The 72089-nt window shown below is 46.8% G+C and overlaps 1 long non-coding RNA gene across 1 annotated transcript; it reads left to right on the top strand.

Moving 5' to 3' along the window:
• The first annotated feature begins 25937 nt into the window (after positions 1–25937).
• Positions 25938–27241, top strand: LOC135367546 (uncharacterized). The gene is made up of 3 exons (XR_010414489.1): positions 25938–26180; positions 26656–26744; positions 27174–27241. It is a non-coding gene; the product is annotated as an uncharacterized LOC135367546 (long non-coding RNA).
• The last annotated feature ends 44848 nt before the right edge of the window (positions 27242–72089 follow it).

Below are 72089 nucleotides of genomic sequence, written 5' to 3' on the forward strand. Positions count from 1 at the left end.
CGAAATGCGTGCAGAGAAAATGAAGAAGTCCGCGACTGGTTCAGTTTGGTGAGATACCTGCCCTTTGTTCCCGAACACCTGCGCATTCAGTTTGCCGAAGATCTAATGTCGCAGCACCCCCATGAACTGTCTTCTCTTCAGAGTGGTCAAATGCAGCAGTTTGTTGCATATTACCAGGAATTTTGGCTAGAGTCTGTTCCAGTCCGTAACATATGGGGGCACTTTGGGAACTCTGGCCCTCGCACTACAAATTTCGTAGAGGGGTGGCACAATGGTTTACATGACCAGCTTCCGAACCAGCACCCACGTCTTCCAGAGGTGATCTCGTTCCTTCAGAAGGTACAACATGCAGCGAAATACCGCCTGCGATTACTTCTGCACGACCCAGCGACGACATCGCGGCCACAAGAACAGCGAGTTCGTCAGAGGAACGCACGCCTCGCCGAGGAAATGGAACTGTTTCGACAGCATTTTATGCGCTACGCCATATCTTATGCCGACCTTGTTCAATACCTTCGACGTGTTGTCAGCGTCGGTATTCTTCCTCGTACGTGATGACTAACTGCATAATGAATAAAAAGATTTGATACTTCAGGTGCATCAATGACCGGGCGCTTCGATATTCTTTGATTTGGAGTGTGAACTCAAGCAACGATGTCGTTGTTTGCGACCTCTATCGGCACCAGCTCTGCCGTCAGTATAATACGTAAACATGACACGGAGTAAGGTTTCGGAAAAATAGCCCATCCTCCGCGGCTACCGACGTTAAACTTACTTTTACGCAGTTGATGAGCAGCATTATTTTTGTTTCGTATTTTGTTTGAACTCGGTAGCTGAAACCGTCAGGGGTAAAGCGGTGCAAGACTTACTCTATAAAACGTGAGTTTTCTAGTGGCCGGTTTCACCACCACCGATTAACGCCAGAGACCTGGCGCCTCGGAATGATCGGATCTCAGTTTATGTTAACGAAAACTGCGTTCAGAAGCTAATCGCTGTGGGTGAAATCGGGCCTATAGGCATTTAAAGGACCCCTTAACACTTCCCCGAATTTTTTTCTACTTTTCACGCTCAGCGTCAAATGTGTCGCGCGGACGAAAGCTCGCCCGTGAGGTGCGGAGCACGGACAAAAACTCACCAGCGGTAATTTCTCATTTTTCAAACTTCTATTATCCCTTTCCAGCCATTGTGACGTGTAAACGTGCGATTTACCAATTATTTATTGTTTATTAGTTCTTATTACTCCGATAATAGTTCAGCAATTTGTACAGCTTCCCCGCTCACGAGACGATGCTAGCAAAAAACAAAAGTTGTTGTCTATGTTTCGCCCGCTGATCAAGGGCAAAGATTTATGATGATGATGATGATAACAATAATAGTAGTACTCTGAAGAACCAGGACCACAAATGCTAATGTAACAGATATATGCCCGCTGATCAAGGGCAAAGATTTATGATGATGATGATGATAACAAATTATAGTAGTAACTCTGAAGAACCAGGACCACAAATGCTAATGTAGCAGATATATGCAGATAAATGCCCAGGAATTCAGCTAATAAATAACGCATTCAGCCTCCGCCATCAACTTCTGAATGGGGCCTGAACAATCGGGACCACTCCATGCTCTTACGTCCAATGTGCCATTACATCCAACGAGCCGTTACATCCAACATGCCGTTACATCCATCGTGTAGTTACATCCACACCATGCTGTTACATCCAACGTGCCATTACATCCAACGAGCCGTTACATCCATCGTTGGATGTAACGACTCGTTGGATGTAATGGCACGTTGGATGTAGTGACCCGATACCGCTTGGATTCTACCATGTCTATTTTTGGTGTGTTGGATACCTCCATCAATGGGTACGGGGCCATTACATCCAACGAGTACGAGCTGTTACATCCATCGTGTCGTTACATCCATCGATGGACGTAATGGCACGATGGATGTAACAGCTCGTTGGATGTAATAGCACGGTATGGATGTAACGACGCGTTGGACGTAACAGCATGATGGATGTAATGACACGATGGATGTAAGGACACGATGGACGTAACGGCCAAAAAATCTGGGTCGCCATGGGGGCGATGGGAGGTAAGAAGACCGACGGGAGGAGAAGCCCGGATTAGGAATGACAGGAGTGAACAGGTAACCTGCCTGTGTTCAAGACGACTACAACCCGCAGGCGGTTGCTGTGTGTGTGTTTCCTTTCTTTCTTTTTCTTTCGTTTTCTTTTTTGGAAGGAATAGCAAGTCAGCCTATGCCTGACTAACCTTTTCCCGCTTTTTTTTATCAATAAACATACGCTGGAGGTGATACTTGCTGAGGACCTGAGGTGGATTTGAAATAAAATCCTCGCTGAACGGGAGACGGAAATGTTCGGGGAGGAAGGGCAGGTGCCTTACCGTCCTGAACCACTCTCGTTTATTCATTGTCCTGCAGACGGTTCTCAAGCAAAGCTAGTCCCGCTTTTCATTTATCGCCGTCGCATAATGAAAGGCGCAGGCACTTATTTTTATCGGCTGATTCACACGTACAGCGCTGAACACTGTTTGAAGAAGGAGGAACCAGAGACACGGAGGAGATAGGGACGGACAGAAAAATCCGTCCTATCTCCGTATATATATATATATATATATATATATCCGTATATATCCGTCCCTATCTCCTCCGTGTCTCTGGTTCCTCCTTCTTCAAGTATGCACCAGCTTGTCAGCGTCCTCTCTCTTTTATCAGCTGAACACTGTCACTGCTGCATTCATAGCTGCAACTTCGAAGTGAAACATTCAATAACCTGAGCTTTGTAGTGTTCCCAAGTGGCTGAAACGGTGTAGTGTGTCACGAATTACACCATGGGTTTATTCATGGGCGGCGGTGTCACGTCGCCTGGTGAGAGCAAACACCACAGGGTGACACTCTCCTCGTATCGAGACATGAAGGGTGTACAACGGGATTCATGAATTCTGGTGAGTTATGCTTAAAGTTTTCGTCCCAAAACACTTACTCGGCCGACAAAAGCGCTTCCAAGTCGCTATTTCCGCACAAGACGATCATTTCGCTGTCCGGTGTGGAGTCTCTGTGTCAGAGGAATTCTTCTCCGTGGAATCGTCCAGGTAGCAACAATAACCCGTTTCTGGGTCAACCCGTGGTTTTTCCCGGATTCAGGTGACCAGGTGTGTGCACCTTCCCAACCCTATCTGGTATTCACACCACGTGATTCCCACCCAGGACGCTATCTCATAGGTGAAGGAGATCATTGGCAATAAAGCGCAGAACCGCGACATTCGCACGGGGACCACTCAGTTTCAAAGCAACTAAGTTTCCTAAGTTTCAAAAACAACTAAGGAATTAACGACCTCAAGACTTCCTGGCCACTGACGTAAGCGTGACAAAAAAGTACAGAGCAGCGATGTTGGAATGAACCGCGTTTGAGATGGTCGATGGAAGGCGCTGCGTAACAAGCACAGAACAGCGAAGAAAACATTGACCGAGTATTCTGTGTCCGTGGATGTAATGGCTCGTTGGACGTACCGGCCCGATGGATGTGATGACTCGTTGGATGTACTGGCTCGTTGGATGTAATGACCCGTGGATGTAGTGGCCAAAAATGGATGTAACGTCTCGTTGGATGTAACGGCACAATGGATGTAATAGCATGTTGGACGTAACGGCTCGTTTTTGGATGTACCGGCGCGTTGGATGTAATGGCATGTTGGATGTAGTGGCACGGAATCCATCAATGTAAGGTTCGTAGTGTCTGTTAGAATAAAAATTATATAGTGTTCGATTAGATTTGATCGCGAGTATGATTTTATAGTGTTTCAAATAATAAATTATTTTCCTCTCTTGTTTACATGTTGGAGAATGCACCGCTTAGAGAAACCCGTCCGTACCGATATCATTGTCCGTTCTCTATTAGCATTGGCTATTGTTTGTGTTCCTCTGTTCTTCCGAACTCCTCTCCTCCTATTTAAGATGAATCAGCACCCATCACCTCTTTGCCCAACGTGCAACGTAGAAGCCGATGTGCCACACATTCTCATTGCCTGCCAGCGGTACGAAGTCCACCGATCGAGTCTCCGGCGCCGCCTTGCTCATCTAGGCTACCGAGAGCTTTCCCTCGCGGTGCTACTTGGCCCTACCCAGCACGCTGAAGTCACGTCTGCGCTGACACGATTCCTTCGGGAATCTAAACTCCTGGGCATTCTCTGATGCGCAACGATTAGTGAAGGAGCTGTTACTTCTGTATTTTTTGATAATTTTCTGTACCCCAGCTGTTTTCTTCTGTTTGCTTGAAAGCATTAGGGAATAGCAAGCCCACACCGTGGCTAACCTTTCCCTTTCCTTCTTACTTTGCATTAAACATATCCCCCCCCCTCTGTTCTTCAGCCTTAAGTCTGTACTAGTCAGTTCATTAAATGAGTAATGTCTCTCGTTTTGACGGATTGCTTCTCAATTATTTTCCTACATGTGTCTGTCGTTTGAGTGTTCGATGATGCGCAGGTTTGGCTCTCTATTAGTGCTAGCTGTTGATCGTGTTGTGTTGTTTCTTATTATTTCCATACATCTGTGTTATTCGCTTAATAAGAAATTGATTAATTAAAATTGTATCATGTTGGAACAAAACATGTGCAACATAGATTCCCCATTGTGCTCGAAATTCCTTACAGCGCTTAATAACAAACATGATAATGAGGATATTATTAGTGTTGCAATAATGGTGATCACATCTTAGACTTTTTATATAGAACGATTAAGATTGTCTTCTTTAACTAAGTGTAGTGTCCTAGATTTTATTTCCGCTTGTGTTCGCGTCGTCCCTCTATGTGTCCCACCTTCTTCCAGGCTCTCTGTTGTGCACAATTAACTATACTTACATCTATCGGCACGTGTAATTGAAATTAAAAGCCGCTATTGCAATGATGGTGGTCACGTCTCAGCCTTTTTATAATAAAACTTGAAATTTTTGTTGTTGCTTGGTGGTTGGTTTGGTTGTTTGGCTGTTGTTTGCGTGTTGGAGGATATGTCAGTTTGGTTCTCTATTAGTGGTAGCTATTGATTGTGTTGATTTGAATTACGAGGGGTGTCAAACCGGGGTGTCAAGTCAAACCGGGACTTTCTGTCCCTGAGTGTACAAATGGCTCGCGCTACTTCTTTTTCGTCATTCTCACACGCGACGGGCCTCCGCTTTCACCACGTGGTGGTCCAAAGTTCGTGCAAAACAGAAGACACGTGCTGGACAAGATGGCCGACAATGAGGCGAACGCGCACATCGAACAGCGAATTGTCATGAAGATTCTCGTGAATGAAGGCGTAAAGTCATCTGAAATTCACAGAAGACTTCAGGCTCAGTATGGATATCGATACACTTAGCCTCAGCAAAGCGTTTGAGTGGTGCAAACGGTTCCGAGACGGCCGTACATCAGTGCAGGACGATCCCGGCCGAGGCGGCTCAGAGCCCAGTGTCAGGGTTCCTGAGAAGATCCAACTTGTGGAGCGCCTGATCTTCAAGGACCGACAGATAACATGTCTCGAACTGGCTCAAAAGACTGACCTTTCTGTGGGAACGTTGAACACTATCATCCATAAACACCTCCAGTTTTGAAAGTTAGTGCCCGTTGGGTCCCTAGGCAGCTCTCCGTGTTTGACCGGCAGAGAAGACTGGAAATCTCCCAAGAGGTAAGGTACCGTTTCGACATACCGTCTCGGAACCGATACTCATTATTAAGGACAGCCGTTCGTTTATCGGATCATCACGTGCGATGAAACGTGGATGCACCATTTCACTCCTGAGACTAAAACCGTCCATCATCAAAACACATCCGGACTCGCCAGCTCCCAAGAAGTTCCGAAGCACCCCGTCTGCGGGTAAGGTCATGGCCACGGTTTTCTGGGACAAGGCTGGCGTTGTTCATGTTGATTTTCTGCCCAGTGGTACCACCATCAATAGTTCATATTACTGCCAGGTTCTCAGGGATGTGCAAAAGCGGCCGGGCCTCATCACCAAAGGAGTCATCCTCCTACAGGACAATGCAACATCCGCATACCCCCCATCTCACGACACGCACATAGCAGGAATTTGGCTGGGAGTTGCTGCCACATGCCACTTACAGTCCAAACCTCGCCCCCAGCGATTTCCATCTCTTCGGGCGACTGAATGCGTTGCTTGGGGGCCGCCACTTCAGCTGCGACGGCGAGGTCAAGAATGCGATCCGATCATGGCTGCTACGCGCCGGTAAGGATTTCTACGCTGCTGACATCCAAGCCCTCGTGAAACGCTGGGACAAGTGCATTAGTGCAGCTGGAGATTACGTTGAAAACTGAACCTAATTTCTCGCTTGTAAGTTCATTTTACTTTTGCGAAAAATGAAAAGTCCCGGTTTGACTTGAACACCCCTCGTATGATTACCGTTAATAAAAAATATTGTGTTGGGTTCTTTCTGTGTGATACCTCTTCAATGCTATTACTTCATACCTGTAATAAGTAAGTATATTCTTTCTTAAGCGTATTGTATTGTATTGTGTTTCTCGTGTTTCAGTCTTTTTTTTTTGGCTGGGTCTTTCTCCTTCACATGGAGACACAACATAATTCCCGGCACTATTGGCTTTAATAAATACATTCCAACTTGTACTTTTTGTGTATGATTGTCCTTTGCATGTCTATACGTGCATGTAAACCGCCCACCGCACGGCTGTTGTAACGAAAAAAATTGCGAGTGAAGTCGGCCCAGGTGGAAAAATCGGGAATGAAGTCGGGCCAGGTGCGATAGTGGCATCGTTTGGCAGTGTTGCCGGCGTGCATGTCTCTACTTGCATGTAAACCGCCCACCGCACAGCTGTTGTAACGAAAAAAAAAATGTGAGTGAAGTCGGCCCAGGTGGGAAAATCGCGATAGAAGTCGGCCCAGGCTGAAAAATGCGCGAGGGTAAGCATGCGCCCAGTCCTCCGCCCACCGATAAGCGCACGGACAACCCTCCGCCCACGCGCCGCACACGAGAAAAAACTCGCGAAAGAAGTCAGTCCGGGTGGAAAAATGTGCGACGATAAGCGCATGGGTAGCCCTCCGGCCACCCGCTCCGCGCGGGAAAAAAATCGCGAGTGAAGTCGGCCCAGGGGTCAATAAACGCCCTATTGAAAAATACTTAAGAAAATCTCATAGGAACATAGCATTCTCTCAGAATTTCTTACAGAAGCGTCTTCGTCTCTCAGAATATCCTACAGAGGATGCAGATTCGTATACATATCCTCACAGGCACACCAATGAGAAAATATCCTGTGGGATAATTCAGGGTCTGGCCTTGTGATTTCTATGAGGAAACAACGTGATTCATACAGGACTGACTTTCTCACGAACTTCTCTTCAGTATTAAGAGAAACTTTGAAGGATATTTCCCTGTCGGATGAACATGAAGTAAGAACTGACGGGCCGCAGAGATGATGACGGGCCGCGGACGGGCCGCGGATGAACGTGTGCGTGTGGTATATAATCGTCCGTGCTATGCATTCCCATTCTTTATGCGTCTTTACCCCTGTTCGCAGGTATTCTGTGGATCGGAAGGTAGAATGCAACTGTGCTTTGGGCAAACGGTATGTTACATATTATATTTCTATGCCTATCTCACACACACACATGTTGTTGTAACCGTGCTTTTTGAAATGCGGTTTCTTCTAGGTCGAACTCGTAAGAAGCGGCAGGCAGCGGGAATTAACGCATTGGATCCGAGTTCGTGGTCGTAACCCATTCTCGTCTCGAGAAAGTTGGCTGGTGCTTTTACGGAAGAAAGCTTACGCGTTCCCAAGGTGCAAAACATAAACATGGCATAATCACATGAAGAAATTTTCTGGTCGTCGCATTGGACATTTCAAGTACCTGTACAATGCGTTGGGTCATGCGTTTCTGGATTTATTGGCTAGGCCACAAATGTTCTGCAACATTCCTTACAGTGACGGCATGCGACTTACTCTCAATACTTCTCAGCAAGTAAGTCTGGGATCCTTCAATTTGCATGTGGCAGTGCAGCTTTCTTAGGGTGTTTCTTGCAGGGTGGCCCATTACCCCTTCTCACAGGCTTTCTTTCGGGCCTCGAGGTCTGTAAGAAATCCCGTGAGAAAGCCTCACAGGTCACCCTGTAAGAAACCCTGTAAGAAATCCTGTAGGAAAGCCTCCCTGGAATCCTACAGGATCCCTGTAAGAAACTCTGAGAGAAATTTTGTAAGATTTAGTCTCATGACCTCATAGAAATCCCTTCAGCGGTCTGAGAGATTTCTTTTGTAAGATTTTCTGAAGTATTTTTCAAATTTTTCAATAGGGTGGCGACTGGCGAGACTGGGTGGTTGTATGCCTTGATCTGTGACACATGCACCGTTCGTGACTGGTTCAAGAGCTGTGGCCGCCTTTACTCATCAGCCAGAGCCGCACTTGAGCAACAGCTCACACACCTCGGCCTGCACTTCACGCTGCGGACCTTACTCGGCCCCGCAGCGCGCTCGACAGTGCGTAGTCACCAGACTGCTCCTCCGTTACCTCGCTGCAACCGACCTACGGTCGCCCTGTGAACCGGACTATGCCCGCCTGGGTACTCTCTCTCTGATTGCCCTCTCTCTCTGATTCTTTTTGGTTCTTTTCTTTATTCTTTTTTTTATTTTTCTTTATCTTTTTTATTTTTGGGGGGAATAACAAGCCGACACCCTCTCTGGCTGACCTTTCCCTCGTTCCTCTTCTTTGTTTGTTTGTTTGTTATCATTAAACATATCCCCCCCCCCCCATACCTTGACACACGAAGCGCTTTGAAGGTTCCTGGAGTCAGCTGGTCCACCAAACGGTACACACCGTTAAAACGAGGTGACAATTTGTGGCATGGGTACTTGGTGTTTGACCCATACAAGGTCGCCAACACTGAAGTTGTGAGGTCGATGGCTGCGGTCATAGATTTATGCCAATACACACACACACACATATATACGACGACGACGACGTGGTAAGCTCCTGTTCTCTTATCTGCTCCTGCTTTCCTTTGCTTATTTTCAAGGGTTTTCAAGGGTTGCTTCAGTTTGGACTTTACATGGGGTAGTCCGTGTTGGTCACTGTATTTGCGATGGCCAGTAGGCCGCTCGACTTCCGCGTGACGCTGCCTCAGGCAGTTTCGCGTGTGGAATTCCTCCTGGCCCTCGTTAAGAAAGCTCCTAAGGGTGTCATCCGCTCATTTCAGCACCAGGATGAGTCCTGCTTTGAGCTTAGGGCAGTGTCTCTGGTGGGGGCCTCCGCCCTGAAGGGCTTAGCCCGTGTCGAGGTTCTCGGTGAGACGGTCCCCTTAGTTTCTCTGGAGACAAACCTCACCGTTGTAACAATCTCGAAAGCTCCTGTTGCGATGGACGATTCGCATATCCTTTCTGCCTTGGGCCAGTATGGCACTGTCAAGGAGATAACGCGGGAGACGTACGAGCACCCAGAGCTCAGCTTCATTGAGACCGGCAATCGCCGTGTGATAATGGAGATGAGGTCACCGGTGCCTAATTTCCTGCGTATAAGGGGAAAGCGAATTATAATTCGCTACCCTGGCAACGTCGAGTGTGCTTCAGGTGCGGCCAGTCTGGACACTTCAAAAAGGCGTGTACGGCACCGGCGTGTGAGCGATGTGGTGAGGTGGGCCATAGCACTTGTGCCCGGCCCTGTCGTAGATGTGGTGGAGACCACTCTGTTAAATCGTGTATGGTGAAGACGTGGGCGAGTCGTGTGGCGGTCGTTTCTGACGACTCTGAGACCGATGTTCGCGCGTCTGACCATCCACTTGGTTCCCCCCAACAGTCGGACGTGGTTCCGGCTGCGGCAACCGAAGCTGAAGCTGAAGTTGCTGTCGATGCCGCTGAGCCACAGGTTGATGTTCCTTCTGCCCTGTTGGCGAGACTACAGTGCCGCTCCAGCGTTCTCCCGACGTCGCGCCACTGGCTGATCGCGCGGAGGGTTCCTCAGCGCCCGTTGTGGACCAGGCTGCGGTCCAGGACACGGCTGACGGTGCGCCAGTCGTCCCTGACTGTGGTGAGGTTCCTTGGTTCCCTAGTAGCTCCTCGTTGGAGAGTATGAGCAGCGACACCACAGAAACGTACACGCCATGGCGTCTGGGTGTGAAACGACAAGCATCGGATCCCCTGTTGTCCGAAGCCCGGTCTGTGCGTTCCGTGTCCCCTCCCTTGGTAGACTAATGGGGCTGTTCTTCTTTCTCTTCCTGATGTCGCTGAGAATAGTGACGTTCAATTGTAGGGGGTTTAGCGGTAACCCCAAGCAGTTTTCGGTGTTGCAATGGGCAAAAAGTTTTCGCACTGACGTTCTTCTTCTGCAGGAGACCCGCCTGTTGTCAGCTCGCGCAGTCAGGCTGTTAGAGGCGGATCATACGGTCAGGGTTTTCTTTAGTCACGGTTCACCGCATCAGGCAGGAGTAGCAATTATATTGTTCCCCTCTTTCGTTGGTAACGTCCGGTGGTACGACCGTGACAGTGACGGCCGGGTGGTCATGGTGGAGGCGGATATGACGGGGTGTTTGGTGCGGCTTATTAATGTGTACGCCCCAGCACGGCGCGGAGAGCGTGCGCAATTTTTTCGCAGCCTCGACTGCTTTTTCCTAGGTAACCGCAATATTGTGCTTGCGGGTGACTTTAACTGTTGTATTGACGGTTCCGGCAGTAGACATCGGCCAGTAAACCTTGAGTTAGCCCGGCTAGTTGATGATCTCGGTCTGGTCGACACGTTCAGCCATCTGAATAATGGGCAATACCAGCACACATGGTGCAATACTCGTGGTGCACACAGCCGCATAGACCGTTTCTATGTTTCTCCCGGGCTGATGTCGCATATGAGGGAGTGTTTTGTTTGTCCGTCCGGGGACTTGTCGGACCATAACGGAGTCCTCCTTCTCCTTGGTGGGTTTCGGCACCTCCGTGGTGGTTCGGGTTGTTGGAGGCTGGACGTCTCTCTGTTGAGTGACGCTGAAATTCGTGGCAGTGTAAGTAGTTGGCTGGAGGCTCGGTGTGCTATGGCTTCCTTCTCGCAAGAGTGGTGGGAAGAGACGAAAATTGGGGCCGCGAGGCTTTTGCGTCAGTGGCGGGCTCGGCGGGCGCGGGAGAGCCGAGAGGAAATGCAAAACCTTCGGCAAGTGCTGTCAATTTTGCGTCATCCGGGGTCGAGGGGCGCTGGCAACGACGATGCTATCCAGGACGTTCTGAGACGTCTTGCCTCTCTAAAGATGCGTGCCTGGGAACACTTTGCGGCGTTGCATGCAGCTGAGCGCTGGTCACAGGAGTCCTGCTGCTCGCGCCTTCTTCTTGGCCGCTTTTTTCGTCGCCCTCCAAATGCTGTTGCGGAGCTGGCGACCTCTGGCGGGTCTGTTCAGGCTAGTCCTGAAGCCGTTCGGGCAACTTTTCGTGACCACTTCGCCGCCTTGTACGGCGCAGTCGTGCCTGCTAATGACGAAACGTAAAGCTTTCTGCCGGCTCACAAGCACTTCGTCCTTAGCGCAGATCCGTTTACTCTGGACGAGTATACGGCCGCCGTTAAGGCCCTGCGAACTGGAAGGTCTCCCGGCTGTCTCCCCGCCGAATTCTATAAGTGCTTCTGGCGTACGCTCTCTGGCCCGCTGACAGCGTTATTGAATGGCTGTTTGGTGGACGGCCTCCTCTGCCCGTCCATGCGAGAGGGTGTGGTAACATTACTATGCAAAGACCCGTCTAGGAAGCGGGACCCGAATGCGTATCGGCCTGTTTCCCTACTTAATACGGACTACAAGATAGTTTCGACCGCAATTCTGCGTAGAATTTCCTTAGTCCTGGGTCTTGTAGTTCCCCCTGTCAAGTCTGTGCTGTTCCTGGACGGTCAATTAACTTGCACACACAGGCCCTGCGTGACGCCATCTACTGGGCGCACAGCCGTCAGCAACCCGCTGTACTGGTGTCTTTTGACCAGAATAAGGCGTTTGACAGGGTGCATCGTGGGTATATGTTCCGTGTGCTGGAGGTGGCTGGCTTTCCTCCCGTAGTGGTGGGCTGGATTAAGGCCCTATACAGAGATTCCTCTGCCGTGGTCGGCGTGAACGGGGGCATCTCCGGTAGGTTCCCCAACATGACCGGTGTGCGGCAAGGCTGTCCTTTGTCCCCGGCGTTGTATGCCATGGTGTTTAGTCCTCTCCTAGAAACCTTAGCAACCTGCCTTCGACCTGTTATGTTTCCGTTGCCAGGCTCGTGGAACCTCCCTCTTTTCGCGTATGCGGACGACCTCTCCTTAATCCTCAGTAGCGAGGACTCGATAGGTCGTGTTCTCGTTGTTTTGGAGGGATACGGTAGAGTATCGAATGCGCGAATCAACAGAGAAAAAAGCGCTGCGCTGTTCATTAATGTCACTCCCTCCTGTCCGTCTCCATTCGGGATCCCTGTTAGGAATGAGGTGCGGATTCTCGGTATTCACTATAACAGGACTGGGGTCTCTTCTCTTTCTTGGTTGCGTGTTCACGAGCGCAGCGTCTCGGTTCTCACGGATTTAAGGGGCCTAGTGCTCGCTATCACCTGTAGAGCTCGCCTGGCTGCGTCGTGGTTCCTGAGCAAATACTGGTATCACGGGACAGTTTGCCTTCCTCCTCGTCAGGTTTTCCTTGCAGCAACTCGTACGGCCTTTCGGTTCATCTGGGGCAACGGAGCTGAGTGGGTATCCCGTGCACGTATGTACCAGCCGAGAGAGGTTGGCGGTTTGCGGGTTCCGCACGTAAAAATCAAGTGTCTTGCGCTCGGGATAAAGGCAATTTTCGACGGCCTTAGTGACCCTGGCCACCCTGCCCACGATCTCCTGCAATACTGCTTAGGTCCAGACGCACGTCTGTTTCGCCCGCTTGTGCAGAATAGACCGCGCTCTGAGTTTGTGGCCTCGCACTTGAGAGAGTACGTTTTGAACGTCCGTCGCCTACGCGCATCATTCCCGTCGGAGGATTTCTTTGTCTGGTCCATCAAGCAGTTTTATGCCGCTCTTCTGGAGCTCCTTCCGACGGCGAGCTCGGCTGTACCTCGCCCGATCGCGTGGCTTCATATTACGGCCGGCTGGTTGGATGCGCGCCGTGCAAGCTTGCAGTGGCGTCTTGCGCACGCCGTTTTACCTCTCAGGGTCAGGTTGTCCCGCTTTGGTTTGACCAGGCCTTTTTGCCCTTTCTGCCCTTCCTTTGAAACGTCGGAGCACGCTTTTCGCAACTGTCTACTCCCCGATTTTTTGTGGCACAAGGCTGAGGTGCTTTACGGCATTCCGTTCATTCGGTGGAGCACGGTCCAGTTACTGAGCTCGCTCCCAGTTCCGGTCTGCGATAGACGCCAGTTTGTACTCCTGGCGGTAGAAATAAACTACCAGGTCTGGATAGCACGCTGCATAGCTGTGCACGGTGGCCGTGCTCGCACCGCCGTTGAGGTACTGAACAGGGTCAGAGCGGGCATCCGTAGAGTGTTATACAGGGAGAGAGCAGTTCTTGGGGCCGTCCAGTTTGGTAGGCGGTGGCAAACATCAGCGACCCTCTTCGAAGAAAGCAATGGTAGGTATGTCATCCGCTTCTAATATCCTTCGTGCTGCTGTCCCACGAGCAACTCTCCGTGAGTTTTGGTTTGTTGCGAGGTGGCATCTAGCACTACATCAATCCCAGACCTGCCGTGAGCTCGTCTTTGGGTGTTGGCGTTGCGATGGTTGTAGACTAGTGCGTTTGTTGCGTTAAAGGGAGCCAGCCAATATGGCTGGTCTTCCACGATGATGCCAATACATATATATATATATATATATATATATAGATAGGGGAGAAAAGACACCAGAGACTGAAGTAGGGAGTAGGGGGAAGTTATTTATTAAGCTGGCATTTAAACTAAGGGTCTGGGGAAGTCTACGTTTCGGCGGAAGCTCCGCCTTCTTCGGGACTGAGACGAAAATCTATGTACAAGGTCTTTTAAAAGGTTACAAAAATGTCGTCACAGTTGGTACAATTCCACTGCGAGGCAGTCGTCAGTGAGTCATGTTCTGGAAGATTCCGGAAGGTTCCTGGGTCATCGGCCGGGGAGATTACGTGTCAGAGTCTTGGGTCGCGCTCGTTGAAAACCTGTTGTCCGGGGTGTTCTTAGAGTCATTGTGTCCAACTGTAAAGAAAAGAAGAAAAGAGGCAGCGGGCACTCCGAGGACATACAGAAAAAAAGTTATCCGGATATGCTTCTTACAGTTGATAGCACTCCTTTATCCTCATTTATTAGAGATTGGAATTTGTAGATCAAGTACGATTCGCGTTGCTCTCTGCAGCGATCGGATGTGAAATTTGACTCTAAAATAAAAAGTGCGACGTTATTAATGGAATGACCGGGTCGACTAAAATGGCGAGAAACCGGGAGGCTACCTTTTTTCGAAACATCTGATCGGTGGTTATTGAATCGAATCCTGAATGAATTTTTACTTTGACCTACATATTGCGCGGAGCATGTTGTACATTGAATGATATAAATAATGTTACTGGAGTTACAGTCAAAGTCGCCATTGATTTTAAGGGAGAAGTCGGAGTTTGTACTCTTGACCGCTGCCGTGCTTTGCATTGATTTGCATATTTGGCATCTTTTACCATTGCATGGATGGCATCCCGCCGTAGGTGTTAATGGTTTGGGAACTTTGGAGTTGACTAGTCTATCTTGGAGGTTGCGGGCACGTCTGTCTCTGGTGTCTTTTCTCCCCTATCTATATTCAACATCCTGGTCGTTCGAACCTAAATTTTGTAGCGTATATATATATATATATATATATAGATAAAGGAGAAAAGACACCAGAGACTGAAGTAGGGAGTAGGGGAAAGTTATTTATTAAGCTGGCATTTAAACTAAGGGTCTGGGGAAGTCTACGTTTCGGCGGAAGCTCCACCTTCTTCGGGACTGAGACGAAAATCTATGTACAAGGTCTTTTAAAAGGTTACAAAAGTGTCGTCACAGTTGGTACAATTCCACTGCGAGACAGTCGTCAGTGAGTCATGTTCTGGAAGATTCCGGAAGGTTCCTGGGTCATCGGCCGGGGAGATTACGTGTCAGAGCCTTGGGTCGCGCTCGTTGAAAACCTGTTGTCCGGGGTGTTCTTAGAGTCATTGTGTCCAGCTGTAAAGAAAAGAAGAAAAGAGGCAGCGGGCACTCCGAGGACATACTGTATGTCCTCGGAGTGCCCGCTGCCTCTTTTCTTATTTTTAGTCGTTATGTTAAGCGGTGTTTGCAGTAAAGGATGCTACATTGTAAGGTCGTCACCCGGCGTTTGGAATATATTTTCAAATAAAGTTGTTTTACAAAGCGCATTACATTGTAGAAATCATTCTTGTTGCCTATTGTTTAGGGGATACCATTCTTGCAGTCACGTGACTGAAGGGCCAATTGGGGCACTGAAGGGCCAATTTCAAAAGCAAAGGCAATCTGATTTATATTCTTGCCAACATGGCACAGCGTACGCACAAGGTAGCTCCATTTCAGGAGCCTGAGAACACTCAAAGCAAGTAGTGTGCTAGAATTAGATATTGTCTGCAGCATTACATATTTGCTTTTGCTAGGGCAACCCCAGTCAGAAAATTCTGTCCTACGGATCTCCATCGGATATACTTTCACGGAGATACGGACATCCGCAGAATAATGAAATTCCTCCAGTGGAGATACTACGGAGATCCACTTGGCCGGGCTTCGAACTTCCTACGAACGTGCACTTTGCGGACGTAACCAGGAGATACGGACAGAAACAGGAGCTCTCTGGGATGTAGCGTGTATCTCGGGCGCGTGTTACTTTGTTATTTTTCAGAAGTCAGTATACGCTTTGTAGTAAAATATAAAGCGTGCTTCCACCATTTTTTTATCATCTGCCACCGTCGCCGCTCGTTTCACTTTCTGTTGCTCCGCTTTGCATCCCATGAGGGAAAATCAGCGCGGCGTTTCAAAAAAAAAATAAATAAATAAATAAAAATAAAAAGAAAAGAAAGAAAAAACAGCAACAAGAGATTGGGCCACTCAGCCGAAATGCTTTGGAAATGAAGTTGCATTCACTTCCAAACAGGGAACAAACACTGTACATTGGTGTTCTCGCGAGCTTCTGCACATTCGAGAGCCCTGTTCGCCCGTGAGTCGAAATGAAGGGTGAGCTGTTAAAGTTTAATTCGATTGCGTGCACAAACAACGGCGAAATGAGACATTGTTTGGCGTATTAAGTCGGCGTAGAGGTAATGTCTCTGTTTCTTACTCATGTAGCTTGAGAAAGTGAGTTGGTTCATGGAAAGTCGAATTTCTGCAGTGCTACATCGTCCCGCGTTTCTCTCTCTCTCTTCAAATACATGATCCGTACAGCATCCCATCACGGAGCTGATTCGGACAATCCGTGAAACGGCCGCAACAGGACCTCCTGCGGATATACGGCTACGGATATCCTTCGACAAATATCCGAGGAGAGTCCCACGGAGGTCAGTTTTCGGATATGGACATTGGGATCTATTTCGGACGTCCGTAGGAGATAGTGTTCTGTCTGATAGAAAGACAATGACAACCTGTTTCCACAGAAGACATTCCGATTCATAACAATTTCCTGCAAGAGAGCTAAGGCTTTTCCAGATTACTAGAACACAGGTACCGGATTGTAGATAACAAGAACTCATACACCAGAGCTCAGAGTTGCACACACCCTGCTTTCCATCAAAACTGTTAAAAGGCGTGACCCCCTAAACCTGCACAAAATTTCTGGAGTGTCTTCGCTGGGCACTGTCGCTGTTCATCTCATAAGGTGCTCTCTATGAACCTGACTCCCTGTTTGCACTGCCTGAGGGAACTCCAGCATGCTTTCCCAACATGAATGGTCGCAACTTCTACGAGCAGTGTTGTATTTACTGAAAGCAATATGAAATGCTATGCCTTGACAGGTTATGTTGATATGACCGTAGAGAGATGTTGCTTGCTGCCCTTATTCCAAATCGCACTATCAGAAACAAGCCCACTTGCCACCAAGCCGATGAGTATTTCCTCACAGTCAGGGCAATCAAGGGAATCAATCACTGAGGCTCAGAAAAGCTGTTTTCTATGTGGATCTCATCCAGGACAGAGACATGAGTAGCCCCAAGAAAGCACCAGGTTTCTTTGAATTTAGATGTTCATCTTTTAATTTCCTCCTTCCCCCTTTTTTATGTAGTACCTGATTTAGCCTTTTACAGCTTTGGAGATTGAGGATGTGGAGGTGATGTAAGAGGTGTGGAATTAGCCCTTAGGCACAATGAGGCAAAGTGTGACAACAAACCTTCTGAGAATGTTTATGTATCGTACACACAGAGAGGATAGGTATTACAATAGATGTTACACGTTTTTCTGGTTTTGATATTTATTTATTCATGAATATACCTCAAAGGCCCTTGCGGGCATTACATGAGGGGGGACAACATGGGTCACTTAACAAATACAGAAGTTACACGGAACATACATATTTGAAAGACAGACGCTGCTTTTCATTTGTTCATCAGTTTTGCTCAAGAAATTGTAGCAACGGTACACAATGTCACAACGAAAGGAGTGCTCATCTACCCTTCCGCAAGACTCATTAAAAAGGACACAACATACTGAACTGATGAACCATGCATCATCCTGAGAGCTACAAGTAATCCTAAATACAGATGCTGAATTAGTTTAAATGTGATAGACGAGCTGTGCGAAGAGCTGCCTCCAGTTAGGGTGTTGGGTACTTGAAGCCTGTGGCACTTTCTGTGTGGAAGGCTCGCCAGATCCTGTTCACTGCACAGGCTGGGATGACGATATTCTTGTTTTTCCCAAGCTTGTGGCAAAAACACGTTGCGAACTGGCGATATGCAGTATATCCATATCGTATACGCAGGTGTACATAAAATATAGTTTAGGCAAATAGGCAACCGGTCACAGTACAGGGTGTGTGTCGTGGCATTTCTACATGTACTTGAAAGCAGGCGCGGATCTAGGGGGGGGGGGGGGGGTCCAGGGGTCTGGACCCCCCTCAATTCCAGACTTGAACATAGGGTTCAATTGAACCCTATGAACATATGATTGAACCCTATGTAAGTAATTGGGTGTTTACGTCGCGAGACAACTGAGATCATGAGCGACGCCACAGCGGTCGGTCTGTGGATTGCTTTTGCCGACCTGAGGGTTCTTTAACGTGCGATGAAAGCTCACCACACGGCACCCCGTATTTAACGTCCCTCGCGGAAGACGGCGTGTCTAAGCAACTTGTACCCTGCCACCAAGTTGCTGGCGTCCTCGGCCGAGTTATTGAACACTATGAATTGAACATAGGGTTCAATTGACTAATCCCAGCATGCACCTGGCACTTGTCCATAGCGGACCCCCCCCCCCCTTCAGGAAAAATCCTAGATCTGCCCCTGCTTGAAAGCTGACTGCAATTTATCTGCACACGCCCTGTATATTACTACACATGCTGTATTCTTTTAGAAACTAACATTTTTTACTCTTCCGTGAATCGAAAGTAAGAACACTCAATATCGCTAAAAGCCTACGCTAAAAACATAAACACAGGGCAATACACAAAGAGGTGATTTAGTACATATCACCTTGACAATTACACAGTTGCCTAATACTTCTTTTCTCCAGTTCACAGTTCTGTATTATGTCGTCTTTTATGTGGTGCGCCCTGCACTGGAGTTTTTAGCGACCTTAATGCAGGACCAAACCAATTTCGAGCGCCCAAATTTTAACAATGTTCGACAGGGCCAAATGTGACTTTACTTGTTAATATGGTCGCTCATACGTTCGCGCTGCCCACGGAATTCAATATCCACCTTCAGGACATTCGTATTGAGGCATAGAAGTTACAAATCTTCGTGGATTGTAATGCACTCATATTGCTGTCATTCGGCTGCGCTTTCGAGCTCCTTGCAGCACAAGCATATTCGATCTCCTTCGGCAGTATGACACACCAGCCGCACCGCCACCTTAAACAGGAAGTACGCATTAAATATGAGGACACAAAATTTCAGAGAACACGTTTACATGTTTGATCACAGTGTGCGTTAAAAAGCTCATCGCTTACCTGTCTGTCGAAGACAGGCGACTGAATCTGTTTGCTTCATCTGTGACCGATGTTCGTAGAGCGTTGACTTCGGCTCGCATTTGCGGCATCGGCGACGTTTCGAAAGCGAGGCTTCCGAAGTGTTCAGCACACAGAATTTCCTTCTCCATCGCAGAAAGGTCAGAAAAAAGTTCCGGGCTCGAAGTCTCCGCATTCCTTGCTTCGACGTCCATATTGAAGATCGCTTTCCGGATGCCGCCGCTCTCACAAACTAACAGCAGAGCTTCCGGTCCGGGCGGCCAATGAAACATGAACCTCATGTTTTCGTCACGCACACGAAAATTGGCGGATATCCACTACAAAGAGGCTAGATTTCGGCGCCGATTGCGTGAGTTGAGGAGGAAAAGCCAAGCGGGTTTTCAGCTCCCCATTTGGCAAACTTTGCCGCCGCGCACAGCCAAAATATTTCGCGTGTAGCTTGGAGGCATATTATACCTTCGTAATAGATGCAAACGAAAGATTTGTTGAACTTCTCGTTAGAGTCCCTTTAACAAGAGACGACGAGGCCGAGACGCTAACTGACCCATCGGCTCGCCGGAAACCTGAGAGCGCGCCAAGAGCGACCTCAGGTGTTCAAAAGCCGGATGCCTGTCTGCTCTCGTTATCCGATCCTTGCGTGCCGATTCCGTGTGCGTCTGTGTGTGCGCAATATTTGGCTGAGTCCGTCTGGTTGTACAATCTCCCAGCTATGTTACCTTTGTTTCTGCGCTCTACACTGGAAGTATTTCTGATGTTGAGCTGGTGAAAATGAGTGGATTTCTAGAGACGTCGTTCAATGAAGGAGATTCAGTCATGGCTGATAAAGGTTTTCGGACTACAGACTTGCTATCACCAGTTGGTGTAGGCCTGAACATTCCCGGCTTTCTGAGCCAAGGCCACTACTTCAGAGGTAGCATAGACTCAGTCTATAGCATCATTATAAAGGATACATGTTGAACGTAGAGTTCGAAGAGTAAAGTCGTTTCACATATTTGATAGAGCTATTCCAATTTTGGCACCACATGGCGGCGCCGCCGAAGGACGTGTGTGGGCTATGCTCGCAGTCGTTTGTGGCGACGGCGAAATTTATTACTTGTTCTGGTATGTGCGCCTATCGTTTTCATCTGCACTGTGTTAATATCGCCGAAGCGGACCTTCCGTTTCTTGTGAAAAACGGGAAGAGTTCGTGGAAATGCAACAAATGCAGTCGACGAAGTGGGTGTAACCAGGAGCAGCCATTGTCAGTTATCGGTGATCCGACAAGTAAGCCTACTTTTCCGACAGAGTTCCCTTCAGCTTGCACCGAGCGTACAGATATGTGTCTTGTACCACGAGCCATACTAGATAATCTGCTCTCTAAGGTGGATGAGCTTGTATCCGAACAAAGGCAACTGCGTTCTGAGGTCAGTCTTCTCAAGGGCATGTTGCCTCAAGTACTTCCAAGTGTTCCCGTGCGATGTACTGACGAAAAAGGTAAACAGAGTTATGCGGCGACAATGATGTCAAAGCCATCAATAAGCAACGGCTCTACAAGGATTTATATGCCGGCACAGAAGGATTCTTCCGAACAAAATTTGATTCATCAGCAACGTCGAACATCAACAGGATCACCTACACAAGGAAACAGAAATGGCCCGAAGAGTCAGTCTTATGTGCATCAAGGAACTAATGGCTGGACCTTGGTACAGTGCTGGACAAAAGTTTACGGAACGCGCGAGCGGCGTATTTTCTCTGGGCAGAGACACCCTAGCGGCGTGCGGAACCGGTTGAGTCCACTCGCTCAGAGGGGATGGAAGAGTGCGCTTCTGGCGGCCCTCCGTGGTAGTAGTGGTAACTTTGATTTCGAGTGTAACGAACGCCAAAATGGTTTCGTTTTCGGTCTACTGCACCGTGCGCGAGTGGCTATCGCGGGAAGGAAGTCTCTCCGCCGCTATCGGAGAGATAACAGGGCGCTAAGATGAATTGAGGTGACAACGGGCTGCAGTGCCTAGTATTTTTCTTCTTTTTTTTATTAGGCAAAAACAGAAGCAAAGAGCGTGTACCCTTGAACACACACACACACACAAAGAGGCGGGGAAGGCGATAGTGTCTCAATACTTTGTCGGCCCCCCTTTCGCAGCAATAACTGAGGCCATGCGCACAGGAAGGGAAGCGTATAGTCGACGAATAAGATCCACGTCTTCACGTACCAAGTACCACTCTGCTTCTATAAATTCGCAGAGTGCGTCCTCGCTCCTTGTAGGTGTCCGTGTCTTGCTCATCCTATTCTTCAGGATGCCCCAGACGTTTTCGATGATGTTTAAGTCCGGGCTCTGCGCAGGCCATGTCAGCTGCATTACCCTGAGGTCGTCGAGAAGGCGTTGGACAGTTTTACTACGATGGACGGTGCTGCCATCATGCTGGTAATTGTAGCACCCATCCGGGATACGCATCCGGGAACGGCCCGTCCAGAGCATAGAGGAGCAGCGTCCTCTCGACGACCTCAGCGTAATGCAGCTGACATGACCTGCGCAGAGCACGAACTTAAACATCGTCGAAAACGTCTGGGGCATGCTGAAGAATAGGATGAGCAAGAGACGGACGCCTAAAGGAGCAAGGACGCACTCTGGGAATTTATAGAAGCAGAGTGATCCTTGCTACGTGAAGACGACCTTCCTTGTCCGTGGACCTTGTCCGTCAATTATACGCTTCCCTTCCTCTGCGCATGGCCTCAGTTATTGCTGCGAAAAGGGGGGCCGACAAAGTATTGAGACAGTATCGTCTCCCCGCCTCTTTTTTGTGTGTGTGTGTGTGTGTTCAAGGGTACACGCTCTTCTGTTTTTGTATAATAAAAAAGAAAAAAAAAGCTACGCACTGCAGCCCGTTGTCACCTCAATTCATCTTAGCGCCCTATTATCTCCCCGATAGCGAAGAGATTTCCTTCCCGTGATAGCCAATCGTGCTCGGTGCAGTAGACCGAAAACCAAAAACCCAAAAACCAAAAGTTCCCACTGCTACCACGGCGGGTCACCACAAGCGCACTCTTCGATCCCTTTGAACGAGTGGACTTGCCCGCTTCCGCTCGCCGCTAGGGTGTCTCTGCCCAGAGAAAATACGCCGCTCGCGCGTTCCGTAAACTTTTGTCCAGCACTGTACAGAAAAGACAACGGCCAGCTATTGCTGTCGGAACGAGTTCCTCCTGCAGCGTCAAATCAGTACCACGAGAACCGCAGATGAAATGCTTGTTTTTGTCTCGACTTGTTCCGGACACCACCACATCTGACGTGAAAAATGTGGTTAACAGTGCCCTGGGTCATGAAGCAGCTGTTGTGAAACAGTTAAAGACAAGGTATTCCCACTTACAGCTCTTTTCATATTACTGTCTCTACCAACGACTTTGATAAAGTTTGCTGTGGTGCCCTCTGGCCGGAGGGCTGCGTATTTAAGCAGTTCTTAGGTAAATTGGATGAAACTCGGACTGTTGACGGTTGTAATCTAAGAATTGATGATGGCACGAGCAGTTAACGGCCAAGATAAGATGTCTGTTGCTAGTTGACCGACGATAGCTCTACGAATGTCATAAATGGGAAAGATATCTCTCTAAATGTTCTGCATGTTAATATTCGCAGCATTCGGAAAAATTTTGACACTCTCTTGAGTCTCTTATGTCAGTCACTCACAAAGTATGATGTCATTTGTCTGTCTGAAACTTGGCTTCAACCGGGCGAACATTAGGACATTCCCGGTTACACATTTTTGTCTGCCGCACGTGTTTGTACCGAAGTGTCGTTTAGAGGCGGAGGTGTGGCCATATTTATCTCTGAGTCCTTGACATTCCGTGCAAGATATCATATCAATTTTGGAATAGCTGGTACCTGTGAATCTTTATTTCTTCATATCGCTGAGCACGGATTTTTAGGCTGTGTCTATAGGTTACCTAGTTGCCCCTTGACCGCCTTCCTAGATACATAAGTTTGAAGATGCGCTTTTAAAGTTAAATTTTGGGACAACTCCTATATTGATCATGGGTGATTTTAATATTGACTTATTGAAGTCCCCGCAATCAGAGTATGTGTCACTACTGCACTCTTTCGGACTTGTAAACAGGATAGAGACACCAACGAGAGTAACTGAGAGGACCAAAACCTTGTTCTGACGCAGGCCTCCAGTACGTCTTCATATGGTGTTTTGATGTCCCTATTAGTGATCATAGCCCTGTGTTTTGACATCGTTGTGATGACCGTGTGGACTCAAATGTCCAGTGTGACGACCGCGGCCTCCGGAGAGGTAGTCGCACAAAATCGGGTTCGCTTTTGAGTGAGACGAAGAGTCCAGACGAGAGGTACAGGGTTGACAACAATTTATTTCTACAAACACTGTCTAGCCTTACGGTACTGCCTAACCTTACGTTGGGAACTGCGTGCGTTTGGACTTACATCCAGCGGGCGACGTCCCACGATGGTGATCGTAGAGTGGCTCTTGAACTGTGTCGGGGCCGTTCCGCACGCTGCTTTCACTGAGGTGGGTCCGCTGCCGGTTGTACGCTGATTCAGGTACACTGTCTGGTCGGGCTCGGGAGGTTCAGGATGCGTGAGCTGCCGGTCGGTCTCCGAGGCTGGGCTGCAGGGTGAGGCTTGGTCACCGCTGTCCGTCTCCCCTGTCGTAGAACCGTCGACTTTCACTCCTCCAGACGCTCTCCCTTATCCAGGTCACGCGCCGCTTTTAAAGGATGCGTCCCTTTTTCCCTACGTGAGAAGCGACGACGCTCCCACGGGTAACATCTCATTACGGCCGAAGTCTCATTACGGCCGAAAGTCTCATTACGGCCGAAAGTCTCATTACGGACGAAAGTCTCATTACGGCCGAAAATCCTTTAATCCCCAAGTGTCTCGTTACGGCCAAAGTCTCAATACGGCCGAAGGTAGTCTCATTACGGCCGAAGATGTCTCATAACGGCCAAAAAGAAAAAACAAGCATCCACCATATTAGCTGTGTATATACTGTGTTTTATGCTTCCCAAAATGTGTCCGAGGCGGTGTGCCCCCACGGCTTGTGTCACACACACACAATGGTTCATGCACACAATATTGCGACAGTGTTTCATGCATCCCTCGTGAAAAATTAAAATTTTATTGTCATATGTGTCACACGATATTTACGCCATTTTCTCTCAGTATTCAAGCAACATCCTACTCGTTGGTTCTGTGAGCGAACTGTGTGCGTGTTCTGAAAAGTACTCCACAAGGGAGCCCACTGGGAGCTCCAGGAGCCACATGACCTATGACCATGATCTTCTCCCCCACTAGCTGCCTTCTACAATTTACGTCCACCTGAAATTTAAAAAAAGTACATAAGGCACAGAACAAAATGACATATGCTTTCGTTTGATGATGACCATGGGACATATGCTGTCAAGCAGACTTTTTTTCCATATATTCAAAACATATTCAAGAATTATGGACAACAATGACAATTACGTCATAATGATGCAGCTGCATAGCCAGGAAAATATTTCAGGAGGTGCTTTATGAGGCTTGACATGGGGTGGAGGAGTCCCCCTCGTCAGTGCTTTACCCAGACCCTCCTACACCCCCCCTAACTTTTTTGCCTGTGCACCCCCTACAGGGGGTGCCCTTGTGATTTCAGCTTCAGATACGTCTGTAATGATATGTTAAGCTTTAATAACGTAACTATAATGATGACCTCCCCCCACAATTTTTTCCAACACCCCTCTCGTGCTTGGGATTCTGGATAAACCACTGCCCCTCGTTCATTTTCGTGGGGCACTACATTAGGGCTTATGCCACTGCACTGATGTCACAATGTTATAAGTGTGTGTCACTCTGGGCATTTGGAATTCCTCTAAGCTACAATATGTAAATTCAGAATACCCGAAGGGTAAGCATCAGATGTTACCTGCAGCTTCATGCTGAAACGCGTGTACGCAAAACACTTCCGCCGTGGTGGGCGACGTCGTTAGTGTAATCATACACGCAAGACAATTGCGGGCACACGGAGTAGTGGCAGCAACCTGAAAACGATACATTTTCTTGTTATATATGAGTAATCAAAAATATACATTCCCACATGTTTCGTTTTGTCGTTTGCAGGAAGCGCTAATAAGGGAGCAGCACTTGGTTGGTCACATGCAAGCCACAATGCGAAAGGTGCCGATATTTCGATTACGCGATCAAAAATTAAAAGTCTACAACCATGCACACTTCCCCATGCAACTGCTTCCCCAGCATCGTGAGACATGACACCATGTATTCACGTATAGTGTAATGTGAAATGCAGTGGCGTAGCCACGGGGGGGCTAGGGGGGGCCCCCTACCTGCCACGGACAGGCCCACACAAATCGTGCAAATCCGAGAACATAATTTATGTGTGTGTGTGGGGGGGGGGGGCGACCAGTGTGACGATCGCGAAAGTTCTTGCAGTTCATGGCGTCTATCTAAGAAGCACTCCTGAATGGTTTTCAAAGTATGAGCGAGCCCCCCCCCCCCCCTACCTTGGAGGTCTTGCTACGCCACTGGTGAAATGATATGCAGGAATGAAAAAGATGCCAACATACCTGTAATCCAGTGTCCCATAAGTTTGATTCGATTTTCTGGCAGCTACCATGAAGAGCAAATGCACGATTCACAAGTTTCGTTTCGCCATTTTCATTGCTGTTAATTTCGCAACCGTCAAGCAATCCCACGTGACCTCCTTTGGATCAGTGAAAAGTGAAAATTACCCGCGTCATGAACATATATGTTCATCTCAACGCAAATCACGTTTTGGATGCTATAGAAGGGAGGGGGGATCAATACTCTTCCTTTCGTGTTTTGATAGCTTGTTGTTTTGCTACTCTCACTTTGGAGTTCGGATGGTGTCTAGCAACGTTGGGTACCTCGTTTCTTGTGTGAGCGAGTGGTTGCTGTTTACGACGTGTTCATATATCGATTTGTAGTGCTGTAATGTGCAAATTAGCGGACTTTATAGCGGCTCTCTATTTTCCGTCGTTGTCTTTCGAGCAGCGCCTGTTGTTCCGGTAAAAATCGAGTTCAATGAATCGCCACAGCCCCAACGTATATCGCGCAGTGTTGACCAAGTCCAGCAGGAATTCTGGTGAGTAATGCTTTCGTAGATTGTCTGGATTAGTAGTGTGCTGTCCACATATAGTTGGATTCTCACACGAGTAATCTAAATGAATCAAAACAGCCGAAGTGCCTGTAATAGATGTAACTCGGTATCTGTTCGTAGGTTTGCGTTGTTTCTAGTTGGTTGCGCGTTTAGGAACAACAAATTTATTCGAAGACTATAAGATACCGACAGTGCATCACCGTACAGCAGCATTTACTCGTATCATTGTGAGCCATATTTAATTTGTTAAAATTTGTCGTCGTATTTCTTCGAAAATAAAAGCGCTAGTCGGCGTACTTGAATGGATCTCCTTGAGCTGCTTACGTCGAACGTCTGCAAATGTTGTACTTATGTGCCTTCGCGCACCATACTAGGCACAAAAGCATATCTGATTAGAATAAACACTTCAAGAGGAAGTCATTCAAATACATTGTTATTTATAGCTGGTTTTCCATTCCAGGCATGGTATGTGGCTGCACGGAGGATTCCGAAAAAGAAAAACAACATGGCTAATAGGATGTTGCTGCCCAGGGAGTCCTGGCCGAAGAGGTGAGCTGTTAAGATCATCATAAGCTTCTGTTGTGAAGTGAGAAATTTTGTAGTAGTGCACGAATGTTAATTCGTGCACTACCTTTATAAAAAAGAAACCAGAAATGGAAAGTTATGCATGCATCATTTCATGAATTGTAATGTATCACTATTTGATATTCACATGTTTCTATTAAGGGAATGAACTACTGAACCTATATTCATATCATGGTCATGCTCTGTGTTTACCTGGAAGTCACATTGTTAAAGCTTGTCATTCTTTTGTCTAGATGAAGATTTATGTTAACCCTGTATGAAATAACAGACACGTATCAACACATGTGCAGCTTGTGCACATTAAAACCAGCCATGTAGAGACAAATGCTTGTTTTCTTTTTGTTTTTTTTTAAGTATTCTAGCCTATTCATGGTTGCTCTTCGCTTCTTGCAGGTTTATTCATTCCAGAAGCAAGAATTGTACAATTGTAAGGCGAATGGAAATAAACTGACATCGACTGAGATAGGTGTTCCGTCTTGGCCAGTGACTGTACGATGGCTCCAAAAGCGTCACAACAAAGCCAATATTCATCTAGCTCTCTACAAGTAGCTAACTCCACATAGTAGCCTGCTTCACAGCAACATCAACACTACCTTGTGGGAGTACACATTACACAATATGTTGCATTGTGCTGTGGTATGATAACATACCGTTTGTCTCGCAATATGTGTATATAAATATAATAAGGGCCCTAAGGGCACAGTGCATGCCTTATACCCTGCTGATACCTGGCTGCGACATTGCATATCAATGCAGGTTACAATACACATATTCACATTTGGCCGTTATGAGACATCTTCGGCCGTAATGAGACTGCCTTCGGCCGTGTTGAGACTTTGGCCGTAATGAGACACTTGGGGATTAAAGGATTATCGGCCGTATTGAGACTTTCGGCCGTATTGAGACATCGGCCGTATTGAGACATCGGCCGTATTGAGACATCGGCCGTAATGAGACTTCGGCCGTAATGAGATACAATCCTCCCACGCAGTCCTCTCTATTCACGGTGTCTCCGTTCCACTTTCCAAGGCCAGCTGCCCTCGATTTCAGCCCTTTCGCTTTTCTGTCCAGAGGGGGATTACTTTGGGCTTTGTTTCCCAACTGGACGAAATCCGGTGGCGACCTTCAACGTGCCTCTTTGTGACCGTCGCTCTTCCTGGAATTGCTGCTTCGTAGCCGCGGGCCATCGCCGTGCCAGAAAGCCACGCAAACAGCCCCAACAAAGGCCAAGCAGAACCACAAAGCTATAGATTTTAACGGGGGAATATTACGCACACGTGTCCACATTGAACATGACATTCGCCAACCATTTTTTTTTGTCTTTGCTTTAACAAAGAAAAAAACAAAACCTATTCTATCTTACAAGCATGTTCTGTTCAACGAAGTCCGGGTCCAGCGGAGGTTTTGTCGCTGCTAGACAAAAGTTTCGTTCAGTAGTTCTCTTTCACAATAACACGTCACTTCGATGAGGTTAGTCGTAATTCTATATACACATCACAAACTTTCAGTCCAAACGCACGTAAGTATGTACAATGCCAAAACGGCTTCAATTTGCTAGCTGTTTGTAGAAACAGGTACCATCCCATAACGAAGTCTATGTACAGAATCAACACTATAACATCTCTCTTTTTACATCACGTGGAATCCATAATACGCCAGGCCGATTTACCTGGGGGTATTAGATTTTGTCCCATTCTCTGAGTACGAGAATTTCCACACGTCGCCGTCAACCTTAATCCCTCTGCTTCTCAGCGGATATCTAGACGAGACACCCTCAATCGGTTCTAATGACGAAGAGTCAATAACTTCGCAGTTATTAGCTACTTCCTCAGGTATGTCATAGCTAGCGGTCGGTATAGCCGCTATCTCTGAAGCAGCCGCTGTGCTTGTGCTCGCGCAGCTCAGGTGGCATGATCGAAGGCGCTCAGCCTCCTCCCACGCGACAAAGTCTGAAGCTGATCGACTTCTCCGCTGAGAATCAGTAACTACTCGCGACAACGACACTGGTGGATTTGGCATGACGTTGCTCTGGCTGCGGATGTCGGAGCCACTGCAAACAGGATACGGGTCTTCCTGCTGAGCAATTTTTAACCTGTTTGCGTGCACTACTTGCATGCTACCGTTGCAGAGCTCGCGTATTCGGAAGGTGACGGGTGACAAGGCTTCCACAACTCGGTATGGTCCCTTCCAACGAGGTTGCCAACGCGAAAGGCCGGGTGTTGCACTTGCTACTTGTAGGTAGACACGATCTCCTACTTTTAATGCGCAACTGGAAGCCTTTCTGTCGAACGTTTTCTTTTGTGTCTTAGCGGATTTTGCTAGGGCTTCTTTGGCAATCTCATGAGACTTCTGCATACGAAGCGCTAGCTCAGTCCTATAGTCATCCAGAACTCCATAATGGGAGACTGGGGGAGATGCTAACAATTCGTGGGGTAAATCAGGGTCTCGGCCATACAACAGGAAAAAGGGGGTCTCGTTCGTGGTTTCGTGAACCGCGGTGTTGTACGCAAAAATGGCGTACGGGAGCCATATATCCCAATCACGTTGGTCATGCGACACCATTTGAGTTAAAAGCCCCTTAATCGTTTGATTGAGACGTTCAACAGCACCGTTCGTTTCTGGATGGTATGCAGTTGTTTGTAGCTTCTCAATTTTAAGTAAACGGTACACCTCATTGAGTAATTTGGACGTGAAATTGGTTCCTTGATCTGTCAAAAGCTGTCGCGGGGTGCCATGCCTCATAACGATATTCTCTACGAATATCCTAGCTACTCTAGGTGCCTTCTGGTCCCTCATTGGGTAAGCCTCTGCGAACCTCGTCAGATGGTCAACGAAGACCAAAACGTACCGGTTCCCTTCAGTGGTCACGGGTAGTGGTCCCACAATATCCATTCCACTTCTTTCAAATGGCTTACTGACCTCCCCAAAGATCTGAAGGGGAGCCTTTTTTCGATTCTTCGGTGTTTTCCTGAGTTGACACTCCTGGCAAGTAGAACAATAATTTCCAATGTCTTTTCTCATACCCGCCCACCAATATCTCCGCTCGATTCTTTGGCGCGTTTTCTTTGTTCCAAAGTGCCCTGAATATGGTGCACTGTGAAAAGCCTTTAGTACGTCTGGCACCATAGCGCTGGGGACCACTATCTGGCATTCATATCTCTTCCGGTAGAACGTCCCGTTTTGCCTCCCTTTTCTATGTAGCAAACCGCTGTCATCAATCAAGTAATTTTCGGACAGGGAAGGGTCGCGCTCAAGTTCACGAATGATGTCGTTAAGACTGGTATCCTTCCTTTGTTCCTCCTTGACCCTAAATGATTCAATCACAGGTACATAATCGTTCACTAAATTGACATTAGCCGTATGGGCACGACTTAGGGCATCAGCGTTACAGTGCAATTTTCCTGACTTATGTTCTATTTCAAAATCGTACTCCTGCATTTGTAGATTCCACCTTGCCAACCGCGAGTTTGGATCACGAATATTCATTAACCAGTTCAATGGCCGACAATCTGTAACTATTTTGAACTTTCTCCCGTACAGATAACACCTGAAATGTTTCACTCCCCAAATCGCAGCCAAACACTCTTTTTCAGTGGCGCTGTAGTTCTGCTCTGCTTTATTTAGCTGGGACTCGCGAATGCTACTGGGTGTTCCATATTGCCGTGTCGCTGAGAGAGCACTGCTCCTACCGCATACTGAGAAGCATCTGTTGCAAGAATGAACGGCTTCGTAAAGTCGGGATATTTTAGCAATGGTGCAAGAACGAGTCGTTCCTTTAGATCCTCAAATGCAGATTGAGCCTCTTTGCTCCACTCGAATTTTGTGTTTTTCGATGTAAGCCGAGTGAGCGGCTTAGCAATTTTAGCAAAGTTTTCAATGTGCCTACGGTAATACCCAATCAGGCCCAAAAATTATCTCACTTCCCTAATACTCTGGGGCACCGGAAACTCCTTTACTGCTTTCTCTTTCTCGGGATCTGGGCGTACGCCGTTGGCGGAAACGACGTGTCCCAGATATTTAACCTCAGCTTTTAGGAACTGGCACTTCTTTGGCTTCAGTTTTAGACCGGCACCCGATAGCCGTCGCAATACCCGCTCGACGTCTTCTAAGTGCTGTTCGAAAGTAGGACTGTCGATAATAATGTCATCCATGTACACATGGCAAAGTTGGCCAATTAACCCATCCAATACGACATCGGCTGTCCGCTGCCATACGGATGGGCTGTTCACCAGGCCCATAGGCATGCGAGTCCATTGGTAGTGTCCACTCGTGGTATTGAACGCCGTCTTTTCTTTATCGCGTGGATCCATTTCGATTTGCCAGAACCCCGATGCCATATCCACTACCGAGAAATACTTAGCTGCTCCGAGCTGCGATAAGGTTTCCTGTATATTCGGCAGTGGATAGGGATCTATTTTGGTCGCGCTGTTTAACTTACGGTAATCAACAACAAATCGAAATGATCCGTCAGGCTTTTCAACTAAAAGAGCAGGCGCTCCCCATGGCGACTTTGAATTCTCTATGATGCCGTTCTTCAACATCTCGTTCACTTGTTTGTCCATTTCTCCACGCTGGGAATATGGAATTCTATAAGCTCATTGGTATATTGGGGAGGTCCTCTCGCGTCCATTGTTGCTGACGTGCTTGAAACTTACAAGGAGCTGCTAGACCTGGGCCACTGCGTAGTATTACAGTGGGTACCTGGTCATGTCGGCGTACCCGGCAATGAAGAGGCCGACCGGGCGGCCCTGCGGGGTCATCATATAGCTTCAGCCCACTCTACCATCTTGCCCAAAGGTGATCGTCAGGCCCTCGTCCGTGCTCTCTCTGCAGACAAGACAAGATCACAGTGGCTGCATGACATTACACCCTACTCTCTGCTCCACGCAGTGGATCCTTCTCTTTCACTGTCGCTTCCTCATCGCCTTCCGCGACACTACGCATCCCTGCTTCACCGCATGCGGCTGAATGTTGCATTTACACCAGTTATGAGGCAGCGTCTTGGCCGTGCGCCCTCGGACCTTTGTGCAGCATGCAGTGTGCGTGCAGACCTGCACCACCTACTTATGGACTGCCCGGACTACCAGCGGGAGCGTGCGATATTGCAGCACGAACTGCATGCGATCGATCATCGCCCCTTTACCATAGGCAAGGTGCTGGGCCCATGGTCCAGTCCAGCTCATACACGCCAAGGTCTGCGTCACCTCTGGGACTTCTTGTCATCAACAGGCCTCTCCACCCTGCTTTGATTACCGGACCCCTTATCATAATCATCATCATCTCTCATCACGTACAAGTGGCACTGGGGCAGCGCCCAGCCTGCTGGCCGGCATCAGCCCCATCTCATCATCGTATCTCTATTTGTGTGTGTGTGTGTGTGGGGAGGCGCTACTGGTATCTATCCTATGCTTGATGGTATCGCATTTTCCCAAGTCGAGGTCGTCCTTTGCAAAGGCTGAGCTATGTTTTCGGATCAGTTCCCGCAGGCGCACTAGTTCCTGGCCGGAAATGTGGGACATTGAGAACAAGGAATCTATCGTTTCATCTGTCATACACGGTGGACTTTCTCCCACCGTCCTGACCTCCGCAGCTATGTCATCTCGCGCCTTCGTGTAGGTAGCCACGTTCTTGTTCCGAGGTAACGTTAACTCTTGTAACGTGAAGTTTGTAACATCCAGCCGCACGGTCGCGATAACGGTTTCCTCTCCAGCTTCATTTTGCGACTCAGTGACTTGACGATTACTCCAGTTTAGGATCGGGATATCCTCATTGTCTGCCCTGAGAATACCCTTTGTCGTCAGAACATCTATATTCTTGCTTGAAAGGATATCCTGACCTAGAATTCCGTCGACAGGGAGGTACTGATTATCCGCAACGACGTGGAAAGGGTGTCGAAATCTAAATGACCCCAACGAAACAGTCATCACAAAACACCCTCTTACATCTACGTCATGCCCCGTCACGCCAACAAATTTGTGATACTTTGGCTTTCCCGACTGCAGGGTAATGTTGCCCTCAGCATCTTTCATTTGGCCTAGTGCACTTTCTCGCAACAAACTCACTCTAGATCCTGTATCCACTAAAGGTTTAAAGCAGTGTCCCTCAATTTTCGCAGGTACAACAGGGCCACTCTCTGTCGAATAACGGATAATGGCAATACCACTGTCTCCCGGCATGGCCTCTTTTTGGGTCCTCCGCCTATGGCGTCTCTTTCGATGCTTCCCTTTTTGCCTTCCCGCTTGTTCCTCCCCCTCTCGCAAAGCGCCCGAGGGGGGCTTTACGCGTTTTTTGGAAACACATTTGCTCCTGTATTCTCGGTTTCTTCACGAACCACACAGTTCCGAGCTATATGGCCGACCCGCCCACACCTGAAGCATCTCCGGCTGTCTGATTCTCGATACCTACGCGGACGATACTGTGTCGGTCGCTCTTGCGCTACCAATAGCCTTTCTAGCTCGACCAGCCTCGCTTTTAGACCTTCTATTTCATTGACCTCGTTTACTCTGCGATCCTCAACGATTCTGACACGGGCTACGGCCGAGCTCAAAGCCTCGTTGGCTTCTTCTTGCGCGGCGACATCAACCGCTCCGGCAAAGTCTTTAGGGCAGCGGGACAAGACGAATCTGCGAACAGGATCTCTCAAGCCATTTATGAATTGTGAGCACATCTGATCCTGTAGTAGCTCTTTCCTCATTGCCTGTTTTTCTACACTCGTGTGGCCATTAATGTCACTAAGCGTTGCGTGCGCCAACATCTGCACTCTCGTTGCGTATGATCGCACATCTTCATCAGCGTTTTGCCTAGCATTCATGAATTTTTGCATTTTTGAGCTGAACGGCTCAACGTCAAACCGCTTCAGAAGTATTTCCTTCAGTCTCGCAAAGGTGTCGGCTGCCTTCGCCGTCTCATCATGCCACACAAATTCCTGCGCAGCGCCTGCCATTTTAAATTTTGTCATGCACAGTACTTCTGTGTCTTTCCAACCCCCCATTTGGGAGACCTGTTCTATCATTTCTAGAACATCACCGATCTTAGGGCCCTGTCCATCACCGGAGAACTGCGGGATTAGGTTGCTCAGTGCCAAAATACTGTGGCTCGCTCCCTGAGGGGGAGGCCCGCTAGACTCTGCCATGTCTGGTACACTGTTTCGCTCAGTCGCTAAGCTCGTCACCGAGGGCCGCACGCCTTACTCCCGTCTCTCGCAGTAGAGGGAAATAGTTGTCTCTACCACTACTCAAAAGCGAGGATCCCACCGCTGCCACCAATGTGACGACCGCGGCCTCCGGAGAGGTAGTCGCACAAAATCGGGTTCGCTTTTGAGTGAGACGAAGAGTCCAGACGAGAGGTACAGGGTTGACAACAATTTATTTCTACAAACACTGTCTAGCCTTACGGTACTGCCTAACCTTACGTTGGGAACTTCGTGCGTTTGGACTTACATCCAGCGGGCGACGTCCCACGATGGTGATCGTAGAGTGGCTCTTGAACTGTGTCGGGGCCGATCCGCACGCTGCTTTCACTGAGGTGGGTCCGCTGCCGGTTGTACGCTGATTCAGGTACACTGTCTGGTCGGGCTTGGGAGGTTCAGGATGCGGGAGCTGCTGGTCGGTCTCCGAGGCTGGGCTGCAGGGTGAGGCTTGGTCACCGCTGTCCGTCTCCCCTGTCGTAGAACCGTCGACTTTCACTCCTCCAGACGCTCTCCCTTATCCAGGTCACGCGCCGCTTTTAAAGGATGCGTCCCTTTTTCCCTACGTGAGAAGCGACGACGCTCCCACGCAGTCCTCTCTATTCACGGTGTCTCCGTTCCACTTTCCAAGGCCAGCTGCCCTCGATTTCAGCCCTTTCACTTTTCTGTCCAGAGGGGGATTACTTTGGGCTTTGTTTCCCAACTGGACGAAATCCGGTGGCGACCTTCAACGTGCCTCTTTCTGACCGTCGCTCTTCCTGGAATCGCTGCTTCGTAGCCGCGGGCCATCGCCGTGCCAGAAAGCCACGCAAACAGCCCCAACAAAGGCCAAGCAGAACCACAAAGCTATAGATTTTAACGGGGGAATATTACGCACACGTGTCCACATTGAACATGACACCAGACTTATAGTCATGTAACTAGCACCCGAATTAACTACGCAAAGCTTCGTGCATTTTTATATTCTTATGATTGGAGAGAAATTTGGGATGATGACGTTAACGTTGAATACAACAATTTCGTTTGTGTTCTAGAGTTCTTTGTGAAATGTGCCACTTTTTCTGTCACACGTCGTCGTTATGACGTACCTGTTTGGCCTTGGATGACTCATGAATTTTTAGGTGTTTTGAAGCAGAAATACTTTTGGTACAAGAAGTATAAGCGCAACCCCTCTATCGTATCTAATCAAACAAGATTTAAGTATTTTCGTAATTTAGCAACAAAGTTGTCCCGATATCTAAAAATGAAATATTCTGCTGCGATATCCCAGTGTAAACAAGATACGGGCTAGATATGGCGGACAAGGCGGAAGATATGGGCTGTTATCAACTCAGTCGTTGGCCGGGCGAAACCGAAAATTGTTCTTCCAGATACCCCGTCAACAGAAGACCTCTCTGATAGCTTCACTCACTACTTGGCTTCTGTCGCGCAGTCACTTTCGTGTAGTTTGGTAAGTGGCTCCCTGCGTTCCTCAGAAAGTTATGTAAACATGGATGTTTGCAATTCATTCTTTATTTCACCAATAACCGCCCAGGAGATTGTTACCGTAGGGCTGTACGCCGAAATAAATCTTTTAAAATAAAACATTAAAAAATCCACGCTTAAAATTCCACCCTTCGAAATCCATTTTCTGAAATAAACCGTTTAAAAATACACGTCCTCAAAATAAACGCTGTTAAAATAAATCATGGTTAGGCTTAGGAAGGTAACGCTCCGTATCAAAGTAGTGATAGCCGTATGGGCGACACGACGTTCTTTTTGGCGAAACATGCTATTATGATGTTTCTTGCTCATGTTTGTATTGTTATCAATTATATAACAACTTAGGATTTCGAAATATCCAGCTTAAAAGTGATGACGACGATGCGCGTATGAATACAGGACACGCACACTTGATCATACCTGGGTAGTAATAGTAATGAAATTACAGTAATGAATTACTTTTTCTGGTAATTTGTAATGTAATGCATTACTTTTGATATTAGGTAATTTGTAATGTAATTTAATTACATTTGGGCTGTAATTTTAATGACATTACTCATTACGTCTTACAAAACAATCGAGTGTGTGTTCTGTGTTGGCACTTGGCAGAAAGACAGTTGGGGGACTATAGCGAGTGAAAAGAATTCCAACGGCACTATGAACGGTGACGCACTCCATCGGCACGTGGAACATCCATTCCCTTTGACGAGCCTGTTGCCTTAGGCAGGGTACCCACAAACAAACGTTGTTAGGTCAACGGTTTGTAGCCCTGGAGAACCATTGTTTGCGGGCCCCACCCTCCTGACAATCTTCCTGTTGTCGTGATACATTGTGTCTCCTTCGTCTCTACATTGTGGAACGATACGCCATACGTGGCACACTAGCATGACATGTAGAAGAGACAAATAGAAGAGTACAAGCTAACTGTTGATACTTGTGTGTCTCTTCTGCCTTCCACAAACTCGGGAACATGTATGCCAATAATGCTAAAGTAATGACATTGTAATGTCAATACTTTTTCGTAGTAATTGCAATGTAATTTTATTACGTTTCAATTGCAGTAATGAGTAATGTAATTTAATTAAATTCTAACTGGAGTAATGTAATTTAATTACATTTTAGAAGTAATTTACCCAGGTATGCTCTTGATCCTTGAGTCAGCTGAGCGCTGTGGACGGATTGCGCGGCGACGGTCATTCCCACTGGTAAAAGAAAGGCCAAGAAAGCGCGCACGCACACGAAAAAAGAGAAACGCAAAATCAGAAAACACACCAAAGAATGGTCAAACTCTCCTGATAGTCCTGCTCTATATTAGACTATATTACACCGATGTTACTTGCACTGCTAAAACAGAACTTCACCGAAAAATACGCTCCCGGGCGTCCGTCATTCCGAATTATATGAGCCCCCCCCCCACTTCCCCCTTTTTGAAGTTGGCAAAACTGGTCACGGAACACATACAGACAGACGACCTACTTCCGGTGTAACGAAATCCTCGTTCACAGGTACTATTTTCCGCGGCGGACGTAGAGCCGTCGGCTGTCCACAAATCAGGGACGATGGATGTTAAAAGATTTATTTCGAAGCGTTTATTCTTCAAAGTTTATTTTTCGGAGTTTATTTCGACAGCGTGGATTTTCTCATGATTTATATTGAAGAGTTTATTTTGCAAATTTGATATTTAAGAGATCTATTTTTGAACGTTTTATTTTTACATGATTTATTTCGGCGTCATCCCTACCGTAGTACGTGGTTTGAGGAACAACATAGCAGTTGGGCCTGACGGCTTCTCTGTAAGCGTCTTGAAATCTTGAATAGATATTCTAGCCGTACCGTTTCATCGTGTCTATAATCACGCTTGTTCAGCAGAAGTGTATTCTGATAAGCTGAAAGTTGCTTGCATAGTTCCTATATATAAGGCGGGAGACAAGAAAAAAGTCGAAAACTACAGGCCGATTTCGGTGCTCAGTGTAATTAATACGGTGTTTGAAAAGTTGATATGCCGTCAGCTATCTTGCTTTTTAAAAAAATTTGGTGTCTTAAGTGAAGCGCAGCATGGATTCCGGAGCGAAAAGTCCACTGCCACCGCCGTCCTTGTTGTGACGGAAAAAATCAACGAGTCCTTGGATAACTCCCTTTATTGTGTTGGGCTTTTCGTTGATGTGCATAAATCGATCGATCATGCCATTTTGTTGAGGAAATTGTATTGCTATGGTATCCGCGGGACTACGTTAAAATTTTTTGAAAGTTATCTAACTTGTCGAGTCATGGTACACGCAGATTAATGGTGTCTGTTCTTTTTCTCTGCCTGTAACCATTGGTGTTCCACAAGGCTCAGTGCTGGGACCTATGCTCTTTGCTCTTTATGTCAATGATCTTCCCTGTGTTTCATCAAAATTGTCAACATACATGTATGCTGACGACACGTGCTTCTTTTATAGTGCTAGAATGGTAGGTGATGTGGAACGTACTTTGTGCTGTGAGGCTGAGGGGATAGCCCAGTGGTTTTGTGTAAATCGACTGTCGGTTAATATGACTAAGACTAAATTCGTCGTCTTTTGTAAACCTTCTTTGACGGCTAATGTTATCAGTTTAAAGGGACCGAAAAGTGAAAAATAACCCCCATATTTTTGCCCACTGTCGTGCACAACATCGTTGTCTGATAAGATACAGAAAGCATTACTTCTCTATTCGGCATATTTTTTATGTATAAATATTTTGAAGATTGCCGAAACATGGACGGTGCTGCCAGCGAACGGCGAAAAAGAGCAACTTGGGTTTCAGGTCCAGGGCTCCCAGGGATTGGTCAACCCTTACTACGTGAGAGTTAATTTTGTAGAGAACAAAGCTGACGCACATTATCTTACAGCTAAACCCCATTTTAAAACTGACCCTCACTTCCATAGCTTTTACGTTAATAAAGCATTCAGCTACTTCGCCTCTACGAGCTACGATCCGCCGCGCCATCTGCAAGCCAGTCTGTGTTATCGCGTTTATTGTTTACGTCGTGGGTGGTCGTGTTGGTCGCGCGAAGAGAAGTGAATGACATGTTCGTCGTGGTTGTGTCAATTATTCGAGAGACCTACATATGCCTGGTGTAGTTTTGGTGTTCGGGGATGCAAAAATCATGTTTGTTCAACATCGGCGGCGGGCGTCTTCTACCACAAGATTCAACAGGAGAGTGCGCGAAAGCGAATGTGGTTCGAAACACTCGGTTATTAGATGTAGCAGTCGTGTCGTGTGTGCTGTTCTCATTTTGCTGCCGATGACTACGAAGATGCCGTAGAAGCCGTCTTAGGTACGTACAGGCGTCACACATGTATAAGTTATAATATAGCGACGACGTATTCCATTTCACTTATGTTGTCCTACTTGTCCCGTACTCAACATTGTCAACATCAACAAATTTAATTTTAGGGGCCTTCCAGTGTTGAAGTGGCGCAAGACTGCTTCGTGTGTGTGTGATCCAGGCACTCAAGCTGACATGACAGAAATAGCTGAAAGGGTATGCAAAGTCCACAGATGGAAGCACTAGATTTGTTACGTGTTGCAGACTTTGCGACATTTTTTTTAGTCTTTGGACAGGTGCAGAACATTAGTATGACGTCAACAAGGGGAGAAGAAACCGATCAGAACTACTAGCTTGTTTGAAGGGTATAAGAATACTTCCTGTTGAGATGTAGTTATGACTTTATGACTAAGGAACGCTAATTAATTTTCTAGAGATGCATCCTCTACACTGGAATGCCCAGTGAAACAGCAAACGTTCGTTGTCTTTGAAGCCCCACTACTGGAATTGTTCAATGTGTGTCAGAGCTGCAGTGAGTCATGCAAGGTTACCACATCATATTGGTCCTAAATTTGCAGAGTTCCCCTATCTAGGACGCAACTGTCATTTCTCTTTATTGCTTTTCGATCCTACCTTCTCAGAGATTAATGTGGTTCACCATACACTGCATGGCACTGCCTTTCTCTATACTCATGCTTTCAGTTTCTTGTTCTGTTGAATAAATCTTCACTTGAGTTCGCAGCCATCACGCTGTCTACTGTGTTTGCCCCTCATCGATATTGATGTGATGTAACGGTATAGCACATCAACATGCCAACAACCTACCAAACAACCTTGCCTAGTCCTACTTTTGGATGGAAACTACACGATGCGGTAACATCCACATATATAAAGTTTTAGTCGACGGAGATTTGCTGTTTTTGTACAACCTTCATTGTACATTTCTTTTGTCTCACTTAGCATGCCTGAAGAAATGTTCTGATCTTCATCAAGATGACAGGTCATTGTTCAATCTGCAGCATTATTGTTCCTGTAATCTTTTCACCAACAGAGAATACAAAAGTGAACAAATGGTAAAATATAACTGGCTCGTTAAATTCAAAAGGGAAAGACAAAACTGTTTATACTTCTCTTGTTTATTTTGTTGCAGGTTTTACAACTCTATCAAGTACGTCTAAACATCAGAGGGCAGGAAGTCCTACTCTGTTTCCTAAATCCCTGGACAATAAAAAAGAAAGATATAGTTTGAGTTGTGACAAAATGTTGCTTCTGCTCTTATATTATATTTCAATTAAATGTTATGATGCATTTGTAGTGTACACTGAAGCCAGTTTCAATTTGCAGGGCTGTCAAAAGTACTTTACAAAAGTACATCTCAATTACAGTAACAGAGAACTTATGCAATAAATTATTTAGCCATTTTGGAGTACTATGCACACCAATGGTGCATGGTTAACTTTGAACCCAGATCAAGGGTTAATAATACTTGAAGTCAGTCCTCAAGTCCTCCTTTACAAATGTTAGTTGGTGACGTGATAATGAATCAGTTAGAAGTACTCCGTTTGGCAAAACAGAGTTAAGTGTTAAATCCCAATCTTGGTTCAATTATTAGTTGAGATTTGGAAACGTGGTCACTAAGAAGTATACTAAAAGGTTATGAACACAGTTCAGCTGAATGACACTGATGAAAATTATCTTACTTACTCCTCAAATTTACAATTGAGACATGAGTATAACCTACAAATACATCTATGCCCACAGGTTATTTAACCCTCCAGGAACAAACTAGTAATTATAATATGCTGTGACAGCAAACAAAAAGCAATGAGAAAAACTTGCAGCAAACAAGAAATGAAAATCTGCTGATAACATTTCTACAGGTCAACGCACTGATGGGAAAGCATCCCTAATAGCATGCATGACGCAGATCGAGATCCAGTGGAGTACTTTCTATTGTATTTTCTCGGAGCACCCCATATCCTTCTTGTGAATGGCCGACAGGTGGTATAACGGAATTTCCTGCAGAAATAAGGGTTTTCCGTCCAGTTTGCCGTTCAAGTAGCGCGTAAAGACCACACGGCGCTGCCGTGTATGTTTCCATGCTCTTCGGTTTCTCCGATGTATGTAAAAGACACTTGCAGTACTTCGGCGACAAGGCACAGTATTTCGAAATATTCGTTAGTTCTGATGCAATCGTCTGTCTGCTTTTCACACGCATTCTCTACCTCTCGGCAGCAAAAACCGTAGTATCCATCCGTAGTATCCGTCGGTTTGCATTTCACACATGAACATCTGCACGACGAAAAACCAGCGCTTGTTTCGGCTTACACAAGTGCTTCCCCCTGATACATGGAAATTTCACAAAGTGTTCACGGCACGGTGAGCTACCCCAGGGAACACATGGTAGTCAACTAGACGTCCAGACCGGTTCTAGCCCTAGACTTTAGGGATAGTGCCCAAACTAGACGTTCACTAGACGTCTAAAAGTCTTACCATTATTTAGACGTCTAAAATTAGTGATTTACAGGACATCTTGTAGACATTTAGTAATTGACGTCTAATTGTAGACGTCTTGTAGCTGGCCTTGTATATACCACATATTAGAAATCTTCAAGATTTTGTTTTATTAGCTTTTTAAGAGGTGTGAACACAATCACACATCAAATACAGTCACTATATTATAAGAGGTGGTTCTAAGCTTAGCTTTCAGGCTTACAAAACTGAAGTTCAATTGTTACAAAACATATGCAGGAAACTGAATTACTTGATGGCAGAGTTAACATAATTGTGGTGTTCAAGTTGTCCGTGAACCGGCCCTGGTGACTGAGTCTGTTCGCCTTCTGATCCAGAGATCGCTGGTTCGAACCCGGCCAAAAACACCAGCAACTTAGTGCCAGGATACAGGTTGCTTAGACATGCCATCTTCCACAAGGGACATTGAATACGGTGTGTTGTGTAGTGAGCTTTCATTGCACATTTAAGGACACTCAGGTGGGCAATCCACACACCGACTGCTATGGCGTCGCTCATTATCTCAGTTGTCTCGCAATGTAAACCCCAATTGTTATTAAGTCTTCCATGGTGGTATCTGTCCACAAGAGTCGTCACAAAAAATCTAAAAAATGTAGCCAAATGCAGAAAGAGAACTGGAATTAGGAGGGTCATCCAAAAATAAGTTTCCCCGATATTTGTTATTCAAAGGAAACACCACTAGGACAAACTGAATGGTGTAGTAGTTGGGTGTGACATCCCGGCACTGCAGATGTTGGTTAATGGAGTGCCGTTCACCTATGTGTCAGGCATTCAAGCATGGATGTAATATTTCCGAGTACGTCTGACTATCCTAGTAAGGAAGAGTTATCCTATTTTTCGTTAAAGAAAAAAAGACTGCTTTTGAGAATATCCACTGACAGTTAACACCTGTTTATACAAAACACTTTACAGGCATTGAAATGGTGTGTCCTCTATACAGGGTCGTGAAAATCTGCACAATGAACAGTACAGTGGGAGATCAGCTATAACACCACGAAACGACGTTTCTTTTCTGAAATTTCGAGAATTGTTAACGGAGACTGGCGGGTCACTGGTACTGCACTCTGATACTAATGGGAACAAATTTCCTTCAGCTTGATCAACGAAAGTTATGCGAGATGGGGGCCACATTTGCTCGGTAACGTTCGTAAAGAGCAACGAATGAATGCAGCTTGAATTTTCCTTCAATGGTATCAAGACGGTCAAGATGAATTTCTTGGAACAATTATTATTAATGAAACGTGGGTGCATTATGCAAGTGCTGAGACAAAATACCATAGGAAGCCATGATGGGTGCCCGGTGAATGCATTCTGAAGGAGGTCAAACTCGTGTTTTCGTCTGGAAAGGCTATGCCGACAATGTTTTAGGACTATCATTGTGTGCAACTTGTAGATTATCTCACATGCACAATGACAGTAAATGCAGATGTACTGCGAGATCCTGGGAAAGCGTCAAACTACAATGAAACAAAAACGCACAGGACTTGGAAGGGTGTAGTACAACCACGTCAACGCTGTCTGCACTCGTCTTGAAATACTCGGGATTTGTTCCAGAAATTCATCTGACAATTTGCCAAAGAGAGAAAAAGTACACAGGCGAGCTGGCACAACGTTGAAGTAGGAAGCATCACCTTGAGCATGAGGAGAATGAAGTATACAGGAGACACACAACCGTGAGTTTCCTTTTCGTGAGCTTCCTGTATACCTCGTTCTCCTCGTGCTCAAGGTGATGATTCCTACTTAAATGAAAATTTGCCCAATCTGCTGTTCCATCTTCCTCTCAAAGCACCCCTCGGCAGTCACCAATTCGCGAGTGATCATGAAACACAAATTGATCGGGTGAAATGCAAAGTGAATGCCTCACTTTGTAAACAGCGCATAGCATGGCACAGACAACGTATTGAATACTTGGTATCACAGTATCAAAAATGTTCAGCTAAATAAGGTGACTATATTAGGGAGTAACGTTGAGCTCTAATCTGTACATACATTTTTTCAATGTTGTGCTATAGGTTTATTATTTTGTTCACAGCAGAGGAACTTTTGTTGGATGATCCTCATACATGAAGGAAATTCCTTGTTCTCTTACTTTCCATCACACGTGTGTGGAGCAGCAAGTACAATCTGTTTGCAAATGATCATACTGAGGTAATAAAACTGGACTCTGCAACAACCTTCAGAAACTATGTGTGAATGGACCACATTAACTTTGTCCAATTATATTATGACCAAATGGATAGTATGTATGCTATGTGAGTTGTATGCCCATATATTGTAACAAAAGATCAGTCAGATGAAGGCAGTCTGACTGATGTACGTAGATAATTTAAATAATGTCCATACATATGATGATCCGAGTGTTTTTGGCTCACTGACATGCATATACACTGACAGCATCCACAACTAGAAGACATTACCAGAATCTAAGTGCTGTGAAGTAATATTTTATTTTACTGAATATATATCTTTTTTCTTAACGAAAGCCCGCATTTGTTCGGGGCAATGTTTCTTGAACTAGCGTTCCTGATGGCGTTACCGTTGCTGGTAAATGTAAATTTTGTACGTTAGTAACTCCCCTGCAGAATACTACGCTACACCAACTTAAAGAAATCAGCAACTAAATTATTGAATCACTGAAACGTCAATAAAAAAAGTCGACGACTCCGACGAATCGTGCAGCGCAGCACTATAAACCATAGCTCCACAAACACAGAAGCACTTTGCACGTACTGTGGGCAGCAGATAGCAGATGTTTGTTTACTGCACATAACATTTTCCCACAAGCTACACAGCTGCAGCAGTAAAATGGAATCTGACGTGACTCAGGGATTTCAGGACACTTCAAAAAATCTTGAAACTGCCCATGGTATCTCTTTGAAACCGCTGAACAGGCAATGCGCTACATATTAGGCACACCTGTAGCTCAGTAGCAAAGGCACTGATAAAATGTTTGCAAAAAGAACAGCGATTTTCAACACACACATCACAAAATACGACACTCGTCGCTGCAACAACGATGGCGATGGCATGATGATGATGATGTTGGTGTCACTTCCGCTGGATTGGCATATGTGTTATTTAACATTTAACCTCCACCACCCAATTATAATGAACGGCCACGGAAATTAAAGTATTACAGAAAATAAGTACTCAAAAGGCACGAGCTAAAGCAATGGCAATGACGTCTACCCAATCACCCTCCATCATCCATCTATCCAACCAGTTCGAACCAGTTCAGTTTCAACGGTTGAAACTCCAAACCAGGCCCCCACAGCTCCCCCTCTTCGCGGCTCTAAAAACATGTTTGCACGTCATAAACACGTGGTATTACTCCGTCAGGCATCATAGTTGATACCCATTGGCCGAAGGACATTGCGCGCTCCGCTATTGGTTGGCAAAGTTTCAAAAGAGCATTCTTTCGCGGGCTGCCTGTCTGGCGGGCAGTTACGAGAAGAGAAGGGAGAGAAGTGGCAGCGGCGTCTCGCATCGCGACGATGTCAGTTGCCACCACGGTATGATGGCATTGTTCAAAGAGAAGTCCCAGATTTGTTCGTGTGTCAAAGTGACTCAGCGCGTGTTGTGATGTTTCCCCGACACAAGTATCCTACGTACGAACAGTCTCTCGAGTCCAGAACTGGAATGCAGTGGTGAGCTGACGCCTGAGGAACACTTGTGAGCGCCGTCGCATTTTCAAATGCAGTCACAACGGAGACAGGATTCAGTGTCCGTGCGACAAGCATTGCCCGCTTCGTTGAAACCTTCGCCCAACGAAAGGAGATGCTCACCGTGTAATCGCATGCACTCGTGTGAGCGTCGCTCACTTCTGGGAGTAGAGTGTGTGTGTGTGTTTTTCGAGTTCGAACTTGGTCAACGAACGCAACGATATGGACTCCGTAGGCACGGTGAATATTTGTGTCAGACTATTGAATCAGTACGATGTTTCAATAAATGTGTATTTTGTCAAAAATTTGCCTAGTTCTGGAATACGGAATAACAAGCGTCGGGCATGAAAACCAGTAAAAGTAAAAGCCGATGGTAGCCAGTACTGGCCAGTACCGGGCCGAAAGGCGAGCCAAACTGAGAGACTCCTGATTGGCCGAAAGGTAGGCATCATAGTTCATTTTCATTGGTTGCATGTCCAGTGTTGCCTGAATTATCTCAAACTATGGGCTCTGTGGGAGCCTGCTCCAAACTTTCCGGACGCGCAACGGGTAGCAGTTGGGGTCTTCGCGGCTGCATTCCACAGGTTGTTGTACTGTACGAAAATCTTTCGAAGTTCTAATCTCCCGCGCGTTTTGTCCTGCAATTTTTGAGCATAGCGAGAACGTACGTCGTGCTCCGTTGTTGAGCTGTTGAGCACAGCAGAGCTCGCAGAGTACTGTGGTGGACAACGTTTCTTTGTTCTCTGGCTTTCAAGTTTAAGGGGTGAGTTCACTCTTCATTAAAGTATGTGCCTGTTTCTGTGCACCAAATCGCATGTAGTAGAGATGCGTGGCATAATATCGGAATATCGTTTCCTTTATTTCGGCTTCGTATCACCGATTGAAGCATATTGGAAGTGTGGGTTGACCTGACTGCACTTGCATTCAAAGTAGTGATTAACGTTGTATGTTCGGCAGTACAACGTTTCAGTAAGTGCCTTGGTTCGTCTTGGTGGTAAAACAAATACGGTATCACTAATTATCCATCGAGATTCACGAGTTTTCGATGACTGTTGAAATCTTGAGTAAACGAAAGTCGACAGTTACGGTTCAGTGTTGCCACACGTAAAACAAATTTATCTGTAGATCCGAGCCCGAAAAATCTGTAGATAGAGCTAAAAATCTGTAGCCATTCAAAACTCAGTTTCTTGAACATTTTGCCTTCAAATCTGTAATGTCTGCCTGCGTCTCTAAATTAGTGGAGGAGCAAGGGCTTATTTCGTTCTACTGCTGAAGACCACAGCCGGATTTTTTTGCTGCGGCGCACTGGCATTACGCGTAGGAACTTTCGGTTTGCGATGTCGCGTATTCAAATCTGCTGCAATCACAAAAAAGTGTCACTGCACGTAGATTTTAATACTTTGACATGAGCCGTGAGCCGTGGCGCTCCAATGCAAGAATAACGCAACGCGTGTAGTAGGAACAATTCTCTCGCTCGTCCCACCATCACAGTGATGAGCGAGGACCGCAATGGACCACAAAAACAATAACGGTCGATATTATTTCCACAGACATAATGAAAGCGTACATGCGTGACGTGAATTATAAACGTTGTTGTTTCACTTCAACGCGAGTCAAGTCTGTGATGCAAATTGGTAACGCGCACACAAACACTCAAGAAAAGTGATATAGCGTTGAGGCTCGCCAATAATTCAGACGCAGTAGACGTCCTGCTTCGGCGAGCCCCGCCAGTTTCGTGATCGACGGGTCAAATCCTTGCCAACGGCGAAGGCGAAGCAGTTTGACCCAACAGCATGTGTTTTGTGTGCAGGAGGTCAGTTGGTGGTCGTCGAGAGGCTGTTTCTTAGCTTCGTTTTCGTCAAATTAACAGTGGAATATATTCTAAAAATTAGTCAGTAAAACACTCATTCCCGCGTTCTGGTGACGTTCTTCATCGATGTCGTTTTGTGCACTGATGCGAAACACTGGGTCGACTGACTCATTCGTTGGAGCAAAAAAATCATGAGATTTTCAGAAATCTCTGTAGATCTGTAGATTTTTCAAAAAGTAGGTAGATCTCATGATAAATCTGTAGGTGTGGCAACACTGTTACGGTTTGCAGGGCGGACATGCCGGAACATAAATGCTGGTTAGTTCATTGTCATGTCAACCCGACTTCGGTTGTTGCATTTTTCGCTGGTAGTGAAACTACACACTGAAAATTTTGCGCAAGTACTTTTGTTTGCATATCATGGTTTCATAGCAACTGAATTTTTCTTTTTATAGGTGCTTGGACTATCTTGCCTCGGTGGATATGAAAATAGTGGTAACCTACCCTACGAAACAGCTATTTGCACATAAGCTTAACAGTTCCTTGTGAGGTGAGGGGAAGCAGTTGTCTCTGACGTGTGACTGTGTTGTCCTCCAATGTTCCTGATGTTCGATGTGCCCCCGAACCTTACTCTGGAGGGAGCCTCTTTAAATTGTTTGTCAACAAAGTATTGCAAATACAGTTGGTGGAAGACTCTAACTGCTTTCCATTTACATGGTTGTCTTGTGGTTAACGAAATCGAGAAGAAGAAATCAAGAAACGACTGCCAGAAGCTTGCTAAAGAACCGCACAACATGTGTGGGCAGCAGACAAAATATTCATCAAACGGTACAAAACTAGTATTTTTGTGCTTGGTCGTTTTGAAACATCCTTGGTATTGTATGGAGAACAGCGTGACTATGTCATTCCGTCTTACTTCACCCAAACAGCTATCTGGCAGTAGTGCAAGATTTGAGTTCCTAAAAGGTTTATTCACTGAAGTCACCTCAGCGCCATACTATAGGTCCCTCAATGTTATCAATAAGGCCAATAAATACTGTATTTTTTGTGATACTCAATAAGGCCGAGATCTACCAACGCCGATGGCAGCAAATCTGCCTGCTGTGGCGGTCCCCTGCGGATGACGTCATGTGAATAAACTTGTATACTACTTGTACGTACTTATAATATTTGACGTGGTGATACAGCTCTTGCTTTGTATTGTCTTTTATAATATACACAGTGTTTATTTTTATCCTGTACAGAATTTTTGCACCAAAGTTATGACAGCAGCACAGATGTTGTTTTAGTGTAATGCAGTGATGGAAGTGCTGCGCCAATCATGGAGTGCTTAGCAGTCGCCTGCTCGACCAGGTAAGGTCGTGTGTCACGAGAAAACTCCTGTCACATTGATGTACTTTCACAACGACAGCTGTTACATCCTCATTTCCCTGATATGCTGGCAGCGTCCGCTAGAGCCCTGCGCAGATAAGATTTTTAGCATCCGTGCCGATGCATACACAACCGTTTAGATCCGCAAGTTTCGAAGGACGCGTAAACACAGCCGGAAGAATGTTGGTATAATTTCGGATGCCCCCATGCTCTCATGGAAGGACTCACAGCGACAAGCAAAGGGAAACCTTTCAACAAACGCGATATGGAGAGACTTCTGGAACGCTTCCTCACCAGTGCTCGTGTGGACGCCAAAATGCCCTCTCTCCCGTCTTGGCCGTGCATGGTCAAAGGTGAACCCAGGCATGCGCTCGCTGTCGGTGCACAATACAAATAAATTGCTAGTAGAAAAATTACAGCCTGCGGTATATCCGCATCCGACCTCGAGCCATCCGATCCGCACACCGCAGAAAGTGATAAATTCTCATCCGAATCCGCAAGTATCTTACGGATATCCGCTTCCAACCGCGGATGGTGCAGGGCTCTAGCGTCCACATCAGGTAGTGACGCACAAACAGATTTTCAGCTGTTTCTGCAATTTGTGTTGTGTAGCTGTAACAGTTCTGTGATTTTTGTACGTGCAGCTTCTTTTCTTTGTGTCTTTCACATCAGTGTTGATACAGCTTTTGCTCTTATGTGGCCAGACAAGCATCCCGTGAAAGAGTGTGCATAGCCACTAAACAAACTAGTTAGAACTAGCAGGCTACATGATGCTTTCTGACATGTTTTGTTCTATTTTCTAGCCACACTGAGTCATTGGAGGCAGTGCTGCAGCACCAACAATCACTCATTGGAAGAAAGGAATGGGGTGGCCATCAACACCCTGCTGCCAGTTCAACACTCCTCAGTCAAAACACAAGACACCTGCTTGGCGGCAAAGTCAATCCAGTTTTAGACAAGAGTTTTGTACCGTAGACTTCGTGTGTGGTTTACTGCAAATAAATGTTTATGCTGAGATCCGTGTTGCTATCAATTAAATCACATTTCTGCATGAATGCATGCCAGGACGGTAGCAGGACTAGTCATGGTCTAAAATAGGTCTAAAGGTGGCTAAAGTAAGGTACAGGAAATGTATAACCCTAGACCTGTCGCCTGAATGGAGGGATAAAATTGGTCTAGCTGTAGACTTCATGTCTAATACATGGTTAAGTGTCTGACCCTGTTCAAGACATCCAGGTCAAAAGAATGTCTAAATCACGGCTAGGTACATAGACATCGGATGTCTAGGGCTAGATGGCTAGGTGGCGTAACGTTAGGCGTATTATTTGACGTCTAGTGGACGGATACTATACATTTGGTCTAATTGCCTAGACATTCTATAGACATTCCTTATCTCTTTTTTAGACGTCATTTAGACGTTTACTAGCTCACCATGTGCTCCCTGGGACTGCTGAGGACGAATGTGACTCCGATTGATCTCTGGACGAGGAATCTTCTGCTGCGAAGAACACACTTTCCAGCACGCTAACGCACGAACAACAGTTGTGTGAGCGACAGTTCTCGAATGTGAAATTCATGCGCACTCATGTTCAAGAGGCTCGACATTCTCGACGTAGAAAGTGGTCACAAATGCCCACTGCCATTTTCGTTTTCGCCGGATTAGCGCCCGGAAGTGCGCGTATTACATGCGTCCTCGACAGATGGCGCGGGGTCATGCAATTGTTGACAGACTGCACGGTTTCCTACTAGGTCCCTGGACATGCAATTATGGAAAATTCGATTACAGAAAAACTACTGCGACTTCAGCGGAGTTCTTTGATATTCGAACTTTTGAAGGTTCAAGCTTTTCGCTGAACATAAAGTTTGATAGGTTTACATTCACTTTTCGGTCCCTTTAAGCATCTCTGGTCAGAAGATCGAGCGATCTGACCACATAAGTTATCTTGGTGTTATCCTGGATTGTACTTTGTCGTGGTGGTTACAAATCGACAGTGTGGCTCGAAAATTGAGAAAGTCCTGTCATGCGCTGTTCTTGGCAAGACAGTGCTTTCCCTTGTATATCCTGAGACAGTTATATTTTGCCCCTTTTCCAGTCTCATTTACTATACTGTATTACGTCCTGGAGCAACACCCGGGTGACCTACCAGTAGTATAGAAATGTGTCCTATAGCCAAGAGTTTTCTCTAATCCAATTCCAATCCAATTTTAATCCAATTCCAATCCAATTCTCAGCCATAATCCAGTTCTAAGCCAACACAATCTAGTTCTAAGCCAACACAAGCCAAATCCAAAGCCATCTGATTGGCCGCCATTAGCTCCGCCCACTTCACGTTGATTGGCCCATGCTAAGCCTACTGATCTTTGATTGGCTGACCGTAGCTCCGCTCCTTCATGCTAATTAGTTGGCTTGGCTCCGCCCAGTTCACGCTGAATGGCCCGTGCTAAGCCTTGACTGACCATTGATTGGTTGACTGTAGCTCCGCCCCTTTATGCTAATTACTCGTCTCTGCCCACTTCACGCTGATTGGTGCACGCGTATCGTTGAGCACAACTCCGCCCCTTTATGCCGATTACCTGGCTCCGCTGATTGGTCCATTCAAAGCCTACTGATCACTCTCCACATTTTCCAGACTTTCTAAGCCCTCTGATTGGCCGTCCCCCGTTTAAGCCTACTGATTGGCCCCATTCTAAGCCCACTGATTGGCTGACTAAGTCCGCTGAACATAGCCTTCGTTAGCGCCCGCCAGATGGCGCGCTCGGCAGCGACCCTGCTGCGGCTTTATCTCAGACAGACAGGGAAAAAATACCTTTCAACGTTTATTGAGTACATGTTTGAGAAAAAGCATGGCGGTCTTGGAGAGATTGATTCCTTTGATGCTGGGCGTGGTTCCACGGAAGTGACCGTATCATGTAGATGTCTCCGGGACAGCGGCTGAGAAAAATTTCGTCCTCCGTGAGCTGGCACATCCGCGTGCATTGGATATCTTCGTAGCTGTCGCTCACGTCCAGCGAGTGAAGGCACGCGCGCAGCGATCCAGTAGCGTTCCTATTCAGGTTAATACCGGATCGCATAGGTACCACGTGCCACTCTCTGATGGCCAAGATGTCGCCAGGGCATTCGTGCGCGTACGTGTGCTTATCCTTCTCCAGCTTGATGCTCGCAGTACAGTTGCCAGCGTCCAGCGCCAGCGCGCACGAGACGAGCGAGAAGAGAACGAGGTGCCACATCCTTCCAGTGACGCAGGTCGAATGATGCTACTCCTACTCATCCACTGCATTATCTGTGCAGCGGGGGGAAAGAACGCCAGGTGAAATCTCGCTATCTACGTCATCCACTCAAGCTTACCATATTCGCAGCTTCCGTACGGGTAGGAGTCTACGTCATTGTAGAGGTATCGTTTGTCGTCGTACGCCATCAGACTTCTTTTCACATTTCTGATGGTGTACATGCACTGTTTCTTTCCCACTATTGACACCTGTTCGTGCGATACGCTAGCGTGCTTGAATAGGGTATCGCGGTACGTATCATGGAGGAGGTGTTTGCGCACAATGTTCTTTTTGACCCCTTTAGCTCTTGCAATTTGTTTTCTCCCGGCTAATTTGATGGAATACATTTTGGCTTTCAAGCATATTACTTCCTCAATGGGTACGCTACCCGTTTCACTTTTGAACGCGCCAAGTCTACCGCGATTCCTCTCGCTGTACAGTGGATGATCACGATCGAAGGAAGACAAATCTAAATGGTCGTCGGCGATCGCGCATAACTGATCTTCGTAGTCCTTGCAGAATAGGCCGAGGATCAGAGAATCCGTGTCAAAGTAGCACGTAATCACCGGACAAGTGAGCTTGCTCAACAGGGTTTCATAGTAGAACGAGTACATGGTTAACTTACTCAGTTCTAAAATCGTGAAGCCAATCTGCAGGGGGAAATCGCATCGCACTTTTCTTTTGCGCATTTCGTACATGACGCAATCGGGGGACAAAATTTCCATTCGTACACATTCCGCCAGACTCCCGAGGCGACTCGCCGTCTCCTCATCGAAGGCTACTCGAATGTCCCGCATATTAAATTTATTTAGTAGCGTACGCCCGAAGACTGCATTATTTGAGATTTTATAGAAATTTTTCTCGAACGTCGTGCTCGATGCGACGCGTCTGGCTACATTGTCCTCGATGTAGGGACGCAGGAATGGTGCCTGACGAAATTTTAGAATTCGGTGAATTTTTGTCACCCGCATGCCCAGTCTACAATAGAGAGCGAGCAGCGCGTAATGAACAACGTACTCGACCTTGTCCTTGCACGTGAGCAGCAGCTTTTTGCTGTTGCCCGGCTGATACATTAACTCTTCGAGGAGCCCTCGCTGGAATGGTGAGAGCCATTCCTTCGGGACGACCGCCTTCTCGGGAGCCAGGGGGAAGTACCGCGTCAGCGCGTGGATAGATTTTGGATACTCCAAATCGCGCACGTACACGTATCCCACATCCTAATCTGTGGGATGACGCATAAAATCCACGGAGCTAAAATCCTCGACCCATTCGAAATCGGCGACGGGGAGGTGCTTTATCATACTGAATCCGTAAAGATTGTTGCAATCTATGTACGATATGTACACCTCCTCTTTATCGGGATCGTAGCCACTGCACAGCGGGTTGTTAGCCCGTAAATGACGCCTGCTCGCCTGACAGAGTCCGCCTCTAACATCCGATTCGATGGTCCGGTACATGTCGTCGTCGATGATCAGCTCCAATTTTGCCCGCGTGTAATTTAGAGCGCATTGCCACGAATAGGATGCCAGAGAAACGCAATGAAGCAATTCCAAACCGCGCCCGTCGTAGCACAGGCGTCGGAAGTGCTGCATTACGTCAGCATGTAACAGGGCATCCGTTTTCAGGTACAATGCATTATAATCCCTCAGATTCGAGCATCCAAAACGTTCAAATACGTGCAGCGCGTACTGATAGTCTTCATCGCTTATATCCTCCCCCGTCAGATCGTTTCGGAAGGCGGATTTTGCCGGCAGAGCCAATTCGTCATAGACCGCAAACGAGCTAACGTGGCTGTACGGGAATACACCTTTACGAAGCAAAATTTTGTAGTCGTCTCCAAACACCTGCTTCAGGCATTGGAACGCCTCTGCGCCCCCCATGGATTTGACGGTTTCCACGAGCTCTCCCAGCGACGAATTTAGGTACTGCATGGTATCTCTGAATAGGAAGGTGCCAATTTCGAACGATCGGATTTTTTCCATGGAACTGGCCACGATGAAGGGAGCTCGCTTCCACCCGAGAAGGTGAAATTCCCGCAGTAGTCCGGCCAAATCGTAGGCCAGATTGTGCACCATGATGGGCAGTTTTTCACGCGTCGTGCACGCTACGTTACAGGGGTTGCACAGCGTCGCGATGTAATTTGTCTCGCCGGCAGTACAACGCTTGGAATGGTCGTGGTGCCGGACACGGGGTAGATCTTGCGCGAACTCCCGCCCGCAGTACGCGCAGTGGGTGGCAGCTCTGTGCCATGCTTGTTGCTTCAGCACCATTCAGCACCATTTCCGCGGGGCAGGCGTTCAGGGCGATCATCTCGTCCCGCATTTCCATCAAAGCTCTGACGCACTGCCTCGCAGAATCTTCACCGTGGTGCGTCCTGATGCGCATCACCTTCGAGTCGTGGGTGCGTACGAGCACGGCACAAAAGCTCGAGGTGACGTGACGCTGCATGCCAACACCACTGGGCGCGAGTACGCTCTCCGTGTCCAACGCGACGACGTAGTTGTACTGCTGCTTGTACTGTATTTTAGTAAACTCTACAAAGTTTTTGCCTGGTTCGCAAAATTCCAATATGATTTCGTTTACGTCCGCGCACAGGCGACGATGTTTCGCCATGCTCTCTTCCTTCAGGAAAGAGCGCGTGCAACGCTCGCAGACGAAACGCTTGTCTTTCCTAATCAGTAACCGCTCGAGGGACTTGATTCCAAAAAAATGCTGGTGTATAGCCAATAAGTGAATTTTCTTTTCATACTCGAGTTTTGGAGGTCGCGACACGTGCACTCCCTGATCGACGTACTCGTATACGTACACGGATATCATGTTTTTGTCTTCGAATTCGTCCAGGTCCGAGTAGGAAACGGGGAAGCGACTAGGCCACCAGTACTCCGCTGCGTAATTTTCATATTTTTTTGACCATGTATTCCAACTCTGTGGATGCAGGAGGGCGAGCGTGTTGTATTTAAAACATTCACCCTCCTTACGTGCCGGTAAATGAATATTTGTTAGCACGTTCCTGCGCTTAGCCAAATGATCGGGAAGTGTCCCATTGCATCCGAATTTTTTCGTTTTCACGGCGGAAATGCACATTTGAACGTTTTGGACGTCGGTGGACACGAACCCGCTCCCTTCCCGCTGATAATTTTCTACGCGTCCCGTGGACTCCTGAATCACATCCATCAGGGTATTCGCGATGGCTCCGTCGCTGTGGACTTCGCGAGCAAACGCCATAAAGTGGGCAATGTGCGCGATTATCTCCCCACGAGTTTCCTTTACCATTAAAACATCCGAACAAATGCAAAACCTAAAGGGTATTCTTTGCGCGCTCAATATAGCGACCATATCGTGAAAGTGACTCATTAAATATTGTCGCAAATCCTCTACTCCTTGATCGTGAACAGATGCCAATAGCACGTACCTTTTAACGACACCTCTAAATGCACTGTCAGTCTGGAAGAAGGGCAGGAAAGATGTATCCACGTCGGGCTGCGATCGCATCACGTGAGCAGACAGTGTAGGAGGTGCGCCGTCCCGAGAATCGTCGTCGTCCGATTCATCCTCGATATCGTGGGGATCAAAAAAGCAGAACACACACCGAGGCACTGAAAATAAACGGATCCGTAAGAAACGTGCAACAAGTGAGGCGAATCACTTACTTTTGAAGCGAGTGAAAGCAGACTGTTCCCCCCTGAGGCGATCGCGCGGCTTATAAACCAGCAGCCATGCTGCATATCAGAACACGTTGGGGCCATGTGTTTTATATCAAAGCTCGCATATTCCCATGCTTTGGCAGTCGTAAATCATGTGTTCCGAGAAATGAGGTCACGGAGCTTCATCGGCCATCCCAACACGTTGGGGCCATCTGTTTTATATCAAAGCTCGTGTACTCCCATGCTTTGAAGGTCGTAAATCACGTTCTCCGAGAAATGAGGTCACGGAGCTTCATCGGCCACTCTGCACGTCAGAACACGTTGGGGCCATCTGTTTTATATCAAAGCTCGGGTACTCCCATGCTTTGGTAGTCGTAAATCATGTGTTCCAAGAAATGAGGTCAAGGGGCCTCCGCGGTCGTGGTGCACGTGTCAACACGTTGGGGCCATGTGTTTTATATCAAAGCTCGCATATTCCCATGCTTTGGCAGTCGTAAATCATGTGTTCCGAGAAATGAGGTCACGGAGGAGAAATGAGGTCACGGAGCTTCATCGGCCATCCCAGAACGTTGGGGCCATCTGTTTTATATCAAAGCTCGCGTACTGCCATGCTTTGGAGGTCGTAAATCACGTTTCTCAAGAAATGAGGTCATGGAGCCTCGGCCGCGGCGCTGCATGTCTCAACAAGTTGGGCCATCTGTTTTATATCAGCAAGCTTTCTGTAACCAAAAACAAAGGGTTCGCTTATGCACTTTGGTTTCCAAGAAGTTCCGAATGTCCTTCGCGCGCGCATCATAAATCACATGCTGTTCCTGCGTGATTGTGTAAACAGAATCGCACCACCCTTGCGCTCCTCCAGGGGTGCTTTATATAAAAGTTGCGATATATACAACTCATTTGAGGTCTGTGAAGCCGTCGGTCGACTCCCGGTGAAGCGCACAACGAGAAAGGTATGTTTCACTATTGTCTTCAAGATGAGGAAAGTTAGGTAATAGTTGTCCTCATTTTCAGTTCATTTGGCGTGCGTAGAAACTTGCACTGAGAGATATGTAATCTATTTTCGAGAAGCTGGATAAACTAAAGAAACCCGGTGATGGGGACATTCAGAAAATGAGCACTGTTCCGAACAACGAAAAGCTCGATGTGTTGGACTTGCGCAAAGTGGATACTATGTACGGAGAATCCGTGTACGTGGAACTCCTGATGGACAACGATAAACGCGTAAAGGTGTACCTACCCAGTCGTTTTAAGCGACTCACAGATGAAGATTTGCAAGAAATGCGAGAATTACCAGATCTGAAACTAGAGAAGAAGGAGAGATTCAGGGATGGTAAAAGAGTCGCATCGCCCGACATCATCTTTACTCACGCGAAGAAGAAGTGACCGCGAGACCAGCGAAAGTCCGCGTCCCATATGTAATCAGCAGTAAAATAAAAATACATGTATTTCTGATTTTAAGTGTTGCGTTGTTGTAATGGATTAGGAAGATAGGCTGATATGATGGGAAGCTGTATTGATAGAATGATATGATAGGGAGCTATAGCGTGTATTCATTGACTAAGCAAGTATAGTTTGTGGGGGAGCTATAGAGAATAAAGGACACCAGGCGTTTTTAAGCGACAAACAACTTTTCTAGCAGCTTTATTGATTTTAGGTCATTAGCGGCGAGATTATCGGAAAACAGGGATACAATGCTCTTCAGTGATTTCCCTTTCGCCAACAATGTCGCCACGATACAACAGTACACACCACACATTGGAGAATACAGGCTTTGAATACAGACATCATTATATTCGTCGACGGTGAGGCGTTTCAACTCGGGTTCGATGGGCGGCAATCCGAAGGAATCAAAGTAGATTAGGTCATCCTTCATTTTCGCGTACAGAATCCAGTGCTCCCCAGCCTGCTGTCGCCGATCGGTGTTCACCACGATTATACCCGGTCTATCCAGTGCGGGCAGACGATCGTCTCGAGCGTATACACCACGGAAGAGTGCCGAAGTGTAATCGTTGTACTTCAGGAGTCTCTCGATATCTTGCTCGAACATTGCTAATCCAGTGTGACGTTCCTGTTCTTATCGATGGACATAATTCGCACACTCTCGGACAGTATCAATACGGTCGTGGGTTCGGCCAAGGCACGTCGGAACTTGAGTTGCAGACGAACGTTTCCACGCCTGATCGGTGACAGGTGGACGGAGGATTGATCCGGATCCAGGTCGTAGTACAGTAGGAACTTGTTTCCAACGTAGTGGTCGTATTCGTAGGAGACGTGCTTCTCACACAGCTGCTCCAGGAGGTTGAAGTAGCTTCGGTGGTTCAGGTTATTGTTGAAGTCGAACGTGTCTATTCGCTGCGTCCCGTTCACGGTGAGCGTCGCCGACTCAATGTCGCAGTTCACGAATCGGTACGGGTCCCGATTGAATGCTCCCTGGTAGGCTAGGGTGGGCACGAATGCGACCACCACCTTAGACGGTATCTTCTCTGGAAATAAATCTTCCAGGCATGCATCCAGGTTGCCAACTGGTAGCGAACGAATACGCGATTCACTTCCGGCCAGTGTGTAGAGAGCCTTGCGCTGCTGCAATTCCGTTTCGTGTCCGAGGAATAGGCTGGGAGAGACGGTGATCTTCTTTATGTACAAGGTGGCACTCATGATTTCCACTTTATGCATGTGCTGCTCCTGATCGGTCTTCATAATGCGGAACGCGTCGGAGCCTTGATAAAAAACAAGCCTAATTTCCACTCCCGATATGAGTAGCTTAGGCTGCAGGAAAATGTCCGAGTTGATCTTGGAAACCAGGTCGATGGTCTTGCCACCACGTGTGAGGTTGTATCGTTCGGTCGGTCCATGAGCGCGAATGTTGTTTTCCGATTGACGCGCTTCTTCTTGCGTGTACAGACCTGCTTTATGCACGGTATTTTGCTCTGTGGTGCTGGCGTGAAGCAAAATATCCAGGTAGCTTCTATAGCTATACAAATCATTATTCGTAATCATGGTCTGATTCAAGAAGACGGCTACGTTCTTGAAAAGCGAGCTGGCGAACGCGTTGACGGGGTAGACCTCGTCGTAGGTCGTCCGATCGCCAGCCTGTGTTTCCGGTAGCGAACCATCGTCACGTACGATGCGGACTTTCGTCACTATGTACGCGGAGTTCAAATCGAGATAGTGATGCCCCAAATTCGAAAGCTGGAACTCTATGACGGAGGATATGTCAGCGACCGGGTAGAATACCTCATATTCCCCCTTCAGTATATGCCACTGCGTTCCCGACACGGAAAATAACTGTGTTTCCGACTTATCCAACAGAGGAGTGTCGGGATGTACGACGTTAATCGTGTCCATCTCGCAACTAAATTGTGGCCGAGCAACCGGCGTGATTTATGCCGTCGAAGACGTCCGGTTTTCTCCTCTTTCTTCGCACGCCCGCCCCTCCGAGGTCGCGGAGAATTTCACGGCCCGTATCTTTCGCCGATCTCTTAAGCGCACTTCGGAAAGAGTCTCCCTCCGACAGATTTTTGGCCACGCGCTTAGCGGCCGCAACAGCCGTTTTTTTTAAGTAGGGCGATACGCGTTTAAAGAGTGGAATAGCGAAACGCCTGAGCTGAGAAAAGAAATTGCCTCCCCTCTGGTACAGGTGCGACCTGTATACCGTTGGAACGCCAAATCCGTAGATTGGTACCGCTTTAGTGTACATGCTTAAAGTGCAGCGTCAGCGTCGATCTACCGCGATTTTGTAGCGGTAGCTTGCGACCCGTGTCGTCGCGTATGGAGACGATGATTGAGGAAATTTCGCGCTGCACTAACTTAAAATACTGAACGGGAAGAAAGCTGAAACTCAGTTGTTCTTTCGTTCTATCGTATACAAATGGAATTAATTTCAGTATCGGATGTCGCCCGTTTCCCACTACGGAGGGCGCGACGAGATCCGTGTATATCATAATACAGTTAATGGGAATATCTATGGTCACTTTGTCGACGCCCGTATCGTTTTTGGTAAATACGGTTTTTGCGCCGAAACCCAGTAGGTACGCAAAGTAATCGGATAATGTAAGCGACACGTTTTCCCGCAAGCTCAACGAACACTTCCTCGCCCATGCATCGTACGTGAGGGAAGCCTCCGGCTGCAGACGCTCATGGATGGCGCTCACGAGAGCTTCGGGTGTTTCGTAGTAATTCGGTGGAAGTGAAATTCGCCGACTTTCTGTCTCTCGAGTGTTTATGTGGATGCGGTACGTCTTCACTATGGGATTACACGTGATGCGCTTTCGGGATCCTTCAACACGGACGTGCTTCACCTGAATGAGGTCCAGGAACTCAGTTGACAAGTTGAAATTCGCCGGGAGAGAGAGCGAGTAAGTGTTGTCTTTGTATTCCACCCTTGATTCTGTATCGTTCGTCGCTCTGAAGAATTCGTTGAATGTGTCGGTAATGAGCGATCGGGGTTCTAAAATTAGATCGTTATTGATCACTATCACCCGGCGAACTCGCATCATAACGGCTCTTTCCTCCGCGAGCGGTAACACGTTTGGGACGGCGCGTACTTTACCGCCCTCCGGATGATCTCCATCGATGTCGACGATTCCAAAGGCGAGATGCAGCGGTCTGTCGATTAATTTCACCGAGCGCACGCGCGACGGTAGCTTAAACACGTAGTGATCTTCCTCGTAAGTCCACTCTATCCCATATTCGGGGAATATTTTATTCAGTAGCGTGTCCGTGTCTTCGAACGTGAGCTGTTTTGTTTGCCACTTCTCCGTTGATAGCGTTATCAGGTTATCAGGCGCTTGGTTCACGTTCAGGAAGCTGTTGGGAATGGAAAATCCCTCTAGACCGACGACGTACGAATCATCCAGGTGTAGCGGCTTATCTAACGCGATCGTGAAGTCATTCAACGTGTTGGACGGGTACAGGTCCATGCTGGCGTTCGAGAGCAGATACACGTAAAATTCATTTTCTGACATCGCTGGCGGGCACCCAAGAATCGTGATCTTTGGCGTATCCGAACCAACGAACCAAGTAGTGCAATACCCCGTTAATTTTCTTCTTTCTAATCACCGCGGATATGAGTCGCTTATCGTACGAGGAAAGATGGTGGACTGGCTGCAGCTCCTGCTCGTAGAATGATCCCAGTATTTCTTTTCCCGTCGAATCTTTCACGTACACTACGGGCGGATCGGTCTTTCTCGTTCGCGACACCTCGAACACTTCGGCCGTCCACCTTTGATCGTAGCCTTTGGCGAACACGCCGCGGTCTAACGCGAGCCTCACCTGGTCCCCTGATTTATACTTGCTCTCGCGCGGGGTCGTCTTACGATTCAATCTGTTGAACAGAGCTACTTCATTTCCGGTGTTCACGTTTTTCGGCTTTTCGCCCGTGACGGAGTGTACCGAGTCGTTATAGTCGGCCACTATCTTCGGCAGCGCGTTGATATAATTAAACTTCCCCGTACTAGTGAAATGCCTGGCTATTCTTTCCCTAATTGTTCTCTGCACGCGTTCACAGGAGGCCGCTTTCATTCCGCTTTGTGTGCTATAGTGATTTAGCAGCGACTGAAAGTACTGACGAACGGGGGAACCCCAAAATTCGCTCCCGCGATCCGTGAGCAAATTCTTCGGAATTCCGTGACGGAAAACTCGTTGGAAGGCTTTCTTTACGTCTTGCGGGCGCTTTGTGCGAATGGGAACCATGTACAGGTACCTCGATAGCGTATCTATGACCGTTAGGATGTACCTGAAGCCCTTGTTAAATTTCTGATATTTGCGCATATCCAGAAGGTCTGCCTGATATAAATCCCGCACGTGAGTTGCGATGATGGAGTGCCGCTTAAATTTTTTCTTCACTGGCTTGTGAAGGGTGTAAGCATCTTCTTTTTTCAGCTGTTCCACGGCTTCTGCGCGCGTGAGCTTGTGATAACGTCGGTACCGATCCACTCCACCTAACCCTTTCTCCTTGATCTTTCTATAGGGCCCCATATTTGCTCCAGCGAGCAATTCGCTGTATTTTCAGAGCGCTTATAATTTTCGATACTTTTTTGTACCAGCGGGGTTTCTTAATGAGCGCGCTACGACGTGCTAAGTAGCTCACGAGAGCCACAATGTTTGAGCGATTGATTCGCTTCCCTCTATATACTAGCACATTATCCGCCTGCCAGGTGAAAACTTTCTTCAATTCTTTTAGCACAGATTTCGCGCGTGCTTTATCAACGCCGGAGGGTAGAAGATTAAAATCGAATGGATTGGGTTCCGGTTCGGGCACCGAATGGACAGGTTCCAGAGGAGGAGGAGGAGGAGGAGGATGATAGTGAGCTCGCTTCAGCAAGTAATAGAGGGCTTCCAGTATTTTGCCCACTTTTACATCGTCCGAATCGTTAGATTTCAGAACTTCACCTATTTCTATTCTATGAGCCATGACCGATGGCTTTGGATATCGCTCGCCCGGCGACTCCCGCCACGAGACTTGATAGCCCTGAGAGGAGCAGTGGAAGTATGGGAATGAGACCACCTCGTTGTCCCCTAATATATTTCTTCAACTGCCGGGGGCACTTATGAAGTGACTTGTAGGCGAGGAAGCGGAGGATTTTTGTGTGTTTCTTCAGGTTTTTATGAAGTTCCGTCGAAAGTGGGATATTTCCGCGTAGAATGTTCAGACAGATTTCCGAAAGGATTCGAATGTCGTCGCAGCTGAGCTCTTTAAGTAACTCTGCGCGGTGCGTCGGTTTGCTGGCGGCCAATACTTTGAGGAGCGTGAGATGTCTTCTAAGATCGGCCGTCATTTCGCGGGCGTAAACAGGAACTGCCGGTCGTGCGGTAAAATACCCGTTCGCAGGCTACGAGAGGGAGGTGTTTGTGCGTGCAGATCCACAACTAAATAACCGTGCGCCTTCTCCGTCGCCTGGTTATATGCGTCGAGAAAATAGGAGAGCCCCTGTTTCCCGAACACCTGACGTCCGAAGGTTTCGATCTGTTGTACGGACCGAGCGTTCCGGAACAATACGATATAACTGGCGTTCAGCAATATCGTTCGAAAAGCGGCATTGTGATAGAACAAGGCTTGTGTGATCAGGATCACGGACGCATTCTTATGATGGCTACCACGTACAAACAACGACTCTACCTCCGATAGAACCCCCTTTTCCGTGATTTGATCGTCAATAACTATGAGAGTGGCAATAACTATGAGAGTGGGATATCGCTCATCCCAATCTGCGGGTATCCTGTCCATAAACTCCACACCGTTGAAATCCTTTTCCCAGCCGGCTGCATACTTTCTTACGTAGAGAATCTTCTGCGGTGGAACGCTAAATAACTCGGGGTGTCTCATTATATTCTGCGTGAGCACCGTCTTCCCACACATGGACGCGCCGGAGATGAGAATTCGAGCGGGGTGCTGGAACTGCATGCGCATCGTGGAATAACTCGAGCAGACTGTGTAGCGAGGTGTGATGCATCTTTATTTTCATCCATACCTCCTAGAGCGATTGATGATCGCCTCCAGGACTCTTATTTCTTCCTGACATAGTTCCTGAAGCTCGCGCAGTGATCGCTCCCTGTAAGCCGACAGGTACTCGTCCAAGATTTCGCATATGATTTCCCGCAACTTGTTTGCGGTGATACGGGAGCGCAATATGTGGCAGCACATCTCGACGAAGTTCTCTCGCTCGTGTGATGCCTCAAAGTGGAACAGCGTGGAGTTGATGCACCTGAGTCGCGCCATCTGGTGGCATGAGGTAAGTTTGGGCGTCTGAGATAAAGCCGCAGCAGGGTCGCTGCCGAGCGCGCCATCTGGCGGGCGCTAACGAAGGCTATGTTCAGCGGACTTAGTCAGCCAATCAGTGGGCTTAGAATGGGGCCAATCGGTAGGCTTAAACGGGGGACAGCCAATCAGAGGGCTTAGAAAGTCTGGAAAATGTGGAGAGTGATCAGTAGGCTTCGAATGGACCAATCAGCGGAGCCAGTTAATCGGCATAAAGGGGCGGAGCTGTGCTCAGCGATACGCGTGCACCAATCAGCGTGAAGTGGGCAGAGACGAGTAATTAGCATAAAGGGGCGGAGCTACAGTCAACCAATCAATGATCAGTCAAGGCTTAGCACGGGCCATTCAGCGTGAACTGGGCGGAGCCAAGCCAACTAATTAGCATGAAGGAGCGGAGCTACGGTCAGCCAATCAAGGATCAGTAGGCTTAGCATGGGCCAATCAACGTGAAGTGGGCGGAGCTAATGGCGGCCAATCAGATGGCTTTGGATTTGGCTTGTGTTGGCTTAGAACTGGATTATGGCTGAGAATTGGATTGGAATTGGAATAGAATTGGATTGGAATTGGATTAGAGAAAACTCTTGGCTATAGGACAAATTTCTATACTACTCCTACCTTGATTGTTTATTCAAATTACAGAAGCGGTTCTTGAGAATAATAACTTATTCTGACCTTCGGACATACTCTGCTGGGCTCTTATCTCACCTTAACATTGTGCCACTTCCGGACCTTGTGCGTGAACGATGCGCTCTTTTAATCCATTCAGTCATAACTAGGGCAACACCATTCCAAACTGATATGTTCAGTGTTTGCACTAGAAACAATAGAAGTGTGGTATTGCATCAATATACGCTATTTCGTTCAAATAGTGTATACGGTACGAGATTAATTGGGTCTTTTGGTTGTTGGATTGGGAACCAACTGCCAACTGAGTCTAAAAATAGTAGATTTTTTGTTAAAGACTTGAGACGTTATATTGTTTCTACATCGTTGTATCTCGGTTGATATCAGGGCACCTGAATCCTCTATGTTCATTCTTTAATTGCCGTTTCTTAGTACACCACATATAATGGGTGTTCTTAAGAGGCCATACCAGTCGGGGAGCAACTGCGATTCACGATTTTCCCGATTCTAGATGGCGCCACGCTCGTCCTTATCACGCCGTTCGCCACCGACTCACGAAATAATCCCCATTGTGCATAGTTGACCTCGCGAGTTTAAGGTGGCCCGCGCCCTCTGCGCTGTTTGTCGAGTGGTAAAGTGTCGGACTTTGCCACGAAAGGTCCGTAGTTCGATTGGAGACATTCACGTCTTTTTGCCTGTCTCCTATTGCTACATGAGTGCTTTATTTTTATTTTTTGTTCTTATATATTCATGCTACAATTATTGTTTTCACAAGTCACTACCGCCTGTACTGACTGATTATGGAATTTTTAGATGCTCTTCGTATTGTTTTACTAGTGCATACTTACTGTATGCCGACGTACAAGTGTGATCAGATAGTACGGATGCCGGTATCTCGGAGGGTCTCAACTGGCTCAATCTACCAGCGGCTGTAAATTAGGCTATAAACATTGTCTACACACTGCGCTTACAATGCCAGTCTGGAAAATCTGCTCGAAACGGTACATCCTTTTTTTTCTGCACTCGCTTACATAATAATAATAATAATAATTTTAGTCAAGAAAGCAAACTACAAATATAATAAAACAGGCCCGTCTAAGCGGAAAAGCTTGTGGCACTGGGCCTGAAGCAGTCAGCGGCATACAGTTTGACAGTACATGAACATATAAAGGTACTACATCCCATGATAAAGTTGCCGTAGCGCGTTTTTTAGTTTGTACTTCGATTCCAAAGAAAAACTGTCGAAGGGGAGCTCATTAAAGATACGAGGTACATAGCATTGCCTGCGACAAAGTCCATATTTTGTGTGTGAGAAATGCACAACAGGGCAGCATTCGCTAACCGGGGTCCTATATGAGGGGTCCCAAAAATGTCTTTACAACATGCAATGTACATTGATTCTGTACATCTGTACAACATGCAATGTACCTTGATTCTGTATTCATGCAAAAATGACATTTTGATATGTATATTTCTGGTAAGTAAGCATTATCAAATATCTGAAATCATTTACAAGGCGTTTGTGCAAAAGGATTTTCAAAATTTCCGTCGTAGAACAGACTTCTTATTATTACCCGAAAACTTCAGTAACATATTTGAAAGGCTCCTTTCCTCCATGTTCTCCCTTCTTTTTCTTTCACCTTATACCCGCTCAGAAAAATGATGTCAGTCGACAACCCCAGTGACAGGGGACTCCCTTTCTTCTGGTGTACGAGTTTGCAAAACCGTACAAAGGAGGTGAAGGGCGATAAAGGCTTGGGGTCGACACACGGAAACTAACCAACAAAGATATGGGAAGGTCGAGCGGCAAGGCCTTGCAGCGGGAGTCGCGATATTACCAACACAGTCTTTCCTTTTTTTTTTTTCCTGAACGCCAAGAGGAACGATTCGACAAAAAATAAAAGGACACATTGTAGAAAAATAATAACTATGGTCACCTGACAACATAACAGGTTCTTGTTTGAGTGTGGCAAAAAAGTACAGTTCGGCCTCCTTATTATGTGAGACAGGATAATATATGCCTTCTTTTCTTTTTTTAGAATAATTTCTGAAGCGTAAATTTTTACTCCAGATTTCGTTGTGTTGGATGCTGAGGTCTCAGTTAATTCAATCTAAACTTGAAAACGTGAAATTCGGTCGTGGAAAAGCTGAAGAACTGGACACCATGTGAGCCAAATTTATGTGTATTTTAGGAAATTTACTATTCTTGAAGGGCAACACAGATGCAATTACAAAATTGGGGTTTCCAGAGATGAATATGAGCGCTAGTTGCCAAATGAAGGAATGATCACGGAGAAGTCGTTTCATATAATCAAAGCTCGCTCGAGATGCCAGATTTTCATCACCGGAAAAAATGTCCCCAGGAAGAACCGTCCCCAGAGAAAAATGCCCCCGGAGAGATCGTCTACGCAAGAACGAAAGCCGTTTCATCGAACGCGGGACATTTGGTTGAAAGTCATTTGATCGAACACCGTTTGATCGAAACGGCAGCGGTCGTTTGATTGAGTTTTTTATTGCTTCGTTTGGAGCAGATGCATACTATAAACAAGATTGATCAAAAGTTTTATATGTCTGTTAATACAATATCTGTATTTTATACTATGGCGAAATTTCCTTCTTAGCATTTATACTTCGAGTGCCTTTCGTGCACATATCACTATTCCATTTCGGATCCCAGCAATGAAAAGGGTGCCCAGAAGCACAGACTATTGGCTGCTCCCAACTTGAAGACATTTTCTTCGGTATGTGTCCTACAGCTACGCGGGATACTTCCGCATTGTTCTATTCAATTCAATTCAATTTTATTCAATTTTATTTCCTTTCGGGTGGGAGAGAGTAAAAAGCCAGAAGGCTATACTGTTCGTGAATGACCAATAAAACCTTTCTGCAAATGACCAGTGGTCTCCCCTCTTTGGCTGCAAAAGCAAGAAACAAACAAAAAAGGAGAAGACACTGATTGCCTCATGCTCCGTATGTTCGAATCAAAAGTTACAGAAAGAGAGGTGCTAAGGACACGCTGCGAGCTTCGAACTCCCTTCGAAAAAACGTCTTTCGAACAGACGGCGTCGATCAACCGGCTTGCGACCAAGCGGTCTTCGATCAAACGCCTTCTCGTACGCCTCTTCTCTCTCTTCTCTAAACGCCTTCGTGTCCTTAGACACTCCTTGGTTTTCACAGGGTACTTCACATTACACAAGACCTTTCGTTCAGCGTAGACACTAGTTCAGCGGAGAATCCCCAGTGACCCGGAGCTTTTCCTTATCTTCCTTAGAAGGCCTCCCTTTGTGCGCCGTGCAAAGACAGACGGGTACAGGTTTTGGGTCATCCAACGTGCAACTAGCAAGGATTGTCGAAAGATGGAAAATCCAGGGAACCGGTCTCGAAAAATTGGCCGTATCTCAAAATAACGTGATCGAAGTCCCCGTTGAAAAATAAACTACTGTAAATAAATGTTATCTGGCTATTTCTGAGTATGCATATATTATACACCGCCTTGCTTTATTCTGTATACTGGTGGCAGTACAGAAGCTTGTAGCAACATTGCGGCGCGCGTTATGCACCGGTGCGCGTTATACATGGAAGTTTTTTCAAATTCGGCTCATTTTTAGGGGTGCGCGTAATACACGAGTGCGCGCTATACACAGGAAAATACGGTACTGTAAATAAATGTTATCTGGCTATTTCTGCGCGGAAAATGCCAAAGCCCACTAAGACTAACCTGAACATGAAAATGCAAACACCTAACTTTTGGATCCGGAAAAAACGGTCCCGGAAAAAACGGTCCCGGAAAAAGTGGTCCCGGAAAAAAGGGTCCCGGAAAGAAGGGTCCCGCTGGCACAAGGCGGAAAAAATGGTCCCGCAGGCAGGCGATATAGCTTTGTCATCGCTTAAACACACATCTTTGGTGTGACAGTGATATATATGTATTATATTTTGTGAACACGGTGTTTTATTTTCCTCTTTCTTTTTTTGCTTTGAATTTTTAGATAGATAAGTGCTTTATTTAGACATTCAATACATTACAAATTATAAATTGCATAGAGAATTGCGCAGTAGTAGCATATGACTACCCCGCTTGATTAAAATTGCTACCCCAAAGTTGGCAGTAACTCGATCGGTGCGGGACAGATGACATTAGTGCACAAATACGCTTGGATTTATTCAAGAACAAAAACAGCGGGCAATTACATGTCACACAGCTATAGTAATGACAGGAAAAAATGGTACCGAACCCAGCCGTTATTTTCTTTCTCCCGCACATTCTTCTGAATACTCTTAGTACATTCGTGCATACCGTGCATGAACAGTCTGTGAACTAGTGCTGAAACAAGTTTTTTATTGTAAACCGGCTTCGCACCTGGCTGACCTTTCCTTGTAGTTATCATTACTAGTTTTTTTTTTTCAGTAAACATGTACCCCCCACTCCACTGATATAACCCGCATACTTTTATTCGAGGCCTCCTTCTGACCACGCCTAGGATAGAGTAGATTACACAGACAAAAAGAACTCCGCCCAAAGCCGGAAAAGAGAATAACGTCAAGTGTAAGCGCCAACCGAAGCTACTACCCGAAGCCAGCTACCGATCGAGTTATTGCCGACTTTGGGGTAGGAATTTTAGTCAAGCGGGGTAGTGAGGTCCTACAACTAGGCAATTCAAAGCAAGAAAAAAAAAAGAGCAAATAAAACACCGTATTCACAAAACATAATAACTATCTCTGTCTGAGGAGCATCATCTGTCACACCAAAGATGTGCTTTTGTGCACAAGCGATGGCAAAACCATTCCATGCCTGCGGGACATTTTTTTCCGCCTTTTGCCAGTGGGACCCTTCTTTCCGGGACCCTTTCTTCCGGGACCGTTTTTTCCGGGACCGTTATTTCCGGGACGACGTCCCGTTTGATTGACCTTTAGCCCGTTTTTTTTTTCCTTTTGGTCTAATAAATATATCCCCCTTCCCCCGTCGCTGTCGTTGGTTGTCGTTGGTTTTCCTTGCTTCCTGAACGTGAATTTGGGTTCCGGAAAAGACTGTTGCTCAATAGAATTTTTATTTGTTTCTTCCTTCCTTTTTCATTGTTTCTTTGCCGGGAATAGCAAGCCGCCGTAGCGCAGGCTAACCTTTGACAGAAGGGAGTCACTGAAAAGGTTAGCCAGCTCTAGGACTCGAACACACATTCTCTGGGTTATCGGTCCAGTGCCCTGTGTGTTTGTCCCTCATTTGGAGGCTAACATTTCCGCTTTTTTCTTTGTTAGCGGACTGAGTTCGCGCAAAATCGAAAGACATAATCGAAATTTTGTACCGTATTGTGCATAGTAACACATTCCCAAGTTGGAAGATTAATTTCTAATCCAGAAGTGTGAATCGTAAAAGAACGTGGGATCGTCAGTGGGGGTGCGGACGGTTGCTCATTGGACAATTCAACCCGTGGGTAAAAATAAAGGGATAAGACGAAAATTGTAACAAACAGTAAAGAAGATACAGTAATAAAAGCATAGTGAACAGCAAGCGTAGGCGTATCAGACATTGGAAAATGCTTATTGATTATGATTTCTCACAAGTGCTCATCACATTGCTGCGCTACATACAACTAAGATACCGAGGTTAGATTCCGAACATCTTGCATAATGCACGCGTTTGATATTCGTGCCCGTACGTGACGCCCTGGTTCCTGTGTGGCGCGATCCTCTGACGGTCATGTGCCCGTGAACACTGCGCCGTACAGCCTAGCCTAGTCATCTCTTTTTTTTTCTTTTTTTTTTTCTCGGAGTAGCAGAACTTGTCAGGTGACAAGTTCAACCTCTCCGTATTATTTTTAGTCCGTCCAACTCCAACTCCATATTCGTGCAGATCGCTAGGTTTCGTGCGGCGTTTACTTCAGGGGCCTTTTCTTCCCAGAGTAACTGGGTGTGGTTTCTTATTTGTTGTTTATCGTGAGTAAGGAAATTGACTGACACACACACATAAAGAGAGAGAATGTGGTGGTGGTATATATGTGCTTCCAACATTGCTTTCAACATTGTAATACACGCATGTAAACTAACAGATTGCAGCGTTAGATCTGGCATGCCGATTGCTATCTGTAGTTCTGTTATCTCTGACTTTACGTGAAAAAGCTGGTGGCTTTGTGCGTGTGCTCGTAATTATGTGGAAATTGGTGAGTCTGTACGGCCTATTATAACACGCGAACCCTCATTGTCGGAGTAGCAAAGTGCGACTATTTGCGGCACACTGCACTCTCCCTCTCACGCAACATTGAATACCAAACCACTATAGTAACACAATGTTATGTGCTCTAACCCCCGCAGCCATCGAGAAAGTTCAGCAACACATATACAGTACAACTTATTGTTTATTGTAGGAAACAGACAAGTATACATGTGCATAGCAACTGTCGTCCATAGGGGTTGTCTGTATATTTTCCAAGGGCGGGGAGTAGGATGCAAATCGCCTGGAACTGTGAACTGATCGGCTGGGCGCTGTGAACTATGGGCGTCCACAGGTTAACGTTATTGTGAGGAAGTGCGAATACAGAGCACGCAATCTTCATAGGTCACCTTGGGGCTCCTGGGGGCCATGACTACATTGCCCCCTCCTAGTATGTCTATATGGTGTCGCCCATATTGTTCATGTGTAGTAGCTCGCACCCAAAGCCTCAGAACCTGTGCTCATGGACATGGTATCCAAAAGAAATCATGTTTCATCATTGGCAATGAGGAACACACCCACATACATGTGTGGCTGTACATGTGGCTGTCCTCATGGAATAGGTGGAGGGGGCCAATGGAGGGAAACTGTGGAACGAAATAACAGCTTGAAATGAAATAACAGCTTGAAATGCAATACATAAATGTCAGACTTCATAAGTGGAGCGACGAAGGGCTAAGGAAAAGGCAACACAAGCCCTTTGAAAACCGTCTCAATGCAAAACCTCAAAGAGAAAGGTGTGCAGCTCTTGCTCATCAGTAAAGATGGCCCGCACACCTCTTATCCTGAAGGGAAAGGAAACAACGCCAAAGAGAAAGGTGTGCAGCTCTTGCTCATCAGTAAAGATGGCCTGCACACCTCTAATCCTGAAAGAGAAGGAAACAAAGTCAACGAGAAAGAGGTGTGAAGCTCTGGCTCATCAGTAAAGCTGGCCTGCACACCTCTAATCCTGAAAGAGAAGGTAACAAAGTCAATGAGAAAGAGGTGTGAAGCCCTGGCTCATCAGTAAAGATGGCCTGCGCACCTCTAATCCTGAAAGGGAAGGAAACAAAGTCAGTGAGAAAGAAGTGCGGAGCTCTCGCTCATCAGTAAAAATGGCCTGCACACCTGTAATCGTGAAAGAAATGAAATTAATGCAGTCAATTAGTGCAGTATAGTATAGCCAGCAAATACTCGAAATCCCCATTCCTATCGAGGCAGCATATCCCCAAGCCTGAGGAAACAGGGATATAGTTGTGAGAACTAACAGCTAGGAACAAAATACAAAAGTGTAAGATGTCATAAGTGGAGCGACAAAGGGCTAAGGAGAAGGCGACACAACCGCAACAGCTTTCTTTTGCCGTTTTGCCGTAGGCTGTTGAATGTCACCACCTTCATCTTGAACCTCTTTGGCTGCGTCAGACACGACAAAGCAGCTGGACATCCACACTTATTGTGATCCCTAATCTGGAGGCCACGACTCTGTCGAGGGTCAACCAACTCCGGAAGCAGACAGTAACTATAAAACAGCTCGAGGTGACCAACCATCTTGGTCCAGAAAGTGTCGTCTTTTTCTATACGTTGAACAGATATGTTGCCACCAGCAAAAACGACAAACAGACAGAACTGTCGCTGTGTGATATGCAACTGCCCCTGCACCTGATAATAGTACTGATGGCTTTCCTTCAATAGGAGGTTGCCATGACCATCGGTGGTGGAAAAAGATATTTTTTTTGCAAGTACTGCATCCACAGGGGAAAGTGACCGTGCTGAGAAAGGGCACTTTACTTCCACAACCGTGTCATCACCAACAAGGCCATCAGGGGTCGCAGCAAGGAATGCAAACTCCTGGTCAACGAAGAGACCGCATGGCCTGACACTAATACTCATTTCCTCTTCCAACTTTGCAATCGCAACAGGCTCAGTGTCACGACCATAACGCAGAGACCCTGTGTCAAAATGGCTGTAAAGTAGTGTGCGAACAGTGCTTGCACTACTGGTTGTAGGACGCATCCTACACACTTTGCCAAAGTTTGAAGCAGTCAGCCGTTTCCGTCTTTCCTGCATCCACAAAATTCTTCCTTCCTCACCTCTGGTGTCGACTTCCAGCTGCTGAGCCTCTGACTGAGATAGTACTAGCAAGGGGATGAAACTCGCGAGTTCCTTTGCGGACTAAAGTGAGGCGCTGCGAGCCTTTCGCGTCATCAAACGTCATGAAACGTCAAAATTTTTACGTCGAAGCGCGAGTTCTCTACCGAGAGCATCCCATTGGCTCCTGCGGCCGCTCCCCTGGTATGCGAGCGCTCATTGGTCGGTTCGAAATTATAACCTTTTCGTGGCGCGGGAAAGCGGGCACCGCCGTGTCTGGGGTGCCGGAGCAGTTCGCCGTAAAGTTTCGAAATATGGTGCAGCAGGGACGCACGCAAAGAATCTTTGCCGGTACCGCTTTGGATGGCTTTTAGTGCCCGTCGATACCGACTCTGCAAAACTCGAATCCTCTTGGAT

Source organism: Ornithodoros turicata, chromosome 1, assembly GCF_037126465.1.
Source record: "Ornithodoros turicata isolate Travis chromosome 1, ASM3712646v1, whole genome shotgun sequence".
Taxonomy (NCBI): Eukaryota; Metazoa; Arthropoda; class Arachnida; order Ixodida; family Argasidae; genus Ornithodoros; species Ornithodoros turicata.